General features: G+C 42.6%; 1 protein-coding gene across 1 annotated transcript; it reads right to left on the reverse strand.

Moving 5' to 3' along the window:
- Window positions 1–39906: 39906 nt before the first annotated feature.
- On the reverse strand, window positions 39907–46251 carry btbd3b (BTB (POZ) domain containing 3b). Its single transcript, XM_034226534.1, has 4 exons — window positions 45341–46251; window positions 44265–44355; window positions 42272–42390; window positions 39907–42073 (listed from the first exon to the last, which is right to left on the reverse strand). Exons 1-4 carry the CDS (start codon window positions 45652–45654, stop codon window positions 41041–41043), a joined length of 1557 nt encoding a protein of 518 aa, XP_034082425.1. The 5' UTR covers window positions 45655–46251; the 3' UTR covers window positions 39907–41040.
- Between the last annotated feature and the right edge of the window lie 25838 nt (window positions 46252–72089).

Raw genomic sequence — 72089 nt, forward strand, 5'->3', positions numbered from 1 at the left:
GTGTTGCATTGTTGGAGAAGCCTGTGACCTAAGATTTTCAACGACATAATTACTCTGTAGCTATGTTAGTTTGACAATAAAGAACCTTGAACACACACATTATTTCCCAGTGGCCAATTGCATATCGTTTTGCTGAAATCGGACAGAGGTAAAAACAGACAGGAAAAACAAGAGGACATGTTGTGGGCCAAGTAACTGTTAGGGTTACATAATGAGCTACATTCCTCGGTATACATTGTGATGTTGGATTTTAAAATGCGCTCTGTGAAACAACTTGTCAAAAAAGTTGCTTGTATACAGGGAAAATGGTGTTGGCGTCTAATTAAAACTACACAGTGTAGCTTAAATGAGCAAGCGGTCAGTGAGGAAAATAATAGAGCTAAAATACAAGCATTCACTGTAACTGTTACGCTCCTCGTAAAGAGACTCAAAACTTGAACCCGCTATGCAAGAACACTTGGGACAGAGACTTAGGTGAAGTGTCAAAAAGACTGGATTTATTTAAGTCCTCAAAAAACAGGCAGGAGACAAAGTAAACTCTCAACAGAGTGGGAAGAACGTGGAGCAGGGCTGAGACGGAGGTTGGGTTGGACGTGGCAGGCAGGACGGAATGGAATATGGAGTTTCTGGAACAGGCACAAAACAGAACAGGATTAGTTACGAAAAATCCAACTGGAAGAGTATACAAAAAGACTAGCAATTCTAGTCAGCCGGAACTGGAGTTTACCACTGTGAGTATACGAAGAACTGGCGAAGTCTGATGATCGAACCGGAGTTTTAAGCAGCAGCAGGTGAGTAGTGGTAATCAGTGATGATGAGAAACAGGAGCGGAGGTGAGTTGGCGGGAAACGGAAAGTAGGTCAACCACGCCCAGCCAGGAAGACAGACAAACAGAAAAAAGGAGAAGGAGATACTGCAATTCCTCACAGTACCCCCCCCTCAATGGGAGCCACCTGGCAACCACCAGGCTTGTTTGGATGAGCCCTGTGAAAGGCCCTCACCATGATTGGGTCCAGGACACGGGAACGAGGAACCCAGCATCGCTCCTCGAGGCCCTAACCCTCCCAGTCCACCAGATACTGGAAACCCCTGCCCCTGACGTCTGACGTCCAAAAGACGGTGCACCGTATAAGCAGGGTGATTGTCGAGGATATGGGCGGAAGGAGGGGGTAAGGCCGGAGGGCTCAATTCACTGGTGTGAACCTGCTTAATCTGAGACACGTGGAAAGTGGGGTGAATTCTCAGAGCTCTGGGAAGCTTTAACCGAACTGCGGAAGGGTTAATGATCCTTAGGATGGGAAAAGGACCAATGAAGCGTGGGGAAAGCTTCTTGGACTCAGAGATGAGAGGAATGTTGCGGGAGGACAACCAGACTGACTGGCCTGGGACGTATAGAGGAGCTGCCTTTCTGTGACGGTTGGCTGATCGCTGGTTCCGTGCCGAAGTCTGGAGAAGGGCAGATCGTGTATCTCTCCAGATTTTCTGACAACGACGCACATGCTGCTGGACTGAGGGAACTGCTAAGTCTCGCTCCTCTTCGGGGAACAGGGGCGGCTGGTACCCTAATGAAGCCTCAAAGGGGGAGAGACCAGTAGCGGAGCAGGTAAGTGCGTTGTGGGAGTACTCAACCCAGGAGAGATGCGAGCTCCAAGTAGAGGGGTTTCGGTCGGTGATGCAGCGGAGAGCTGACTCCAGGTCCTGATTAGTTCGTTCTGTTTGGCCGTTTGATTGGGGGTGATATCCAGAAGTCAGGCTGACTGAGGCTCCTAGGGATTGACAAAACTCCCTCCAAACTCGAGAGGTGAACTGGGGACCGCGGTCCGAGACAATGTCGGCAGGGATACCATGTAACCGGAAAACATGTTCTGTGAGGAGTTGGGAGGTCTCCAGGGCTGACGGGAGTTTTGGAAGAGCAACGAAGTGAGCCGACTTGGAAAACCGGTCTCCTATAGTGAGGATTGTGGTGTTGCCCTGGGAGGGGGGCAGGCCGGTAACAAAATCCAGTGCGATGTGTGACCAGGGACGACTAGGGATAGGTAGGGGTTGGAGCAACCCTGCAGGAGACTGGTGGGAGGACTTACTCCTAGCACACGTGGGACAGGCAGAAACGTACTCCAGAGTGTCCCTGTTGATCGTTGGCCACCAGAAATGTCTCTTCAGGAAAGAAAGAGTGCGGTTTGCTCCGGGATGGATTGAGAACCGGGAATTGTGGACCCACTGTAGAACCTTGGAGCGGGCAGCATCAGGAACAAACCTACGGTTCGGAGGACCATTGCCTGGGTCTGGTTGCTCTCTCAATGCCTCCAGGATGGTGTTATTAATCTCCCAAGAGAGGGCGCCTACTACACAACTCTTGGGAAGGATTGAAGCATCTGGAGGATCAGGAGAGTCAAGCCTAGACAGAGCATCGGGTTTTAAATTCCTGGAGCCAGGGCGGAAGGTGAGGCAAAAGTCGAAGCGACAGAAGAACAGAGCCCATCTGGCCTGTCGGGAATTCAGTCGCTTCGCCGACTGGATGTAGGAGAGATTCTTGTGGTCCGTCCAGACCAGGAAAGGCTGCTTGCTGCCTTCGAGCCAGTGTCTCCACTCCTCTAGTGCCAACTTAACAGCCAGAAGCTCCCTGTTACCAACATCATAATTGCGCTCCGCAGGAGAGAGGCGACGTGAAAAAAAAGCACAGGGATGGAGGATGTTATCAGGACCAGCCGTCTGAGACAAAACTGCTCCTACTCCAGTATCAGACGCGTCCACCTCCACAACAAACTGCTTCTCTGTGTCTGGCTGAATAAGGATGGGAGCTGAGGTGAACAAGGACTTGAGTTTGATGAAAGCTCTGTTAGCCTCTGGAGTCCAACAGAACGTGATGTTGACGGAGGTGAGTCTGGAGAGAGGTGCAGCTACCTTACTGAAGTTCCGGATGAAGCGACGGTAAAAGTTGGCAAATCCCAGAAACCTCTGGAGCTCCCTCCTTGTAGTTGGGACTGGCCACTCCACCACTGCCTTGATCTTTCCAGGGTCTGCCTCCACCTTGCCCTGGCTGATGATGTAGCCCAGGAAGCTGATCCAGTTCTGGTGGAACTCGCACTTCTCCGCTTTAACATAGAGCTTGTTCTCCAGCAGTCTCTGTAGGACCCTGCGGACATGGTTCTCGTGTTCCTCCTGATTCCTGGAGAAAATCAGGATGTCGTCTAAGTAGACAAAGACAAAGCGGTTAAGGAAGTCACGCAAGACATCATTGATCATAGCCTGGAAAACTGCTGGGGCGTTAGTGAGACCAAAAGGCATGACCAGATATTCAAAATGGCCCAATGGAGTGTTAAACGCTGTCTTCCATTAATCCCCCTGGCGGATGCGGATCAGATGATAGGCGTTTCGAAGGTCAAGCTTGGTGAACAGGGTTGCCTCTTGGAGAGGTTCAAAAGCTGAGGTGAGAAGGGGTAATGGGTACTTGTTCTTGACTGTGATATTGTTTAACCCCCGAAAGTCTATGCAAGGTCGTAGCGACTTATCCTTCTTGCCTACAAAGAAGAACCCGGCACCCACAGGAGAAGAGGAGGGACGAATAATACCAGCAGCCACAGAGTCCGTGATATAAAGCTCCATAGCCTCCCTCTCAGGACGGTACAGATTGTAGAGGCGGCTGGAGGGTAGAGGAGCTCCAGAGAGCAGATCAATTGGGCAGTCGTAGGGTCGGTGGGAAGGAAGAGAGAGGGCCCTCTCTTTGCTGAAGACCCAACGCAGGTCGTGGTAAGTAGTAGGAACACCAGTCAAATCTACAGATGCATCAGGGCAGACAACAGGATTTGGGGAAACAGAAGTTGAAGGTATGGCAGAACACAGGCAGTTAGCGAGACAGTGCTGATCCCATTCAATAATCCTTCCCTTAGCCCAATCAATGTGTGGGTTGTGAGTAGTAGCCACGGGTAACCCAAAACCAGAGAGGTGTAGAAGGAGAGGATATTACCTTAAACTGGATACGTTCACGGTGGTTTCCGGAGGTGATTAAAGTCACAAGGGGTGACTGTGCTGTGACTGAGGAGATGATTTGTCCATTTAGAGCATAGGCAGTTAACGGTTCCTCTAGCGGCTCCAAGCAGAGTCCCAGCTGTTCAGCTAGCTCCTGGTCCAAAAAGCTATCCTCCGCAACAGAATCAATGAGAGCCTGGAGAGGCAATGTCATAGAACTAACACAGAGCTTGGCGGGAATAAGAAAACGAGTCAAGGATGGGGTTAGAGATGATTGCTGTGGACTCGTCAGGACCCCCAATCTTACTGACGAGCCTCCCAGTTTGGACGTACTGGGCAGTTGGGAATTCTATGCCCAGTCTTTCCACAATACAGGCATTGGCCTGCACCTATCCGGCGCTGACGCTCCTCCAGAGAAAGTCTAGCACGACCCAGTTGCATGGGCTCCTCCTGAGAAGAGGTGCGCACGCTGGACGAAGGGGGAAAAGAGGGAGGTCTAGACACCGAGTGAGCAGAGTAGGAGGAAGAATTGGGCTTACTGAGTGAGACTGGTGAATCCCTCCGTGTTCGCTCAGCTCGGCGCTCCCGCAGACGACCGTCCAAACGAGACACTAAGGAGATCATCTCTGAGAGATCCGCTGGAACGTCTCGTGCTGCCAATTCGTCCCGAAGCTGGTCCCTTAATCCTCTTAAAAACACCGCCTTGAGAGCTGCCTCGTCCCATCGAGCCTCTGCAGCGAGTGTGTGAAACTCGATGGAGTAATCAGCCACTGTCCGGCTTCCTTGTTGCAGGCTAAGCAGCTTATTCTCGGCGGAGCCAGAGGAGTTGGGATGATCAAAAACAGCTGAGAACCGATCAGAGAAGCCCTCAAAACGTAGAGTGTCAAAATCCACCGAAGAGTTTAAAGCCTCTGCCCAGGTTAAAGCTCTCCCGCGGAGCAACCCCAAAACAAAATTAATCCTTGTTGCTTCAGCAGCAAATGCAACAGGACGCTGGCGAAAAACCTTGTTACATTGAAACAAAAAACCTCTGCATTTCTCCACATCTCCGTGAAATGGCTCAGGATCGGTGATAGGAAAATCCTGGCGAGGAGGGGGCAAAGGGATTGGACTGGGAGTAGCCTGAAATGCTACCGTCGAGGTAGTGAGAGCGGAGATCTGGCACGCCAACTCGGAGACATGATGAGCCATGGACCGGTTACTATCAACCAACGCTCGGATGAGCTTTTCGTGTTCACCCAGGAGGGAACCCTGACTTGACAGGGCATGAAGGATTGGGGTAGAATCCGCTCCGGATCCTGCGGGGTTATTCTTGGCCAGTTCTTCTGTTACGCTCCTCGTAAAGAGACTCAAAACTTGAATCCGCTATGCAAGAACACTTGGGACAGAGACTTAGGTGAAGTGTCAAAAAGACTGGATTTATTTAAGTCCTCAAAAAACAGGCAGGAGACAAAGTAAACTCTCAACAGAGTGGGAAGAACGTGGAGCAGGGCTGAGACGGAGGTTGGGCTGGACGTGGCAGGCAGGACGGAATGGAATATGGAGTTTCTGGAACAGGCACAAAACAGAACAGGATTAGTTACGAAAAATCCAACTGGAAGACTATACAAAAAGACTAGCAATTCTAGTCAGCCGGAACTGGAGTTTACCACTGTGAGTATACGAAGAACTGGCGAAGTCTGATGATCGAACCGGAGTTTTAAGCAGCAGCAGGTGAGTAGTGGTAATCAGTGATGATGAGAAACAGGAGCGGAGGTGAGTTGGCGGGAAACGGAAAGTAGGTCAACCACGCCCAGCAAGGAAGACAGACAAACAGAAAAAAGGAGAAGGAGATACTGCAATTCCTCACAGTAACGCCGTAAACAACATTTCAATAATATCACATATACAAAACATACATAAATCTCACCAGGTGGCTCAGATTCTAATAAATTACAATACACGAATAGGGTCAGCAAAGGAGACATCTAGTTTAGTTTTTATGGCAAAGGATAACGTATTAGAGAAGAAGAGTGTAGCTCCAAATGTGTTTTGATGTAGGAAGGGGGGATTTTCAGTATGTATCAAACAGATATTCTGTTATGCAGTGTAAATGTAATACAGAATACACATGCTCGTTAATGGCTGAGTAAAAGTACTGAGTGCGAAATATATTCCAAACATATCCAGTCACTTCATCATGTTCAAGATCATTGATATGTGTAGCGGACCACATGCAATGAAAAAGTGATTTAAAATCACAGTGCAATTCTTTGCCGAAATGCAGTTAAAGAACTTCAACCCTGCACAGTAATTGTATTACGTTTAACTATCCATGTCTTATGAGTTGCATTTACAAACTGTGGTAACACCTTTATAGGCCTAGTTACAGATCTGTTTTGCATCTCGTTATATATTTAACAGAACTTGCCTTCATTACATAACTTTTGCATCACCGTTGTTTTAATAATAATCCATGTGAGCAGCTTGGAGATTGCAGATCAACTTCTGTGATTATAAAGACACATGTAGAGAAATCATTTGATATGGTATTACAAATAGAGCTCAAAAGTAATAAGGTGATTACTCAGACCACAAACAGTGAAGATGCTCAGAGTACATTCATATTATTAAAACAAAGCTCTCTTACTCTCTCTGTCTTCATAAGCAGAGTCCTGCCATCTCCGTGGCGAAAGTATCATCTTTTGCATTCTTAAAGAGGCATGAGGAAATGTGGTGTGACAAATTCCCTTAATGATATCACATACGGTAAATAATTAACGGATGCATTTGCTGAATAGTATTCTAACTTCCATAATAAAGATGATGAAGTATTGCTGCACACGCATAGACAATGATTGTATAATTAATATGTTCTGAAATCAGTCATTAATTAATAGAAAGGTTGCCATGCACATAATTCTCTGATTTAATCTATTAAGCCTTGGATTTCAGAGTCAAATCATCCTTGCGTGAAACCACTTTGAATTTTAATGTGTCCTTTCACGAGCTGTTTTTTACGCCTACCCTTGTCCTTCATTTTGTGGATCTCACTTTGGTTAGGGGGTTTAATGAAGATTATTAGGCAGGAGCTGATGACGAGTTTATTTCCCTGGTCTTGATTCAGCTGTTTCTCCATCTGGTGTTGGAGCACCTGGGGTAAGCCTTCATCTATAAACAGCTTTCCGCGCCTTTCCAAGGCTCCCTCTGTTAGCTGACTTTCCATTTTTTGTACGCATTGTTTTCTTCCCTCTACTTCTGCTTCTATGGTATCTCCCAAACCTTTCTGTTTGGATCTCTGAACTATTTCTAAAGGTTCAGCACAAATCTTGCATCCAGGAAAAACTAAAATCTTAAATACTTACGCATCTACATAACAATTGCTGTTCTAAAACTACTCTGAAGATCTATTTAAGTAAATGTTTTGATTTTCCTAACATCAATATGTGCATTGAGCACTGATCTGGCGACTGCAATTGGAACTTGCCTCGTGAACAGCCTGAGAGGCCAGATTTGAGCACAGAGCTCCTCAGCTTTAATGAACACTACAGATGGGTCGAGCACGGGATGAGGGAGAAGCCAACGGCAATGTAAACAGCAGCCAATTACCTGCCTGGATGACGATTCTTTACTCCTGCTTAGTGCATACACGTGAAGAGGCTAGAGCATCTGCTGCGAGGCCTAGCCCCAGTGTACTACACACCAATATGAACACCATGCTGCATCTCAAGCATGTATTTCATTCATTGTCACTTCTTTCAGGTTGTAAACCTCAGTGGTTTTCACACAAACGTTTATTATGATCCTTGTTTATATTGTTTAGAATTTTGATTATTTAGTGATGGTGGTCTTTGGTGCTTTTGTATCACATTGGACATGCATTGGAATACAGATGCAGATACAAACACATACAAATAAATTACAGTGACTCTTCCCGTCCACACAGCAGCATTAAAAAATCTTCCAACGCTTCTGCCCATTCACTTTGAATGGGGTGACGTCACGTTGCCTCGCTTTTCGCCGAACTGCATTGTGGGGAAGCAAAGCGAAGATTTCCGGGGTTGCGTTCCGATAATCCAAAAATCAGCTCCTAAATTCTAACCCTATCTCCTATTTCCTGACCTCTGAGTGAAACGTCACGGGGTTAAGGGATAGTGGATAGGAGAATTCAAAAGGACTTAGGAGAAGAGACCGCGGTACTTTAGAGAATCCGAATGCACTTTCACTATCCGACGTGTTTATGATGCGCCAGCGGACGTCATGAATGTGCGTCTGCTGCTGTGGGGAAACTATGGAAACTACAGTTTTCTATACAGCGGACTACAACATGGATGTTTAATAAGAAGGAGGGACTACTGTAAACTCATCTAGAGACTCTGCACCGTGCTCTGATGCTGTTGTTTTATGCTTTATGAACGTGGACAACAGAGAAACATATTCTTCATGACCAAAGTTGGAATTTAAATAAAAAAGGAAAGTGAAACTTATGCTCGTCACCCTCTCCCTCCGGTCCACATTAATACAAATGATCCCAATACGTATGATTGTATGAACTATGAAAATATCTTAAAATCAATACAAATGTATTTGTTATAAACGTTAGTCCTTAACATCTATCACTGTGTATATCACCATTCAAACATCTTTTAAAAGTTTAACAAACCCCACACAGCTCAGTAAAGACTGTGAAATGTTGACTTTATTTGATCATTTCAGTAAAAACTAACGTTCATATTTCTCTTTTTGATTATAATACTGATGAACGTTCAGAACAAAGCACTTTGGCAACTTACCACATACGTTTTAAAATGCTTAATAAGCACCGTAACGTTCATGATATAATTTCTCGGTCATAATCTGTTGTTTCCGTTAACGGCCGACTGTTGAGTGACGGCAAATGCTGCAGCTGCAATGCATTGTGGGGCAGCATTTTCTCCTCTCCTTTCGTCAAGGGAGGTCCAGTGGTTCATAAGCTAAAGGAGGTTATAAAGGAAGTTTGAAACCTCCTTTCCTTTCATTTAGGCCCATTCCCAAACCGCCCCCTACACCCTACCCCTCCGTTTGCGCTTTCACACGGAGGGTCCGCCATATTAAGGGCTGTTCCAAAGCAACGAGTGTGGAGCATGGATGTATAGGTGTGGAGCGGTGTGGAGGGGGAGTGGGCTATCAAGCCCTTAAACAGCGAGTCTGCAGCGGTGCTGACTTGAGACCGGTCTCTCCCTGACGGGAGTCACGCTGTGTGTGTCCGTCGGGAAACAAGCTGTTAAAAAGTAGTTCCAGCAAACATCCACTGATAAACTACGATGTTAACAACCTCATGATGACCTCATATGTTTTTAACTTAGGATCATACTTGTGTTTAGTCTAGAAAAAGGTAAAATTGTGCATTTTATTTTAAAGTTGTGTATATTTACAGACCGTTGCAAAAACTAAGAAGCTTATAAACATCAGGTCTAAAACTAAAAGAGCTTTGAAACACAATGAAAGATCTTTGGAGTTTTATTTGAGTTATTAATTTAAACTTTTTTTCTAAGAGATACTGATTTGAAACCGTTGTTACATACAGCAAGCTTTGGGACGGCCTCCCCGGCCCAATCCCAAACCACTCCCTCGACCCTACCCCTCCGTGACGGAGTGAACTCCGTCTGTAAGGCAAGGCAAGTTTATTTATATACCACTTTTCAACACAAGGCAATTCAAAGTGCTTTACAAAAAATGAAAGACATTAAGAAAAAGGCATTTAAAATCAGTCATTAAAAAGAAAAGCTAATAAAATAAACATTAAAAGAAAAAATACATGGATAAAAGTTTCAGTGCAGTCTAAAATATGAATAGTTCAATTAAACATTAAAAGAAAAAGTACATGGATAAAAGTTACAGTGCAGTCTAAGATATGAATAGTTCAATTAAAAGCAGCGACAAAAAGAAAAGTCTTCAGCCTGGATTTAAAAGTAGTCAGAGTTGCAGCGGACCTGCAGGTTTCTGGGAGTTTGTTCCAGATATTTGGAGCATAATAACTGAACGCTGCTTTACCATATTTAGTTCTGACTCTTGGGACAGAAAGCTGACCAGTCCCTGAAGACCTGAGAGATCTGGATGGTTCATAATTTAGCAGGAGGTCAGAAATGTATTTTGGGCCTAAACCATTCAGTGCTTTATAAACCAGCAGCAGTATTTTGAAATCTATTCTTTGACACACAGGAAGCCAGTGTAAAGACTTCAGAACAGGAGTGATGTGATCCATTTTCTTAGTGTTAGTGAGGACTCGAGCAGCGGCGTTCTGAATCAGCTGCAGCTTCCTAATATATTTTTTAGTGAGACCTGTGAAGACACCATTGCAGTAGTCGAGTCTACTGAAGATAAAAGCATGGACAAGTTTTTCCAAATCCTGCTGTGACATTAGTCTTTTAATCCTAGATATATTCTTTAGGTGATAGTAGGCTGATTTAGTAACTGTTTTAATGTGACTGTTGAAACTCAGGTCAGAGTCCATGACTACACCTAGATTTATGGCTTTATCTGTTGTTTTGAACATTGCAGACTGAAGCTCAGCGCTAACTTTTATACGTTCTGACTTGGCTCCAAAAACCATTACCTCAGTTTTATCTTTGTTTAATTGGAGAAAGTTCTGACACATCCAGTCATTGATTTGTTCAATTGACTTACTCAGTGTTTTAATTGACCTCTCTGAAGAACCAGCACCTTACCGTGGTAGAGAGGTTTGTGTGCCCTGATGAACCTGGGGGCTGTGTTGTCTGGAACCTTGTGTTCCTGGTAGGGTCTCCCATGGCAAATTGGTCTCAGGCAAGGGGCCAGACTAAGATTGGTTCAAAAGACCTCATGAAAGAAAAACTAAGAAGTGAGGATACCCGGCCCGGAGGAAGCCCGGGGTCCCCTTCTGGAGCCAGGCCCAGAAGGAGGACTCGTCGGCGAGCGTCTGGTGGCCGGGCTTGCCACGGAGCCCGGCCGGGCCCAGCCCGAAAAGGCAACGTGGGCAACACCTCCGCTTCTCCGTCCCGCGGGCCCACCACCTACGGGAAACATCGATGGGGTCGGGTGCGCTGCCAGAAGGGTGGCAGTGAAAGCGGAGGGTCTCGACGGACCAGACCCGGGCGACAGAAGCTGGCTTTGGGGACGTGGAACGTCACCTCTCTGGGGGGGAAGGAGCCGGAGCTTGTGCGGGAGGTGGAGCGTTACCAGTTGGATCTGGTTGGGCTCACCTCTACGCACAGCGTCGGCTCTGGAACCTTACTTCTGGATAGGGGTTGGACTCTATTCTTCTCCGGAGTTGCTCAAGGTGTGAGGCGCCGGGCGGGTGTGGGGATACTCACAAGTCCCCGGTTAGGTGCTTCGTTGTTGGAGTTTACCCCAGTGGACGAGAGGGTCGCCTCCCTACGCCTGCGGGTTATGGGGGGGAAAACTCTGACTGTTGTGTGTGCTTATGCACCCAACAGCAGTTCAGAGTATACGGCCTTCTTGGAGACCCTGGAAAGAGTCCTGTATGGGGCTCCTGAAGGGGACTCTTTAATCTTGCTGGGAGACTTCAACGCACATGTGGGCAATGATGGAGACACTTGGAGGGGCGTGATTGGGAGGAACGGCCCCCCTGATCTGAACCGGAGTGGTGGTTTGTTACTGGACTTCTGTGCTAGTTATGGATTGGCCATAACAAACACCATGTTCGAACATAAGGATGCTCATAAGTGTACGTGGTACCAGAGCACCCTAGGCAGAAGGTCCATGATCGATTTCGTTATCGTATCATCGGACCTGAGGCCGTATGTTTTGGACACTCGGGTAAAGAGAGGGGCGGAGTTGTCAACTGATCACCATCTGGTGGTGAGTTGGGTCGAGTGGCGGGGGAAGCCTCTGGATAGACCTGGTAAGCCCAAACGTGTAGTTCGGGTGAACTGGGAACGTCTGGAGGAGGCCCAAGTTCAGGAGGCCTGTGGAGGTTGGGGACATTGAACCAGAGTGGTCGGTGTTCAAAGCCTCTATTGCCGAAGCCGCGGCGGGGAGCTGTGGTCTCAAGGTCCTAGGTGCCTCAAGGGGCGGTAACCCTCGAACCTCCTGGTGGACACCGGTGGTCAGGGAAGCCGTCCGACTGAAGAAGGAGGCCTTCAGGGATTTGTTATCCAGGGGGACTCCCGAGGCAGTTGCAAGGTACCGACAGGCCCGAAGGGCAGCAGCCTCATCCGTGGCCGAGGCAAAGCAGCGGGTGTGGGAGAAGTTCGGAGAAGACATGGAGAAGGACTTTCGGGCGGCACCAAAGTTGTTCTGGAAAACTGTCCGACACCTCAGGAGGGGGAAGCAGGGAACCATCCAAGCTGTGTACAGTAAGGATGGGACGTTGTTGACCTCAACTGATGGAGTGTTAGGGCGTTGGAAGGAACACTTTGAGGAACTCCTGAACCCGACAACTCCGCCCTCTATGTTAGAGGCAGAGCTGGAGTATGACGGGGGATCAACACCAATCTCCCGGGGGGAGGTCACTGAGGTCGTCAAACAACTCCACAGTGGCAAAGCTCCGGGGGTGGATGAGATCCGCCCGGAAATGCTGAAGGCTCTGGGTGTTGAGGGACTGTCATGGTTGACACGTCTCATCAACGTTGCGTGGAAGTCGGAAACGGTACCGAAGGAGTGGCAGACCGGGGTGGTGGTCCCCCTTTTTAAAAAGGGGGATCAGAGGGTGTGTGCCAATTACAGAGGCATCACACTACTCAGCCTCCCCGGGAAAGTTTACTCTAAGGTACTCGAAAGGAGGGTCAGGCCGATTGTCGAACCTCAGATTGAGGAGGAACAATGCGGATTCCGTCCTGGTCGTGGAACGACGGATCAGCTTTTTACTCTCGCAAGGATCCTGGAGGGGGCCTGGGAATACGCTTATCCGGTCTACATGTGTTTTGTAGACTTGGAGAAGGCGTATGACCGAGTTCCCAGGGAGTTACTGTGGGAGGTGCTGCGGGAGTATGGGGTGAGGGGGTCTCTACTCAGGGCCATCCAATCTCTGTACTCCCAAAGCGAGAGCTGTGTCCGGGTCCTCGGCAGTAAGTCGGACCCATTTCCGGTGAGGGTTGGCCTCCGCCAGGGCTGCGCTTTGTCACCAATCCTGTTTGTAATATACATGGATCGGATTTCGAGGCGTAGTCATGGGGGAGGGGGTCTGCAGTTCGGTGGACTAAGGATTGCACCACTGCTTTTTGCAGATGATGTGGTTCTAATGGCTTCATCGGTCTGCGACCTTCAGCACTCACTGGATCGGTTCGCAACCGAGTGTGAAGCGGCTGGGATGAGGATCAGCACCTCCAAATCTGAGGCCATGGTTCTCAGCAGGAAACCGATGGACTGTCCACTTCAAGTAGGGAATGAGTCCTTACCCCAAGTGAAGGAGTTCAAGTATCTCGGGGTCCTGTTCTCGAGTGAGGGAACAATGGAGCGTGAGATGGGCCGGAGAATCGGAGCAGCGGGAGCGGTACTGCAGTCGCTTTACCGCACCGTTGTGACGAAAAGGGAGCTGAGCCAGAAGGCAAAGCTCTCTGTCTACCGGGCCATTTTCGTTCCTACCCTCACCTATGGTCATGAAGGATGGGTCATGACCGAAAGAACGAGATCGCGGATACAAGCGGCCGAGATGGGTTTTCTCCGCAGGGTGGCTGGTGTCTCCCTTAGGGATAAGGTGAGAAGTTCGGTCATCAGGGAGGGACTCGGAGTTGAGCCGCTCCTCCTTCGCGTCGAAAGGAGCCAGTTGAGGTGGTTCGGGCACCTAGTTAGGATGCCACCTGGGTGCCTCCCTAGGGAGGTGTTCCAGGCACGTCCAGCTGGGAAGAGACCAAGGGGTAGACCTAGGACCAGGTGGAGGGATTATATCTCTTCGCTGGCCTGGGAGCGCCTTGGGATCCCCCAGTCAGAGCTGGTTGATGTCGCCAGGGAAAAGAAAGTTTGGGGCTCTCTGCTGGAACTGCTACCCCCGCGACCCGACCACGGATAAGCGGAAGAAGATGGATGGATGGATGGAGTGTTTTAATTGGAGCATAGTCTCCTGGTGAAATTGTTATGTAAATTTGTGTGTCATCTGCATAGCTATGGTAACTTATTTTGTTGTTTTTCATTATCTGAGCCAGTGGTAGCATGTATATGTTAAAGAGAAGAGGCCCCAAGATGGAGCCTTGAGGAACCCCACACATGTCATATTTGTCAACTCAGATGTGTATTTACCTATAGAAACAAAGTTGTTTCTGTCCTTTAAGTAGGATTCAAACCAATTTAGAACTGTTTCCGAAAGTCCCACCCAGTTTTCTAGTCGGTCTAGTAATATGCTGTGGTCAACAGTGTCAAACGCAGCACTGAGATCTAATAATACTAACACTGAAGTTCTGCCACTATCTGTGTTTAAGTGGATGTCATTAAAGACCTTTACACACTCGCAGCTCAACGAGGCTCCCTCCTGTCAGATGGAGGGAGTAAATACAGCAGCAAGCTTTGGTGATGGCCTCCCTCGCTTGATAGCCCACTCCCCCTCCACACTCGTTGCTTTGGAACAGCCCTCAATATGGCGGACCCTCCGCGTGAACGCGCCAACGGAGGGGTAGGGTGTAGGGGGCGGTTTGGGAATGGGCCTCCGTCACGGAGGGGTAGGGTCGAGGGAGTGGTTTGGGATTGGGCCTTAGAGAATTGGAACGGCACTTAACATGGCTGCCACTGACGTACTTCTGGGTCATTTCACTTGGTTAGGAAGGTTCCTAAGCTAAATGGACTATTGGAATGCAACCCAGGATTTTCAGGATTCAAAAGTTGAGCAATGTTACATTTTTGAAGCTGAGGTGGAAGCGTCAGCCAATCAAATCCCGTTTATGCAAATCTGACCGTACAAGCGCTAGCCAATCAAACCGCGTGTAAGCTGGGAGAGACATACCGCAGTTAATTTCCTCATATTCCAAACGAGAAATTACGGTAGCAAATCACCCGGTTCTTTACGACCAGTAACTATTTACCGGGATACAAACCGGAGGAACCAGGCATGGTGGCAGAGACAGTGGGTGAAACTGGTAGGTTTTCGCCTGTTTGGGGAGTTTATATATAATATATATATATTGCTGCTTGGTTGTTGATCGCGTTGCTCGCAAAAAATCCCCAAGCTTTCAGACACGCCCACCTCCAAGATTTTCAAGATTTTTTTAACGCTGCTGTGTGGACGGGCCGTGACTGAAAAATAAAAATAAATTTAGCGATTATTTTTTATTATAATGGATATGTTTCAGTTTTGACCCTTGTCCCACATGTTTACTACTCTGTTTCTGTTCTCATTATAATTGTTCTTAGGCATTATTAAGCAAGACCGACACAATACGATTAAACAGTCATGAGTCAAACAGGGAGAAGTAGTGAGAAAGAAAGAGAGAAAGACTTGCCATCTGGATGTCTCCTGATCTTACCCTCAGGCGAGATACCGATGTGAAGGGCTGCCCTGCTGTCATTTAGATGCTGTATAGTTTGGTTTCCATCTTTATGTAGCAGTTATATAACAGATAAACTAGGGATGCTTATTGAATACACCTTTTTCTAGGCCACATTTCAATCAATCAATCAATCAATCAATCAATCAATCAATCAATCAATCAATCAATCAATGTTTCTTTATATAGCCCAATATCACAAATGTTACATTTGTCTCAGTGGACTTCACAGTTTGTACAGAATATCAGTATGACAATACGACACCCTCTGTCCTTAGACCCTCACATCGTACAAGGAAAAACTTCCGGAGAAAACCCACAGTTTAAAGGGAAAATGGGAGAAACCTCAGGGAGAGCAACAGAGGAGGGATCCCTCTCCCAGGACGGACAGACGTGCAATAGATGCCGTGTGTAAATTGAAAAGATAATACATTTGCAACATAGGTAGTCCAAATGTTTGGAAATGCATGTGTGTATAATAGGAAGATGAATCCACAAGGATATCCATCCAGGACCTATGATCCAGGACCACAGCCACGACTCAAGATCCAGGGCTCGCGATGCAGGACACAGGACTGCAGGATCATCCATTACTCCGGATCCCGGCGTATATAGACACCAAAAAGAAAGAAATTTGGGGAAGCTGGGTTAACATTTATGTCGTCCTCTAGCAATTTTATCACTCAAGTCTTTGATGAAGTGCTTTGATAAACAAGGAAATAAGAATGATGCCCTGTAAGCAGAAACAAGCTAATATTGGAAAAGGGAATGTGGAAACCAGATGAAAACTCATTTAAAAAAGGAATTAAATCCAAATTCTACATTTGAATCCCCCTGCAGTTCAATACAACATGTTCAAAGGGAAAGACTGAAATTGTGATATAATGTTGGAAGGGGGCATCCATACACATCTTACCCTGAGGTGCCACCGTTTCCTTCTCAAAATAGCTCCCTATGCATGAACGTATGGCACAAATAAAACAGAATAAACATTAGATGTTAATCATATCAGATAAAGAAGCACAGATGAACCAATGCAAGCCTTTGCAGTGTGCCAGTTTTCCAGCCTGTCTGCATAAAGTCATCTAGCCCATGCATTTACATGTGCCTGAAAGGCAGCATAGCTTTCATTTAGTGTGGTCCGACAGTAATGCGTGGTGACAGATCTTGACTGAAAGTAGCTCATTATACTGCACTATAAAAGAAAAATAAATCAATATTAGTGATGCCTGGCTGCCCACCAAAAGGGATACTACAGAGCTGTAGCAGTCAGCTCGCTTCACCTCCACAGTGCAATATGTTTAGAAATAGAGAATGTGACTGCTTTTATTAAAAATATATTGCCAATGCACGCTCCTGAATTGAGTAAATAAGAACATCCTTATCAGAGTGGGCAGGGTTATTTGCAGGGATTCATCTCTTTGAATTCAGCGAGCCATAAAAGTGGCGCTCCATCCTGCGTGGGGAGCAAGTAAGCACATTGTTGAGGGATATACTGTGAGAAGGCTACAATATCACTGACAGAAGGAACATGCCTCTCTCGAGTCCATAATCATACTAACTGTGGACTATGCCAATATTATCTATATGATGTAAGTCTGTTTTGCGCTCCCAGGCAGAACATCGAGACCATTGTTTCATGGGTTTCTCAAGGCGGTCATACTTTATGGTGCAGAAAGCATACATCATAATACCTTTAAGTGCTGCAATGCTGACACGCAAGTTGTCGGTGGCTTTGCTGTGTGTGAAGCACAACGCACCCAGAACTTAAGTGGCCTGACTTTATTCTGCCGGGACAAAAGCCGGCGCCCTCCCAGGGGTTTAAATTAGTTACACAAGTCTCTCTGTGGCCTCTGAAGCCCCCTCACTTCTACTGCATAGGGTTACACCATGTCTCTAGTGACAGGGCTTACTTAAAGCCCAACCCACATACTGTACCAAGACATGAGCTATCTTTGAAAATAACCTTGAGAAAGTAGGGCTGGAGGGGAGGGTTTTGGTACACTTGATTTGTCCCCTCTATAATGAGAGTACATGATTCGGCCTCTCCTGAGAGCCTGTCACAGAGCAGCCTGAATGCTGCCCTCTAAAACTATTGGAAGAGCAACAATGCATTTAATGGCTTGGCTTAATGTGGTGCAGTTATGTAAGCTCTGTGTTAAAACAAAAATGAAGGTGTGTGGGTGACAGTGAAATAGTACATAACCAAGCACCTTATTAACCAGATAAATATGGCCTAGCTTTATGTTTCACAGTGTTTAAACTACTGTTACTCTGCCTTCAAGAGGAGACATGTTTTCAAGAGAGGCTCTTTAATAGGCCTACGGGGAAATGTTTGTATATGGGCTAATCACAGCTCGACATCCCAGCTGCCTTATAAAGCCAGGAAATATACTATTCTCCGAGAATGTGTCTACTATGTTAGATAGTTTACGTTATCTACTTCACATCATATGTGTGCCCATATACGATTCTTACCTCTACATCTATATGAATAATAAAGTCCTCCATGCATACTTTCTTCTGTCTATCAGAGCTGCCCTGTGGCAAAACCTACTGTCAGCTTTGACACGCCATGAAATATTCACTATACCATGAGTCATGTTCAGACTGCAGGGAGAGCTGTGCTTCACTATTCTGTTCCCAGATCAGATCAGACCTGGCTAAGAGGTGTCGCCGTTCACTTTGATCCACTGCTTGGCCTCCTCACTAAAAGCTGTCTCTCTACAAATACCAAGCTGGTTCCAAACAGGCTAAACTTATTTTGCCCTTTCTATCTTCTATCAACATTTACTAATTCTTACCTTGCAATCACATTTTTTTAAACAATTGCCGGCTACACAGCCAATACCAATTGGTTTTGTTGTTTAAAAAACTATTTAGGCAAAAACAACATATACTGACAATGTAATTTACCTTTGCTCAATAATCATTTGTAATTAATATAACTTGACGGGATCGTAATGCATCGTCCTCCATTGACGTAGCAAATAGCTCAGTTATTTCCCAAAATACTGTGCTGCCTACCAGCTATTGGCTTGTTTCGCCTGACCAACTGCATGTGCTGCTTCTGGCCAATGAGCGATGCAAGAGACGGGACTAAACTACACATGATTGTTGCTCTAAGCCAGGGGATCCCAAACTTTTCAGCCCGCGACCCCCAAAATAGCAGTGCCAGAGACTGGCGACCCCCCACCACGTGAATTGTCAACGGGAGAGGGGTGCTAGTGAATTGTCAATGGGGGGAGCCTCGTTGCGGGGACATTCTACAGACGGGCAGTCCGCCCCTGAAAAATCAACAATTTTAATTTGTAATCATCTCGCGACCCCCACTTTGGGAACCCCTGCTCTAAGCCACGTGGAAGATGGTGTTTAACCACAGGTGTGTATTTGTTACCCCCTTTTGGGTAAAATCAGAGACTAGAAAGTATACAGATCTCTTGATAGCATATTACTACTGAATATCGGCCAATTACAATCAGTATGTTGAAAAACAAAGTAGACGATAGATAATAATTGCTTCAATCGTCTTTACCTCTCACTGAGACAACATTGTATTAGCCTTGTGATCTTGTTTATGTACAACTCATCTTGTTGTTTCTGTGAATATTTGCTAAAGAGGTGCCTAAGGAGCTGTCGATGATTAGTGGCGTATAGTTTGTGAGAGGCGTAATGTTGGTTCAGGGTCTTTGTTGTAAAGAGACCATAAATTACCAGAAACAAAGAATATCACCCCCCTCAGCAGCAGTGATTAATCTTACTTCGGGCTTTTAACTCTGGAGCCGGGCAGCAGCATGTTCCTAAGTCAGGCGGCATTTGCCTGGCCATTTATTCATTAGTGAGCCCAAAAGAACATCCGCGAACACCTCAATCGCTGCTGAAGAAAATGGTCTCATGTTGTGATACTCATTAAATCCAGTACCAAATTGCCTTTGCGTTGTATTACATATTTATGTTTCACAGTGGAACCATTGTATAGACAAACACAAGCTGTTTTTGATTGGCAATGCAGATTGATTTTCTTTTTAGTAGAAGACAACATGTGCCTCCGCTTCCCATGAGTCCTCAATACTTACTGCACACCCTTAAGGCACACACCAGAGCGACAGTTCATTTGCTTTTAAAAGGCATCTTTAAAAAAAAGAAAAAGAATCATCATTGCTCTACATGCAGAGGAAACAAAGTGCACTCTCTTCTCTACTAGAACTGGATAATTGGGCTTTACACATATGCTCTTTTACTTATTATGTCTAAAGCATGTCCTACTTCTTTAAACACAAATGTTTTTCAAGGTGTAGACCCAGGAGGATCCTTAAAAAACAAAATGTCTAAAAACAAGTCAGGGTGACATTACCATTGTTCTTTTAAAACAATGTCTGGAGAAAGTCCTCCAAGGACAAACTGGACAGCCTGAAGGTGTCACATTTGTTGTCTAAGATGGTAGACAATTTAGATACATCAGGGTTAGAGTAAAGTGTCTTTCTGTGTCTGAAGAGAGAACATGATTTCTGCCTTTTCATCCTCTATAGGTGAACTAAAGCTGATTAACAGAGATACAGAGTCTGTCTGAGGATAAGCAGCAATGTGAGAAACACTTTCTGTTACTGTTGTTGTTTCTGCACTTGTCAAGCTCCATGAAACTAATGTTTATGTTGTAGAAAGAAACAGTATTTTCTAGTTTCCCCCCTAGTCTGCCAGGGAAGAGAAAGGCTCTTTTATAAATGACAAAAACTGTGCAGCTGCCTCGAAAAGGAAAACTTAAAAAAAACATTGTGTCCTTGGTTTTTCTTTACCTACTAGACCAGCTCTTTACTTGAGACTGAGTGAATAAGTGGCTAATATTGACTTTGGAAGAGAAATGTCAATGAAGACTGAAAGACGAGGCGTTGCATACTTGTGACAAGCTAAAGAACACTGGCTATGAGAGCAGAGGGTGGGTACTGAACTTGGCACTCATGTCACCAGAGAATTGAGATGTTAGTGCATGCTGTTAACAGACCTCCTGATCAATGATTGACAAACACCAAGAATTCCCAGCGGGGACTTGGCTCTGCTTCAACGAAAGGACCAAGCAAGGACATCCTGTGGTCTCTCTGAACAGAAACAAAAGATAGCGCAGACATTTTAAAGCTCATTGCTGATTAAAAAAGCAGAATGTCCCTTTGTCATTCAAGGGACAGGTTGGGAGTACAATTCAAACTCTATAGTGGCATTTTAAAATATATCTTAAATTTGTTATTTTTTAGCACATAATTATGTTAAGAGTCCTTATTTTTGAATTGCCTTAATGAGTGTAATTTGGATGCGGGGCTCCTAGCATCAAGGGGCTGCAGTGTTGTTTTTTCGACACCTGCTACCCTTATGAGCAACTGGAGACCCTTTCATGTAAAGTCTACCAAAAGAACCAATTAACCAGTCTGACAAGTTCCCGTATAATCACCACTGAAAGGAGAATGTGTAGCACTTAAGGCCAATCAAAGAAGCAGGCAATCAGAAATGAAAAGACCATTACGTTGTTGTCTTTACTTGGACTCATGGCCATTGCTGTGAATAGAAGGGATTTACCGTGTCTGCAATGGAAGTACAGTTTTTTTGTGTGATTCAGGCTGCCTGCTCAACAGCCAAATTGCTCTTTAATTTCATTTCCCTATTTTGCCACTTTTTAAATATAAGGTAGATCGTGCAATGGAAGACTGAACTGGATTTTAAGCTTTGCAGGAAGCATAAGCAGAGATGTACAGTAGCAGGATAAAGCAGAACTTATAATTCCCCGTCCAGTGAGTAGCATGAGAAAACATTTGCAGCATATTTGCTGACATACTAGTATTGATTGGTTTTTTAAACGTGCAAATAAAGCAGTACTTGTGAAAGCACAGAGACATACACTGAACAAAAATATAAACGCAACACTTTTGTTTTTGCTCCCATTTTTCATGAGATGAACTCAAAGATCTAAAACATTTTCTATAAACACAAAAATAACCATTTCTCTCAAATATTGTTCACAAATCTGAAAAAATCTGTGATAGTGAGCACTTCTCCTTTGCCGAGATAATCCATCCCACCTCACAGGTGTGGCATATCAAGATGATTATTGCACAGGTGTGCCTTAGAATTGCCCCAATAAAAGGCCACTCTCAAACGTGCATTTTTGCTTTATTGGGGGGGTCTGGGGGGGTCCGAAAACCAGTCAGTATCTGGTGTGAGGGGTAGGGTTAGGGTAATGTTGTGAATCGAGTGGCCTGTGTTCGTCGTCCATAACATACGCCTGCCCATACCATAACCCCACCACCACCATGGGCCACTCGATTCACAACATTACCCTAACCCTACCCCTACCCCTCACACCAGATACTGACTGGTTTTCGGACCCCGTCAGACCCCCCCAATAAAGCAAAACTGCACGTTTCAGAGTGGCCTTTTATTGTGGCCAGCCTAAGGCACACCTGTGCAATAATCATGCTGTCTAATCAGCATCTTGATATGCCACACCTGTGAGGTGGGATGGATTATCTCGGCAAAGGAGAAGTGCTCACTATCACAGATTCTTTCAGATTTGTGAACAATATTTGAGAGAAATGGTTATTTTGTGTTTATAGAAAATGTTTTAGATCTTTGAGTTCATCTCATGAAAAATGGGAGCAAAAACAAAAGTGTTGCGTTTATATTTTTGTTCAGTGTATATTGTGTAGAGATGTGTATTGAAGAAAGATCTATGCTGTAAAGAAGTCATGTCTACTTATTTCCTCAAATATGTTTTTTTATATGGAGCATTAAACATTTTTTTAAAAGGTAAAGAGCTAAAACACGGTGGCACATCTTTCTTATGACTAGCTTGAATTCTCAGCTTAGTATCACAGTTGCTGTGATCAAGGTCAGCTCTCATCCTCCAGACCTGATTTTCCTTGTCGGTATTCCAAGCACCTCAGAAAACGTTGGCAGCAGTTTTTGCTTGGCAGATTCCTCTCTAACCCGATGGGGCACAAGGAAGACACGCACTCTGAATAGTCGATTCTTCAAACCTGCGGTCAGCATTCCACATGCGTCCCTTGGAGCTAAACGCTCTTCCTCTGCTCTCCTTTTAAGCTCTCTGACAGGAAGGATGCGATATTGCACCTGGCCTCTTTCATGGCTCCCTCCCCCCTTGGCCTCTGCCTCGTCGTGGAACTGTTCCACCACTCCACACTAATTGTTTATTCCTTCTCTCCCTTTTATTCCGCTCTGACACCTCCTCCCTGCAGAGCTCCAGTGTTCACGCCTTGAGAAAAGAGGACAACTCATTATTCAAACTGTTAAACAGATGAGTTCATAAGAACAGCTCTGCACCCCGGGATACAGAAATAGTCAGACCTGCTATAAATCCCTTTTGATCTGGGCAGAGTTTCAGCACAGCAGACCTTTCTGATGCCAGAATAACAAACATGCTCCAGCGCAGCCTCGATAAGTCTGTGTTGTTTAATGAAGCCCAATCAGGGGGAACAACCTGGCAGCAGATCTCAATCAAACATCTTCCTATGTAATGACTCCCTGGGATATCCGGCTCCTGGCCTTATACATCTTGCAGTCCAGCCCCATGTCCGGTTTCATTACCAGGCATACACTAAATCCAGGGAACACACAAGTAAGAAGTATTTTTAGTTCTATATTTCTTTTACGTTTCATACTTTTAAGGACAATTTCAGATGTTATCCTCAGGCTGCAGGCTTTGATAACCTGAGTTTCTCTTCAAAAGTAAAGGTTAATGATGCTTTTGCAGTGCACTTTTACATTTACAATATTTACATTTACAACATTTACAAATGTGTATACATTTTTCCGTAGATATAGAATATGAACTAGATTAATTAGTCTTTTCACGGACTGCAGGATCCAAGGATATTATAGTAAAGGCTTGTTATTACCTCCAGATGTTCTTGGATTGGACAGTGAATCTGAATCACAGGGCAGATATGTATGCATTTTGTTTTTATTAATTCATGGAGCGGGCCTTGGTCGATGTTTGTACTATTAGTGCCCTCTTACTCAAGAAGTGAGGGTCTCCAGCTTCTTAGTGCTAACTTTGTGATGACAGGTGGAAGCTCTTAGATGTCATTTTCAACTGATTATCAACATGTGGGTCTAGTGCTTTTCTACAGCAGATGTCTAATTAAATAAGGGTTTAGTTCACAATATGTATTATACCTGTTGCACAAACCAGAACCAGATGTGAGCATAGAATTTGCAGAACAATATTTGGAAAGGCGAATACTAACAATGCAGTTTGCGGTCTATTTTTTGAAGTATTTGTCTTCATTGTCCGTGATCATGTCACATATGACAGTGGTTAGGGATTCATTATAACATGGCCTGTCAGCGCTCAGCCTGTGTTACATGTGTGCAACGGATCAATGGTGATTCTCCAGCATGAGGCCTGGCCTTGTCGTGTGGCGAGGGGTTGTGCATGGAAGGAGCAGGCAGATTAAAGCAGCTTTGTCTGTGTTTAAGTGGATTATCAGCAGGTAGAGTGCTCCCTGTGTTCCTGTAGCGATTGTGTTAGTGCACTTCCTGCCTGGCCACAGAGAGGACCATCTGCCATTTAGCTCTGATGGATGGTTCCAAGCAGACGTCAGTCTCTTCTACGCAGAACACCTGCTGAATGCTGATCAGACTGTTGGCTCATGTTAAGAAAGACCATAACTTTGACACAACAGCATCCGTGTCTTGCAGCTGAGGTTCAAACAGTTATAACATGCACATACACAGATGCACATTTACACACGCTTACACACAGAACTGTTAAACAAAGTGAACAGATTTTGGGCGCTTATCCATTGTGGCATTGATCCAATACATACCATACCAGGTAGACATATAAACAACCCTCATTATGGGCTGCATCGTGTGGATTGCTCATTATATCAGTGAACAGATTGTTATATTTTGACTGGCATCAAATGGACGTAGCTGTGCCAAATCCTAACAGGATTGTGTGTCTTGAAGCATAAGCTCACCCAGGGACAAAGTACAGTATGTCTACTTTCAGCACACAAGAGATACAAGAGAAACAGAGGGACAGACCAACAAAAGAAAACCAGAAGAAGGAAGACGGAAATAATATAAGAGAGAAACATCACTATAAAGAAGAAATATCCGATTGATCAAAGTCACACTTCAACCCATACAGTATGGACCAAACCAGTGGATCATTCAGACAGACACAATAGAAACTTTATAGTGAAAGACACAACGGCCTTTCATGTGACAAGTAGTTCATGTGACATAAATCAAAAGACAGAATTCATCCATACATAATAAGAGAGAAGAAAACAATCTTTGTGTGAAGAAAGCTGAGGTCTTCAATAACAAACAAATCTTTAGCTTCTTTAGCAAATCACTGTCAACACATGCACAATGTTCAAAGAGAGAGAGATCATTTACAAATGGAAATTGTATGTATTAAACTTCTTGTAGACATTTGAATATTAAAAGGCAGTATGTGAAAGTTGCTACCACACAACGACTTTTTAAATAATATACATTTAAACAAAACAGAAAACACATTTTGCTTTTGTAAGCTTACATGTAATTGTATGAATCTATACATTTAACCAGTCGCAGTGCAGATATGATATGAAAAGGAATAAACACAAAGCTTTTCTATCTTTATGCATTGAGTTGAAGAGCCTGTCATACTGTACAGCTTCATGTGTGTAGATAACAAGGATCACTGTAATCTCTTTGGCTGCATCTGAGTCAATGTCACCACGGCTCACATCTTTTATTATGACCTATTCCACCATTCCTTTGATAACAATCTCCTAGTTTACCTGATATATATAATGCTTTTCTGATTCAGATTGCTCTTTTTGTATTTCATTTTTCTATTATCGCCAGAAGTCAAAAGCTTTATCCCCATTAAGACATAACACCTAATAGCACCTATATGTGTGGTGAATCAGTGTCAGTCACAGAACAATAAGGTTTTGTTGCATTGTGAGGGCTATTGACCCTCGCCGTGTGGCAGACATAATCTCGCTAGATCAGAAGCCCTGATAGCGGCCAAAAGGCAGCCAGAAGAAATACCCTGTCTCCTCCTGACGGCCATCTCCTCCCTCTCGTCACTTTATCTCATCAAGCCTGTCAAGAAATAAATTAGAATACAGCAAACACAGCGAAAACAGAAGACGCGTCCTCTGTGACACATGTGACATGGTCTGACAATCTTGTTTTGCCACAAATGCCGCCATAATTTCATGCATGTGCCTTTTTCAGATTGATTATAGTTCATGCTCAGCTCCGTTTTTTTATTTCAATGTTGTTGGCTTTTGAATTATGAAAAATTGAATTCTATCATGTCGGTGTGATACACATTACATATATAATTGCCACTTAAATCGTAATTTGCACAGCAGTAGTTCTTGAATGAAATGGAAAAACAGATTTTGGATGATGGTAAATGGACTTGAATAAAAAAATGTTTAGTCTTCCGACCCCTCAAACCGCTTTACACTACATGTCAACATTCACAGACATTCATACACTGATGGCAGAGCTGCCATTCAAGGTGCCAAACTGCTCATCATATAATCAAATGCTCATTCACACACTCGCACACCAATCCCACATAGGTGTTCAGTATCTTGCCCAAGCACACTTCCACATAGGGTCTGTCGGAGACACGGATCAAAATGCTGATTGCCGCCCAATGATGATGGAGATTTTTATTTTTAAATAATGTTTAAAATGTTCATGATTGTAGTGAGTGAAGTTGCTGACTAACTATTTTAAAAGAGACCATATTAAAACTATTTTTAAACGTGAATGTTATGATATTCTGGATTTAAGATGTAAACAAACATTCCCACAATTATGGGGTGGGACCTTTACTTGGGTCCCAGATGCCAGTTTGCTGAACATTTTGTTCATTAGTAACAAACATCTGCTCAACTAAATATGTTTATAAACGACAGGACAATGTCTCTAATATGAACAAACAGTTTTTTTTCCAAGATGTATCACGGCTGAGGCTTCCAGCTGTTTCTGCAGCTCTGTAAACCTGGGGCACCAAACTGTAGAACTCATAAGCTAACAATGATAAAGTCTTTATCTTTCTCCCTCTCTGCATTTCCAAATCCTGTTTATTAAGTTGTGAGAGGGATACTTTCATCCAAAGAAACGCAAGTGAGTGTGAGCAGTAAACTGGACATCAAAGTAACCAATTAAGAAAACCCACCTGCATGTGTGGCTAGATCTACTCTATTACATACATGTTTGTAATATTGCAATATATTTTCAATCATTACTATCTCATCATACTTATATGGTTCAGAAAGGAAGAGTAAACATATTTTTTTATATTCTATTGCAAATTCTATGTGTTGCTGCTTTAATTTAGGGTAGGTCATATTTCTTACCGTGATTTTATGCTGTCTGTTTAATGCTACTCGATATAAAGTAATCAGTCCTAGAGGCAGGGGGCTGCTATCTCACCAGTCTGAAACAGATATCAAGCCCATGCTTGTGTGTATCTTGGAGTGCTACACCATGCCTGCCTCTCAATAATAACGCTAAATCTTTCACCGCCTCAGGCCACTTATATCTTATCAAAACACCCAGCATGGACATCTCGGTCACCACCTGTAGTGCGTTTTACTGCCCTTCCCATGAGCACCGGGGCGCTAATGTTACTAAAACACACCTACCTACTGTAACTGCCAACAGGTGAAATAGTTTTGCCTTAAGCGCTGTAGAGTGGCAAACAGAAATACATGGTTTCACTTTGGTGCCTCAGGATTTTCTAAATCATCACAGAGAATCAATGCAATGTCTTGAGTCAGTATTTCATCTTTAAATGCTTACTTAACCCCAAGAGTTCTCACTGAATGGCAGCAGTCACACCCAGCTGGCATCCGAAACCAAAGTGATCCGGTTGTCTGTCAAATAAAGCCCCCCCCCACCCATCCCTTTTTGACCCAGTGGTGCTTTCATCTTCATCCTTCGCGTACAAAGTGAATGCTGTGCTGCTGCTGGGACTCGGCCAGCCAAGGAAAGACTCTACCACTCTGACTGCAAACTATAAAATCATCCCGACTCCCCCCCACTGTCTCTTCTTTCTTTCTCTGCCTCTCTCTCTCTTTCCTAACTCATAAACTCAGGCTTCCATTCTGCAGAACAGACATTTTGCCGTAACTGCTGCGCTTTTCGTTTCCTGGGCTGCAGGATTACAGGTTATTTTCAGACCTCCAGATATACTCTGGCAGACCAATGTCCCACTGACCCTCCAAAGCCTGCAATTTAGCAGGGTTATTTATGAGGCGAGGAGCACATCCTCCCCGCCCGCTCCCCTGCTTTCATGAAGCTGGATAGCCGCATAGGCGCTCCACACTCATGCCTTAGCCCTCCCCTGCTTGGTGAGCATGGCACTTTCTCTGTGAGTCACAATCCTATTACCCCCTCTACGGCCTCGTGTTGGGGCGATAAGAGCAGCCTGGCATCCTGCAAGAGGGGTAGCGCTGAGCCTCTTTTATCTGCGGTAGGTGGCTTAACCATGGGAAGAATGCTCCACAGAGTTTCTACTCTCTACTTTCACTGGGAATTAGCTTTTGCAAAGAGGTGTGTTTGTTTGCTAAAGATGAAATTGCCTCGAGAAAAATAAAGCAGAATATGTCCGTCAAAACATTTGTATAATAATAGACTTTGAAACAGACATGATGAAAAAAATAGGGCAGGAAATAGACTTCTGTTACCTGTAGAGAAAAAATAGAACTTTTGAAAGAACAAAAAACAATGCATAACATGAGAGAAAGACATTGGATTGAAGCTTATATCTCTCTGTCAGAGGTCATCTATAATACAATATACATTTTCGGGAACCCTGCATACCTAATAGGAATATGGTCTTTAAAGGCCAAAATAAATGCTTCCCTTGGTTTCCCATCTGAATGATGTAACAAGGAAACGCAAAGTATACAAATCATAATATAATAACACCAGTAATGTATGAATATGCGCCAAATGATATGCAGATATGGGTCATTTATGCCCACAATTCAATTTGGCAACTCTATTTTTAATCACGATCCATAGTAAAATTGCTTCTTCTCAAACTCGCTGAAATGTAGAAACACTCATCATATGCATGTTGTCTCATTAGGCAAAATAAATGTAAACCCTGAATTAAACATTAACTCAAAAATGCACTTTTTACTCACTGAGACAAGCACACAAACAGCATAACACACTTATAGAGACACAATCACCTCACTGGCAATGTGATATTTATCCACATCATACTGTATCTTTATGCAAATAGCACCATTTCTGTGAAGTAATTAGAAAATGCAGCTGACTGCACTATACCTCCTTATGTACCCGCCTCTGCTGTGTGCTACCAGGGACTCTGACAATGTGAGGTATATTAAAAAGCACACATCTCATCCTCCTCTCCCAACCTGAAAGGAAATGAATGTCTCATCATTGAGATTGCCCCACTTTCATTGCAAGTAATATTATTTCAGATGTCGTTATGCTATTTAGGGCTGTCTCCTTTCCCAGTTTAAAAAGAACTGACCTTTGAATATCTAGAGGACTCTTTATGAAAATGTATTAGATATTTTAGTCCATATTCTGCACGTCCTGCACATTTGCGTACACATTTCTTGCTACTGTGTCCAAGTTTGAAGTAAGGCAGCTTGCGTGTCATCTGACAGGGTGTTTCATTGTTACATGTGTAGAAGTGAGTCTGCTGACAGTGCTCTTTACCCCCTCATCAAAGCCCAAGCTTTTCCTCTGAACCCCCTCCTCGCTCAGGCCTTTATGTGAGCTTCAATCCCTGTTCAGCCCTGTACACTGCATCTAATTATGCCGAGGCCAGCATGAGATGTAGACGCAGTCTCCAATGTACGACTCTCACCCCGTCAAGAAACATAAATAGGGCGGAAAAAGTGGGTAATTAGGAATCTTGTCCGTTTTCCTTTTCCACTTTTGGCTCCTCTCCTGCTTCATCTGCATGTTTCAGAAGGTTTCTCCAATTACTGAGCCAGCACCCCCAACCGTTTCTCCATCCGCCACCAGGGGGAAAGCAGGAGGGCGAGTGAAGAGAAGATAACATGGAAGGATCCTGAGAACAGTGTGAGTTTGAATGTATGTTTTAAATGAGCAGTTCTACAGGGTAGAGTTACATTGGAGGAGAGGGATTTCAGCTGTATGCACATATACACGTGTCTGTTAGAGAGCTTGACTTTATGTATCTTTGTGCTTGCTGCTGGCTTGATGCACATAGACGAACAGCTACAGTATTTACCCAAAGGAACCCCCCCACATGCACTGTGCCCCTTCAACAATGGCTGTGTGACATCAACTAAGGCAGGATTTGGTGTGAATCAGTATCTTTCAGGGAGCAGATTTATATACAATCTTCTTCGTGTGAGTCATTGCATCTTGTCCTCATAGATGATCAGTCATCAGGTTGGACAGTGGCCTTTAAATATCAAAGCAGCAACATCAATCTCATTGAAATATCGACTGATTAGAGACATCTGAGTTTGTAGCATCTACCGCAAAATACACACATTGTTGATTACTACCACATGCATAGGTGGAGACACACACACACACACACACACACACACACACACACACACACACACACACACACACACACACACACACACACACACACACGCAGTAAAGCCACCCTCACACTCCATCTCATTTATCAGTTTTGCAGAATCAGCTGCAGCAGAGGTGACAATATGTTGGTGCTGAGGGGAGGATGGTGAAGGTGAAAAGGACTGAAAACTGGCAGGGAGAGGGGACTAGTGATTTGGATTTACTGGCACCTCTTCACACTGATTTGAGTGGAGGTTAATGTTGTTTTTGGAGGTGGGTGATCACATAATGAATAGTAGCTCTGATAGTAAGCAGTACTGTCCATTCTGTACAAAGTAAGCCACTCAAACTTGTGAATTCAAAACAGAGGCTTTTAAGTATCTGATACCTTTTATAATAGATTTTCTATCATGTGTAATTTCTTCATTATTTTCCATCTTGTATGGCCAGCTAAGAAGCCTAAGATGACACTGCAAAGCTTTCACGTGAAACACTTTCACTGTGCAGGAAAGAGAAAAGCGATTTAAAACACTTTCACTCTAAAAGTCCCCACTGCTTAAAATATCAGCTTTGATGGAAAAGGGCTCTGTGATGGAAAAGTTACGTGTGCTTGGCTTAATGGCGATAATGCATCTGGAGCAAGAATTATAGAGAAGAGCATTTGTAACTACAAGCATTATCTTCCATTTTCACCTGGAGAGGCATTGACTGAAGGTTTTTCTTCCTCATCTCCGCTCCAGCTACTTTAACTGGGACTGGAGTCATTGTTTCCCTGTTCAGTTGCCATTAGTTTCTCCTTCAATAGCAGACGGCAGCAAAAAACCTCTATAGCTAATCTCCTCCTTCCTAGTTGGTCAGTATCAGCCTCGCTCTGCCGCTTACTTTCAGCACAGATTAGGATGTATGAATGAATTGGGCTGGCTGTGCTGTAGTGGTAGGAACATGGACACATTGAGCCTTAACATGCCACGTGTCCTACCCATCCACGGATACACTATCACTTTATATTTCTGTTGACCCCTTAATTCTCCGTTGCCCTTGATTCACAAATTGCTACAGAATCCCCTCCACCACCCAAGGAACCAATGAGAGGCATGTCATCGCTTCTTATGAATAAAAATGGATAACATTATGGGGGGGGGGTTTCATTTCAGCCATGTAATGTTGCTGTCATTTCTACTTGTGGGAATCCAATGTATACCACACCAGAGAAATATCCCCCAGATCCCATGAGAGAAATGTCATTCTCACACGCTCATAAATCCTGCAACATCCTCAGGTTGTGCAATCAGCCTGCGGGGATGGATGGAAACAAAATTGCTACTGGGTATAATAGGCACACCCACAGTATTAAAAACATACTGCGGTCATGGGAGAAGGCAGTGTGGTTACAAGGTCACAGCAGGGACTAACCTGATTTACTCGAGCCAGTAATGTTGCCTTGAAATGATATAGAGTACTTACTGAGCAGGGGTTGTGATAGAAAGCCTCTCCTAATGCATTAATATCAAGGCAATACTAATTACTAAACGACCTGTAGGAAACCAGTATGGAAAGCCCCCTGCTTGTGATTTGACCCTTTTAGCAAAACAGCGTACGCGGTGGGGGGAAAAACTAACGGGTAAAGACAGACAACACACAACAGATTAACAAAGCACCATATTAACCTTCAGGTGCATCTAATTGTTGGGAAATTGAATGCAGCTCTCAGTGAGGGGGCGATCAATATATCGAGCCGGCCTGGTTTACAATCTCTAATCCTGCAAATCTTCTTGAGGTCCTGAAGTGCTGTATTGAATATCTGAATGACTCGGAGAGCACTGCTTAAGCATAATTAATGTAATGCGTCTGCCGGTGTCCACATTCATTCCCACTGCCGCCCGGTGATTTCCCCAGATCAGTCAACCTTTCTCCCATCAAGGTATACTTGGCTGCAATGTCCATTGAGTATAAGGTTAGATTTCCACTATGTATCAAACATTACAAAATAAATTGGAAACGCTGAAAGGAAGTGTAAACTATGGTTTTAAAACTGTGTAATTTTGATTTGAATCTTTCAGCTTTGCCTTCTGGGATTTCTCACAGTGTTTCAATAGAGGAAATGATTCGAAACTGACAAATAAAACAGTGCAAACAGACTAGACCAGTCTGAGCGAGAGTTTATGGTTTCTTAATCAATCATGTGGCTTCTAATAAAAGACTGTCTGAAATCCAGGCATGCAAAGCTGAGAAAAGCAGACTTGATTGTCTGAAAAGAGACTTTTGTAATACCCAGAAGACACAGATTTGTACAATTGAAAAAACCCTACCAATAAAGTAAGATGAAAGCAACTACGTCCAAACTTTCAAATTTGTTTAAGTTGAAATTTGGTCTGTGACATAAATCTAATTTCATAATGTAGGCCTCTGCTGCTTCCAAAGACTTTTGTATGCAGGGTATCTCTAATCTAGTCAGCCATCGGCTTGATCTCAATAGTAATGATACACAGCTTAATAGACAAACATCTGAAGCTATTGATCACAGTTGGATCAGCTGTAGACAAATCCATTATGTCACAGAGAAAATAAAATATCTATGTTATCAGGAGCTGAGTGAAGCCTAGCCATATCCTCTAGCTCTTATCTCTAATGTTTACCATGAAAACAAACAGCCTCTTCTTTGTTTAGAAGCTGTGACACTGCATGAGCTGATATCAGAGGGGAATAACAAATGTCCAATGTCTTACTCACTACATTTCCCAAGTGCAGATATGTTACTGTTAATCAAATCATATCTATACTTGTAAATATCCATCCATATCTTAGGTCTCCTTAATTTAGTCTTGTCTTTGTGCGGGGTGGGCAGCTTCAGCTTCCTGTCCCCTCAATCACAGCTCACTGTTCCACTTGTCATCTGCAGTCAGGCTGTTATTGAGAGGCTTCCCTCAGGCCGCCTCTTTGTCTTTAGTGGCTCGATTCAATTAAACTGACACCTGGCATGGCTCCTCGGCTGTATTGGCACTTCTTTTCATCCCATCTCTTTTATCAGCATAATCGACCTCTGATGAAATATTACAAATATACAGCTCCTTCGTTGTGCTTCACTGAACTGTGTAGGGTCCAAAGAAAAGGGCCATTGTTTCATGAGGCTTTAATGATTTTGCAAATTAAAAGAATGATTCAAATCAGTGAATACCACACTCTCTGCAATCCTCACATTGTCCTCATTGGGTTAATTAGATTTGAATTTACATGAGCACATTAAACGTATGGTTAGTGACTCGTGCACTCTTGTCATGTTAGGAGGGTGGTGGGTGGGGATATATTTAACTCCTCAAATGCAAGGGCGGATATTGTTCACAACCGTTTGCTTCTATTTCTGGAAATGGAGGACTGCGTTGCAAAGACAGCCTTCTTGTGGCGGTTCACAGTTACCATATATAATGCATTTGATGCACCTTTGTTATGCAAAAGAGGCACGATGAAAAGAATTCCATCATTGAGAAATGGAATTCCAGCTGCCCCGCCTCTTCCCCATGGTCATGAGAGCTGCTGGAGGTGCAGCTCTGCACACGGGAGGAATATCCCCTCCACTCCAGTCTTGTTCAGCTGACACACATGGCCTTTTGATATTTCATGCGTCTCTTCTATGCCACAGAGGGATGGACAAGGAGAGGCTGAGGGGGCATGTCCAGAGCACTTAGACCTTTCTCAAAACTCATTCAGTGTCCTTGTATTCCGTGACTTTTTAGAGTAAAATCCACAGATTTAGCCTTTTCAGTGAACCCAGTTGTATTTGATCAAAGATATTAATTATTCACATAGTATCTCGCTTCCAGTATCAATGCACACTTCCTGACCTTGCCCATTTGGAGCATATTTAACTACTTTCTGTTGTTCATCCAGGAATGCTATGTTCTACAAGAATTTTAAGCAGTTATATGTCAATCCAATATGTCAATCCAATATTTTATGTTTTAGTTCAAACATGATTATACATTCTGTTGTTATCCTACCTTTTATCTCACTACTACCATCCACTAGATAAACATGACAGCATCACAGGTTCCGTGGAAATGTCACTGAATTGACATCTGCCCACACGTTCTTTATCATAAATAGTACTAATCCTTTTTTACAACCATGTGAAAAAAACACATGAAGCGTATATTCCAACTCCCCTGAATGAATATATAATGTTCATCCCACGCCTGTGTACATGTATGATTGCCTGCCAGTACAAACACACATTACTCACAGCCATGCTGACAGTGGGTCCTGTTTGAGATGAGCGCTTCAAGTAAAGGTCTGATGCCCTTTTTATGTGTCGCTCATACATCATTTTATTATGTTCGTAGGACCTACAGACTCAGAATAAGCAGCTTTATTTATCGGAGTTGTCACCAGGCTTTCTTCTTCACGTAAAATACGTCAAGTTAAAGCTTGACCGCCTGCACAAGAATACAAAACAAACCAAGGCCAACTAGGAAAACTTCCTCAAAACACAACCCGTTTATTAATCTCATGCCCTGTGATTATTTCCAGCAGCTCAACACGAAGAAAAATAAGCTTGGTATCTCAAAGGGAAGCGAAAATAGGGGGAAGGTAAGGCACGGTGAAGAATACATTGAGGCCATTATTGAGGGCAGTGAGGGAATAGTTTGGGGCTGGACTAAGAAAAGCATGGGCAGAAAGACTTTTAGTTAGGTCAGATGAACACAGATGGCAGCTCCTATAAACCTCATATGATAAAAATGTAGAGAACATTGACCTGTCACTTAAATTAGATATATTTGACTGGTAATCATTTGATGTTATCGTGCATTTAAACCTCAACATATATTGTTCTGTATCCAATTCAACATAGGGCCTACAGATAACTTCTGACACTTGAGAGCAACTTTGAAACCAGCTTTCTCTGAACGTTCCGGCAGCTGCAGCTCATTATCTCACACAATGGTAAAATGAGAAAAGATTCTTTGCTTCACCAACATCAGATTCATCATCAGCATGGAAATTAGGCTGCCATCGTGCAGCTGTGGTAATGTGTATGTTGACAGATTATGGACATATGGGGGCTTCTATAGATGCAGGTGCTTTATTCTCAATCCCTCTTTGATTGAACATAGAATCTGTGCTCTAAAATTATAATGAATTTTCAACAATAGCTTTACGGTATGCTTTAGGACAGAATCGCAGAATTCATGTGTTTTGAAGACGATGCTGCGGGCATGGACTATTAGATTCTGTAACTGTTCTCCCTGGTAAGCAGGACATTAAAAGGGCAGAGGTACAGGTGATAATGCTCCACTTGCTAAATTAGGACACAAAAGATGTCTGGAATAGGGTGCAATAACACAACATTTGAGATGTTATTATTTTCATTGCCATAATTGAGACAGATTGCCAGTGATGCAGAATGTTCGGTCATTTCCAGGTTGAAAAGATGGAAAATAGTCTTTCAGCAAATACAAATTCACCCTTGTAAAGTAAATGTGTATTCAAGGACAGCAAATGCATTTCTTTCTTTGGCACAGTAACATTCTGCTGACTCCAAGGCGATATTTCTGATTTGTTTGACAAAAGAAATACCTAGTTGCCAGTATAATGTCTCTGTTGATTTCCAGTCTCCCCGCTTCCAAGTGGTAAGATCCTGAAGCAGATAAAGACCCAATATGAGAAATGGCACAGTTGAAGCATTATTCTGGCAATAACTATACAGTACATTTCTATTCACACTTACAAATGCAAATCACGAATACAATCATTTACAAATCTGTCACTTCACATTTTCTTTGTGCTTCCAGGAAATAATTAAACTGGAAAGCCAGATTTCCTTCTCTCCAGTTCTGAATGGATGCTCACAAAGCTACACTCCCTTGCCTCTCTGTGCTCTTCCTCCACCTCTGTATCACTCTCTATGACACATGAAAACACATTAGCCCTCCCTAATACAGCTCGCAGAGAGAGGGAGAGAGGCAGTGCATGTGTACAAATGAATCAGTGCTGTTTGTTGTACTGTTTCGGGCTGGAGCCGTTTCAAGTATCTTCTCTGAGAGAACCGCAGATCATGTTTAGTAAGCTTGCCCTCATTATATCAGACCCTGAGGAGAGAAGGGCCCTCTCACTCCATACTATCAAAGCCATGGAGCTGCCTTCGAGGACATGCTTCAGTATGAATAGAAGCTACAGAGTACATACAAAAAGTTGCATGCTCAGGCCTCATCACCTCTCTCAGTGGGAAGCTGCCAACATTCAAGGTTTTGATCAAGCCTTGCCGTAATGGCTGTGGGTGACAGGTATACGAGACCATGGTTGTGGGAATAAATAGCTAGATTAGCATAATGCATCACCAACAAATTCAGCCTTCAGTGCGTATGAAAGAACTACTTTTTGCCTGAGTGCTGCATTCATACACCGTCTGGGATCGTATTTCATAGGACAAACTCACAATTATGTAAACAGGATATTTACCTGTGCACCCTTGGAAGGTAATGTAATTTACTTCCAGCGTGTGCTCGATACTCCGTCATGTAGTCTGTATTTCTGGCAGCTTTGAAAAGGCTTTGCAGCTCCTATTGTCCACGGAAAGCGTATATTCTTTTCAGCAATCATAATTCACCTGATACATGGAGAGCTTACCTCCAGAAATCCCAGCCATATTGATCCATCTGGAACTGAGCGACATTGCTATAAACAAGCTAATCTAACATAAAAGCTGGCCTTTCAATGCGCCAGCCTGTTGAAACGATTTGGCTGTGCTGGATAGCAATGAATAAATAAATAGATAAATGAGACACACAATCGGAGGCTCGGCCTGCATTGCATCCATATAACTGGAGGCAACAGCTCTGGAATGGGTGATTATTTGGAATAATATCCCTTACATTTGGCAGGTGTTTAGCACCGCTGGGTTGGGAATGGGGATGACAAAGACGTGAAGGTGGCTCTCATCAGTCAAACTCCTGTCTTCTGTGTTCTTCCACCTATATCTTGCATCTGAACTTTGTGACCTTCTGCCATTCTCACGTGTGATTAATTGCCACTTAAGACTGTCCAACTTTAATTTATGGGATCATTACCAAGGGAATGTGCGCTTTACCTGAATAGTTGCCAGACCAGACTTATCTCTGTCTCTCCCTTCCATTCTCCTCTAACCCCCTGCCTTGTTGCTGCCTGACTTGCTGCCAGTAGGCTGAGGTTAGCGCAATAATGGTAGAGGGGGGGGGGGGGGGGTTCAGAAACCCTTACATCTGCCAGGATTACAGCAATTCATTGTAACCTTCAGCAGCCCTTGCCAAATGCTCTCATAACACTTACTGGGCAGTTTTGCACTCCGGAAGGCACCAGTAGGCAATGTTGTACAGGGGGTTGTATACCTTTGGAGAAAACACATGGTTTAAAGGGAGGTAGGGGAAAAGGGCTTTGAGATTTCCGTGGAGATTTGTTGAATTAAAAATACAGATTTTTTAATAATTTTCTTTGATGAATTATTTAAACCCACAGCTGTGTTTCGCTCCTCTCTTTGGACATTATTCATTCATTGACATTTTGCTAGGATGGAAATGATCAGGATGTTGAAGAGGGGATTTGTGCCTACAGTGAACAGAATGATGCTCGATTTAGTAAAATGTAGTTTGTTCCTCTCCCAATTTCTCTTCCTTTGTGAGGATTTATCTAAATCAGGTGGATTTAGGAGACATTTTTATCCTGCTTAACCCCGCTCCACATTAATATGCACAATAGGCAGTGATAAGATTGTGATAGCATGTTAACCACGGAGAAAGGAAACAACACCATCCCTGCTCAGATACCGAGGGACCTTTTGGTTCTGTTCTGACTTATCTCTACTTGGAACAATCAATCTTAATGAGCATTAAGAATGTTCCTTAGTGGTAATCCACAGGCCTCCCTAAAGTCACGCTGAATCTTTTCAGCCTTAATACGTATTGAACAGTAATCAAACCCCAAATTAAACTTTCCTGTGGAGTATGTGCACTGTCAGTTCTCTCATCAGTATCCAACAACCCTTTTTTCCCATGACCCTTCACAAGCTAAACCATATTTGTATTCCAAAGGTTTGCCTACGTCACATTTATATTTAATAAGGAATACTACATGTCATCTTCCTCTATAATCTAACAAGTTCATGTAAGACTATAAACTCCTTTAATTATATACAGTATCAAATATTCAGTTGTAAAATAAAATGTATTTGAAGGAGCAATCCTGAAAAATGGTGGAGATGTTTATCATTTACTTTTATTTGTAGAAATATATTGTATCACCACATTGACTTCATCGTCAGTAATACATTGTCTCGCCTATGTCTTATTTCACCGAAAAACTATTTAATTAGATGAATAAACATGCATTTTATTCCTAGCCTCTTAGAATTTAATTGCATTTCATTCATAGAATAAAAATGGTTTCCCGCAATAGCTGTCATCCCATAAAAATGCTTTGTTTTGACTAAATATTGCCTAGCACATAATGAGTTTATTAAATGTATATCTGTTGAAAGAATCATATCTGCTATGCTGTAGCAAGAGATTAGAGCTGCCAACATAACAGGTGATGATTTGTCTATTGATCCACCAGTTGTTTTTGTGCTCCGTGAAGAACAGAGCTGTTTCTAGCAGTTCTGGCAGCTACTCTGCCTTCTGAGCTGAATGTGACCAACAGCAAAACATGTCAAGTATGTAGGCTGGAGTAGCAGTTGTTCCGTGAAACAAAATGAGTAAAGGTTTTTTGTTCTGCTTCAGAAGTGACACAAATGTGTATTACACAGTTACCCCTGTATGTGGTATTTCAGTGTATCTAGATTAATAGTAATTTGGCTTCAATACATCAGTAAGATTTGCAAAATGACACTGTGTCTCTGTGTGTTGAAAGCAGACCCGATTCTGACTCCTGGCTCCTTCGAGTGTCCCGCAGCCTCCAGTGCAATTAATGATCTTGCTTACAACATTAGCGCCACAATCATGAAAAATCGCACGAAAGCACAGAGTCCCCCAACATATTGAGCTCAATTCATCACAGGCTTCATGCTCATTGGCGGTGTCAAACTTGGTCTCAGTGTTATTGAGTGCTATGGTAATCAAGTACCTGCCATAAGCTCCCAGGAGTGATTATGTTTTTGTTCATACAGTTCACGTAGAGTTATGATTTGTCTGGACATTCAGCTAATGAATCATCTTATTTCTGAGTTTTACAGCATACTGTCTGGGGCACTCAGAGAAAGTAAAACTCACAAATCCATAAAGTGTCTTTGTTAATCCATTGTTTTGACGGTGCTTGAGCATTCGGAGCATTATAATTTATCTAGAAAACAAGTGCACCACTCCTCAATACTATTTCAAAGTGAAAAATACAAACATGATTAGAATTTTTCCTTTCAGACTTTCTGTCCTTTGTTTTTATAAGCAGAGAGACACATGAAGGCAGACCATGGGTCCAACATCCAGTGTGGTATGCTGGGAATTCCATTTTTTTCGAGGTTTTAGGCCTTCAGGATTGTCTATCTCTTGATACTTAAAAGATGTAATCCATGTCAAGGAGCCATTCTTTTCACTGCAATCTGTAACAAAATCAAGATTGTAGAGATTGCTTGTTATGCCGTCAATGTCTTCGCACCTTTGCAGAAGTGATGGCACATCACAAAGCCGTACTTTAGAGTTGCAGGCTATCAGAATGTATATTAAGGAGGGGGAGGGGAATCATATTGTGTAGTTCAGGGGATGCAGAATAGAGTTGGAGTTTGACAGACAAAACGCAGGGTGTATCAGTGGCATGAAGACAGGGACCATCAATCAACAGACAGCTTTCTTTAGCATTATAAATCACTTCATTGCCTAAAGGGCATCATCTGTCCCCATCTCCTAACTTCAGACGGAAAGTGTGTAGTGTAGTTCCTCTTACAGATGGGATGAACAACCAATATGAACCGCTTGTTCTGTTTATTTGCATCGTCAACAATCATACACATCCGTATGTCTCCCAGCACTGTAGCACGTACACACATCAACACCAGTTTGCCCATCCATTGTCACAGCAGACAAGCGCATGGATGTTTATCCTACACCAGAAAGAAATACTCAGTAGCACAGTCAATCAAAAATAGTCTGCCTAATTTAAAACAAAATATGTTACAAACCAAAATCAGTGCATTATGTAGCATATACAGTAAGCAAATACTGTGTGTATGGTCACATTGGGAGGGAGTGCTCAGCAGATCAGAGTTCTTAACAAAGAGAAGTAGAAGTTCATACAGTAAGATAAACAGTTTGTAACACTGAATCAGTCATTGATCTTTTCGCTGTAAACAAAACCAAGGCGCCAGAACAATTAGTAGTACGGGTTAGCGGAAATGAAACAGTTCAGCCCATGCTGTAAGCTCTGCAATGCTGACAGATTGAACCAAATGTTTTTTTCATTGTATCAGGTGTAAGTGAATTTGATCACATTGATGCATCTATAGGTGCCATGTTACTAGATTCAAAGTATCAAAAGCTGCAGATTAAATTCAAACCACTACATACAAACGCCTAATGACATTTTATGTTGGTATTGAGTATCATACAGCCTTTTTTAGATTCTTTATAATGCTGATGGTCCAGACTGAGTCATGATATGAAATGCTCATTGGAGAATATAGAATGTGAAGTATTGCTGCTATATATGTGCATTCTATGCAAGCATAGCAATAACAAACAAACTGTAGCATATTCATCATATACAATATCTTTGTGCCCCGCATTGGCCACCATTGTGGCATTATACACTTCACATGTATGCATTTATACATGCACGTCTAGTGCAAGATATTTCATTTTTTAGAACTTTTGTTCATCCAATTATTTGGACAATTCATCATCTGGAGACATCTACTGTATCTGGTCCTACTCAAGTGGACCGATTACTGAAATGAAAACCACACAAGACCCTATCACAGGTCTGAAATGAGCTCAACAGTGACAAAAATAAATACCAGAAAGTGACACTATGCACAAAGTGATACTTTTCTTTTGTCCATAAGTGCACTGAACATCAGTCATTTATATGCATGGGGTTATCAAGCGTAGAAGATGAGCTCAGGAATCTGCCCCCCCTGCACCCCAGTGCCATTAGTGCTGTCCGAGGAGCATTGGTACTGAAAGGTCACTTTCCCACACTGCACCTCTGTCATCCCTTCCTGTCCAAAGTAGCTGAGCTCATTCCCATCCAGAACCACACTAGCAGTGTAGAAGGTGTCGGGCTCGATCTGCACTGGATACTCAAACCACACTGGGAAGGTGTTGCTGGAACCATCAGAGAAGTATTTGCTGAGGTTTTGTCCCAGCATTACTCCTTGACGTTTCAACTCAATCTTGGCACTGTACTCTGCTGATCCACAGCTAGATCCATACAGTCCAAACCCAGCGATAAAAACTCTTTTATCCACTGCAAACTGTATGCTGTCGCAGCGGCCCCGATAGCGCCACTGATTGCTTCGGTAGGCACATGACTGGAATCTGTGGCAGCGCTGGGGTGTCAGACCTTTTCTAGGCATACTGACAAACTCCAGCTCAGGCTTCTTGGCCGCTGTGTACCACAGGAAGATGTCATTGGTCTCATTAAGTGTCAACACTCCCGACTGGGCTGCTCCATTGGCAAAGTCATCCAGAGCCATTGTAGGGATACGTATCAGGTACATGGCCTTGCCCAACACCTTACGCCTGTTATCAGTCGACAAGGTGAGGTCCCGTCTCTGGCACTCAGCCTCAGCCCAGCTGAGTGCCGCTTCAAACACCACTATCTCTTTAGCATTGAGTGTCTCGCGCTGTAGGATACTCTCGAGGGTCTGGGAGTCGATGTCGCAGAAGCCCTCCGAGCATAACGCCAGCTCGGCCTGGGCATCAATCACTTCCCAGCAGCGCTGCGTCAGCTCCGGCTCCTCGAACAGGCAGCTCTGGGAGAGTAACACGCAGGCATTCTTGGCGCTCAGGCTGGTCTCCAAGAAGTTGACGCAGGCACGTGCCAGGTGAGGGACAATGTACTTCTTGGCAGCGTAAAGAGTGGCCAACACTGTGTCAGCACTCAGGTCAATTTCATCACAGTAAATGTACCTGTTGAAATAAAAATGAGTCTTTCTCAGCTTTATAGACAACATGGTGTAAGCATGTTTATTAAGCAGATCATGTTATTATAAAAACAGACCTGAAGGGGTTATAAATAGTAATGTTGTATATACTATATGTATATATACAGTACTTTATGCTTAAAACAAGTACTGTTGAAGAGTTAAGACAAAGGAGAAGCCTTACTTCAGCATTGCCAGAAATGCTGCTGGTTCCACATCTGGAATATGGATTTCATCATCGTTCTCAGCAAGTTCACCATAAAACATGGCATGGAACACTGAGCTGCCCACAGCCAAAACATACTGTTGGAAGAAAAGGAAACAAAGTAAAAGAGTGAAAACAGGAATACAAACATGCTGTATAGTCTGTGATTTCACTGGAAATAACATAACGTGTAGTAACATTCAGTAATGGAGAAAGCTATCTGTCCTTTATAATTGTCCTAAATCCAATTAGTTCCCATGTAGCTCCTACTCTTTACATACAAAAATAAATCAATTTGTGGGTGTTGAACAATGCCTCAATTATAATCATTGGAGAGACTGAACCTGTTGAGCTTCTCACATAATGAGCCGAGCTCAGCCAGTTACCATTTTCCCTGAGGACGAGGAGGCACATTTCTAATGAACAAGATTGCCTCTGATTTAAACAAAAAACTAAATAGGAAATCCTAATAACACAACTATAGAGAGTGCAGCAAAAGTTCAATTAGCTGAAATTAATGACTTGTCTGAACCTATGATGAAATCAGATGCAACACAATGCTACTAATTCCAGTGATAAGCACTGTGTTCAAGGCATGCATTTTGTTATTGTACTCAAGTACATCCGTGTGTGTGTGTGTGTGTGTGTGTGTGTGTGTGTGTGTGTGTGTGTGTGTGTGTGTGTGTGTGCGTGCGTGTGTGTGTGCAGCATAAGTATGCGTTGGCGGGTATGTGGGTGGTGTACATGTTCACATAAATAAAAAGGCACATACCCAATTTGCCTTGCAAAAAGCTTTTTAGAAAACAATGCATATTTTTGTACATACTGAAATTCATTAAAGCATGAGTATATAAATGCTGCATATTAGAATATGATTAGTTCCACCTTCTGACCCATTGTATTTTACAAATGTTCACTCTGCTTTTAGCTGCATAAGGCATCCCGTATTTTGTAAGAAATATAACTTTAGAAATTAAATCATAATGCACATCTGAGTTCCTGCCAAATGGACACAATAAAGATTGCGGTATTGAGCGTCATTATATTCCACTGGCATAATGTCTTGACATAAAGTGCAGTCAAGTCATCTTCGATGTCCTTCTTTCCATAACGGCTTTCTTTAAATGCATGGAAGAAGTGCACTGCAGCTACCAATCATAGATAATACTTTCGGGTCCCAGAACCAAAAAGATGACCCATGCAGGGCTCATCTGTCTGGGTAGATGTGGAATGGCCAGCCGAGAGAAATTCATGGCTGCAAAATCACTTACCAGATTTAATGTGAATGTTATAATCATATTCCAAATGAGTACACGTAATGATGTTCTTTTAGATGAGCCACATGGTGTAGGCAGCTATACACTTTAATCATTGATGTGAACATCTTGGAAAAGGCAATGAGGTCAGAGGGAGAACTAAACAAAGAACCATGTCGACCTGCATGTTGCAACCGGCGTAAACGGGATGAATTCGGGTCTAATTATAATACTAATGGCTATAAAGTAGATTCACTATAACCATACATCCAGAATTCAAAAGCTAATCAAGTGAAGGGGTAGACAAAGTATTTATAGGATGTGAGACGCAGAGTTGAATGCATCTTTCTCTATTACTTATCATTGTGGCTGTGTGCGGTTAGACGTGTTTGATTAAAAGTTGGGTAATTGCAGAGCTGTCTCTGAAAAGCTGAGCTAAAGCAGAGACAAAGGCGATCCATTCTGCGAGATGACTGCTGAAGAGGATATCCCTTCCTCCTTCCCTCAGCCTCATTTACATAAATAATTGAGGACTGTCTAGAAAAGACACATGGTGCGGAAGTGAGACCTGAGCACAAAGGATTGCAATTCTATTACTGCTGGCGCGGGGGAGATTATTTTTATGCTGATATGATATGAATAACTGTGCTGGCTGATTACTTGTTTGCTAATTTCCTCGCTGCAACCGTGACTTTAATCGTTGATGAAATTCTTACTCTGTGTCCCGGCAGCCGCTGGGTCCTTCCAGGCTGACCCACCACAAAGTGAACATCTGCCATCAGCTCATTGTTGAACATTACTGAATTTCTAAGAAGGGAAAGAAACAAATTAAAACAGGAGAAATCAATCATACACATTACATACACATACACATGTGTTTTAGAAGAGAGGAAGGGGAGAAAATCCACAACTAAAAGTTATAAGAGTGACATTAAAGGAGACCCATAAATATATATATTATGCGATTAATAAGATTAATACAAATTAGTCTTTGGCAAAAATCCAAGCAAAAATAGTAAACTACATATATTTTCTCCTTCTCTTCAAACAAGAGTTGTGGTTATAAAGTGTCCCAATTGCTTCAGGCAAGACAGTGCGTGGATTGAAAGAAAGTCTTACATACCACACTTACACAAACACAAAGTGCCTACATAGAGAAAAACTGGCAAACAATCCAATTAACTAAATGGAAAATCCCCACTGTGAAAGAATGGGACAAACAATGAAGCTGCGTTCATATATTATTGAGCACTGGAACATGTGACAAGGGTGGGTAAACAGCCCCATGGATTTCTGGAGAGACAACAAAGCCAGGTCGGAGAGCACACATTTAGCTCTCTTACTGATAGGCCAAGGTAAATATTTAGCTTTTAGTACAGAGCAGCATCTGCCTGTAGTGCATATCAAACGCACCCGATGCCTAACCACCCTCTGTTATGTCAAAGCGGTAAAGTCTGCCGGAGCATGGGAGGGTATAAACAGAGATACCCCCAGCAGATTAAGGGCAGGGCAAAGGGAACACCCACCCATATACACACACACACACACACACACACACACACACACACACACACACACACACACCTCAGTATAAAAGACTAACTACCTTACATAAGTGTTTTGGGATACGTTATCATCTGAAAACTGGTAATACAATGCAGTGGAACATGCAGCTCTTCTCTATAAAACGTCATGTGATTTTGTTAATGATGAAGATTCATCTACCATGATGAACTGTTGGAAAAGCTGTCATGGTCCCTGATTCAGAAAGACAGTTACTGCTGGCACCTACCTTTCTCTTATAGTGGAGTAAAGTCCTTGCCAGTTACAGTTCTGTATGGTGGTGTTGTTGTTGTTGAGGTTCTGCTGCTGGTACTGTTGCACTGTGGTGGTGGAAGCCGGCTTGTTGGTGGGAAAAATATCCGCTGCCATCTTCTTCTTCTTCTTGCTCCTTAGAGTGATTATCTCATAACAGACAGGGGGCAGCTTGGAGCTGCTACTGGCATTCCCTTTCTTGGAGCTTTTACTTGATTTGCTTTTCACTGACTCGGGGAGCATTAAGAAGAAAGTCAGACATTTCATGTTCCTTCCCTTGGCATCGACCATGAGTGTGTTCAACTGCCGAGCAGTGGGATAGCATGCAGAGAAGACATTCACCAGGACCAGGCAGGTGTAGGGGGAAACAGAGAGGGACCTGAGCTGTACTCAGCAGCGTAGTTATCAGAGTTCCTGTGCAAGCTTTCACCTTTCAGGAACTATAAGACAACTCTCTTGTTTGCCTCTTCTCTTCACTCCTCTGAAGAGGCTGGTGATCCGAGGGCGCTTCTCCTGTGTGAAGTTTGATCTGCTGACGGAAAAGCTCTTGGGGTTCCCATCCCTGCTTGTCCAGAATGATGAGATCTGCTCTTTAAATCACTTCTTTTTCTCCTCTGCTCCCATGCCTCTCTCACTCACTGAGGGTTGGCCTGACAGCCCCAGATTTAGTACAGCTGCAGTGGTCCTCAGGCAGGCAGCGGTGTTTACTCAATTCCTTTCATTTCCCACTCTTACTCCTTGTGTGCTTCTCTTTTTCTTTCAGTCTGTCTTCAGCTGTGGATCCACCTTTTTCTATCAGACTCTCTTTCTCCTCTCTGTCCTCCACGGAGCCTTCTGCAGGATGCTGTAGCGGTGGATGCTGTGCAGCTCTGCTCAGCCACTCGTTCTGCTGACTACAGAGGTTGAATGGGAGAGCGCAGAGGAGATGGAGAGCCACCTCCCCGCCCCTCACAGCACAGCGCACAGCTCTCTCCATAGCTCAGCCAATGGGAGCACATAGCATTCATGATTGGCTAATGCAGCCTAGTGCAGCACAGACTTGAATATGCAATAGTCAAAGTCTCAATTAAAGTGACAGCCATGCACCATAAGAATGATATATTTATCTCCAGGTTTGCTTCCTGTGTTTGTTTGACCTGGAGCCACAGCAGTCACTTTGCACTACAGCACTCCATGTTTTGTTTCAAAAGGGCAATGCAAATGGAGGCGCTCTTTTTAAGGGCAGCATTTGCTTAATTCATGCATCCTTTGACAATGGATCTTCTTTAATGAGCTTTTTTGTTTACAGAAATAGTTTTGCATTACATTGGTCTTTGATGCTTTGATTAGATTTATGACTTCTACAACATATTCATTTCTTAAACAAGCTTTTATTGTACTACCAGAATATGATAATGTAGCATATTGCAGTGAGCTCGTTATCCTGTAACTCTAAATATTTATTTGAATAAATGTCACGTATTTACATTTTAAATATGTGCAATAGCTGTGAAATACTGTAGCGTAGACTTTCTCTTGGAAAGCTAACTGCTTCTCTTTCCCAACTAGGAATATGTGCTTGTGCTTTAGTTTTCTTGTTAAGTCATCTCTTCAAGAGAGTACATGGGGATATAAATGTAATGCACTCTTTGCACAATGTATAATGCATACAGTTCCTTTGCTCGTCTTGTCGAGTTGGGCCTGTGCACACTGGGTATTTTATTTAAAGCGCACGGATGATTTAGCTTTTTAGTGATGGTGGTTTAAAAGGTTATGCAACCTGTCATACTTGATATAATAAGACCCAATATATATATTTTTTTTTTCTTAGAGCACTTTGTTAATTCCACTGCAATGGTTTCCTTGTTAATACTATTGTGTAAAGTAGCACTAATACTACTTGTAATACTAGTTAGTTTGCACATTATATCTCATAATATATTAAGGGTGAAATTAGACCGACAAAAAGAGCCGAATGAGGTGAATATATTGAATAGGGAATGTCTTCCTTGAACCACTGTCACAGTATAGATTTGTCCATAAACCTTAATTAACTGTATAAGTGTGTGCTGGCTGAGGCGCATAGCCCACTAAGCTTCTTTATACAGTACAGTGTGTGCTGGAGAACAGAGACATGTGCTATGGTAACATGCAGCCAACATTACAGGGCACCATACTCTCAAATTGCAGGCCACTAGAGATGTTACCTAGGTAACCACATCCACATGCAACAGCAGGACAGAAATGTAGTATACAAATAATCATGACAGTAAAGCAAAAGTATAATACAATATTGTACTATGAATCTATTGGCTTTATAAGAAACATTATAAATAAATGTGTGCTGTGATTTTATTCTACATATATCCATTGCCATTAATAGCAACTACATTATAATGTTTAACAAGCAAACGTCCTAACTGTTGCCAGAATACACAGTTTTGTGATTGATCTGATATGTGTCTAGCAGCATATTTGATAAACAGGATGTCATTCTATATCACCCTGAATGGCTTCTTGCTTTCTTTAATTGCATTTTCTCTCCATTCATCAGCAGAAAATGTAATCAGGTTATTCACACATTCAGAGTGAGAGGGGGGGGGGAAGTAATGACGGTGTTGTCACAGTGTCAACACCACCTTTGTCTCACACTTTGTCATCACATAATCACACGTTTTTACATAAAAAGTCAAACATAAGCATGACTGTAGTAGCACTGTGATCAGCATTATGGTCGATAAAGGCTGTTATTCTTAGTTAAGCCTTCATCTATATTTTCTGTTAAAAAACAACATAAATGTGCACACAAGTTAAACACATATATTTTAACCATTTGGATATAATGCTAACCTCTCATTATTGTATGCTTATTAGAAGAAAACTAATGTGTACATGCAAAATTAAGATACATTTATTTTCTGATGCAAGGTTAAATATTTCCTTCGAATTTCAGTGCCTGGCAGAACTCCAGCCTCTGTGTATTACCTGCAAAAGGTGGAGCTAAAAAGCAGCAGGAGTCCAGCTGTGCCTCTGTCGATTAGTCCTTGATGACAGTACTCTGTGCAAATCTTCATCTTCAAAGTAGTTCCACCAATACACCTTCATCTTTGAGGAAGCAACTGCAGCCGGTGTGAAACGTACATGCAAGTAAAGGTAGAAAAAGTCAGGGGCATCAATTGTAAGGAGAATACTTGAGTAACTCAAATGAGTCTCAGTTTCTGCTTTACACCGGCACATGCTTGTTTTTATCATTCTTTACAAGCTAGTATATCCCAGAACGTCTTGTGTCCAAACGTATTACTATTTCAAGGTTAAAGCATAATGGCTAATGCATAAATAATTAGCTGTATTACATAATAATTATGTTAAGTATGTCTCATCAGAATACAACATATGCATTAGTAGCTTCCAGGCAGTGGATTACTGTATAATGATGTCCGTGCTCACAGTACTGTAACTCATCAATTTGTAATTCAAATAAAAAATGGAAGCACTGAGTAGCAAAGCCCAGACGGTGATCACAAGAGGTGCAATCTCGTTGGAATTTACTATGCAAAATCTCAGGAAATGTTCTCTAAAGCAGTCTGAATACTGAGACTTGCTGACTGCTTGCTATTCCGAGTTTGAGCGCAGAGATGCGGCAGTGTGTTTTAGTGACAGAACTCTTCTGCAGAGAGATACCTGCTGCGAGGCTTGGCTGAGCACAGCGGAGGAGAGGGGAGGCTGGGAAATGAACTGTGATTCAGGCCTGGCACACATAGGCAGGGACAGGATCCAGCAGCTCGTCCAGTGCCCCCCCCCTCCCCTCTCTCTGCTGCCACCATAAAAGCAGGCGAGGGCACCTGACAGGTGGAAGGGGCGGAAGAGGTGGCGTCTGCCCAGAGAGGCGCTCAGAACTCCTGAAAAAGAGAACGGTTGGTCAGCAGGGTCTGGGAGAGAGCTGATAGTCATGCACAAGAACAGTGTGACGCTTGTCTGTATGTGCATGAGATTGTGTGTGTGTGAGCTTTAATATGAAAGTTGACGTGTGGATAAAATGGAAACTTTTCCAAACTCTCCTTCTGACATTGGCCTCTTTCTATTTAGATGTTCTGCTTGTTAACAGACCCTCAAACTTCAGCCAATCGCTTCAGAATTTGAGTAACAAGGAAAAACGACAACAGGATGAAAATGTAATTAGAAAACCAACAGGAATTTTTAACCATGTCTTGTCAAACAAATGATACAACACACTTCACTGACCAGCAGAACACCATAGATGAGATGATAGCCTCTCTTTCGCCTCACTATCAATATGTCACAGTCACAAGATGTATGGGGTAATTTTATATTCGCCTAGAGAGCGCAGAGAGACTTTAGGAGGGCTGCAGGAGCCACCAGCATCTCTGGATCACATGCACAACAGCAACCAGTTTAACATCTCCATACATGCAGTATTAACCTATATCTGATATATCTAATCTTGCCATTGTGCATGTGTGTGTGCTGCAGAGTGTGTGGACACAGTAATGTCAGTTTAGAGCAGACCTTATAACCCCGACCCACAACGTGCTCACAGGCTCACTCCCACACACGTTCTGCTATTGCTCTCTCACTCTCCACGCTCTGTTTCTGCTGTCATGTAAAACTTGATGGACATAACTTTCAGTGTGATTTCATGTTTTGGGTGGAGAATAATTATTTGGAAATGTATATCATATTCTGTTCTGGGGTACATTTTTTAGTTTGAGCGTTGTTCAGCGTCCCCCTAAAGGTTTCCCAGTCATGTTATATGTGCACAACACTTATTTGGTGCTTTACCAATGAAGTGCACAGTTACTGAAACGTAACATCCTGGAAAGGGTCTGACTGAGGACTGTTTTGACTGTTTTGTAGATATGACATGATAAATGCCATGGTAACTTAGCCGCTTCAAAGTGAAAAACACAATAGCGAAAGTGTGTTCCCCAAGACAGCATGAGTGTTATATCCAAATCCAATAATCAGGTTTTTATCTTACTACACTATTTTTGTAGGGTTAAAAGTTGTTCTTATTTATTAGTTCATTATTTGTCTGGGTGAATCTGATTTGCAACCCAATTCCCTGGTTTATGATGTTTCATCTTGATTAAAACATTAAATCAAATGAAGTGGTAAAACAAAACAGGTTGTGTTGTACATGATTGTGAGGAGTGATAGTGTGTGTATTATTAGGTATGAATACAGCATATAAGCATCAATTTGAAGAGTGTATCCAATGATCTGATCAATAGTTGTTCGGTGTTCACGTCTTTGTAGCAGATTGTGATTTTGGATCAGTAGTTAACAGTGTTCCATGATTGTGAGACTTTTATACTGCGAAAGCCTTCTCTAAATGGCATTTACTGCTACTAAAAATCAGTGTTTTTTCAGTGAGTTCAGGTCCTGTGAAGATCAAGATTATTTGTGATTATTAGATAATGGTGTCCAGCACGGAACATACGGTTAGTTGGGTTTCTCTTATCCTGTTAATTCCACTACCGTCCAGATCAATATCTGATTCATACATTTCCAAACACTTTTGGCAGCAGACTTACTCTAGAGTCCGACTGGAAGGATATACTTCTTCACTAATTTATGAGAGTGATAAAGTACTACTTTATGAGTCCATAACGTTCATTCAAATCACTGACTTGGAATGCACTAAATAACATAAGAAACATTGATCGTCCTGAAACACAAATCCAATGTGGACCCAGTTTATAACCGTTGCATAGATCGCTGAGGCAGTACCAAAGCCCTGCAGTGAAAATGCTAGATGTTCTGAGATCTCCATGAGGAGATGAATATATTGAATATATTCCACTTTAAGTAAAGCTTATTCAAATGTCCTGCCAGTTCCAGGAAATCATTTTCACAGACAGAATTCAAAGTGCTGCCAAGGTTTGTGGAGTGTCCATTTTAGCCATGTTTGACTTTCACTGCTAATGTACATAACAGCGTTTTCCACTCGAGAGGCAAGGGATCAGCCACATCAAGTGGAAGTTGACAGGTTGAGGATTTCAGGTAATTTATGGTTCTTATAAGCTGCCACTTATCTGTTGTTTTCTCTTGAGATGCGCTTAAAAGAATGTTAAACTAGACAAGTGCACTTAGTAGATTGCAGATCTCTGTCTGGCTTGTCTCTCTCTCCTCAAAAACAAAGAACAGTGTAATCTCACTCAAATGTCCCCCCCCTTAACAGGTAAGATTATAGCCTTAGAAACCAAAAAATACGTATTCATTATTTTTTTATTCTCCAAAGCCACAGATTAAATCAGTTTATTCCACTTTATTTTGCAATTTATATCAAACATATTGTAAAGTCCCCCCTTTCTCTCTTTGATTATTCCCAAAGTATGGCTTTTAAATCAGAGCAATCCCACTGTCCTCTGTGGTTACTATAAAATCATTACAAAATCTGTTTGCCTTTCTCTTTCTAATGCAAACGTTAAAATCCCATCATAACCTGCTTCTCTGCTCTTAGTATACTGTACGTTTGAATCACACACCCTCACCAATATACAGTAAAGGACCTAAACTGGTTCAGCGTCAGGTTTCACAAAATTGTCCTCCATCATGTGATGCACTTTAACTTACTTGATGCACCACTCAATTGTTGCTTTAAAAATGGTAGATATTTCGTACAGATCTTTCTTTCCAACCAAACTCCAAAAGCAGATGCTATTACATCCAAACATCACCTATACAGAAGGAGCTTTCAATATGAAATCAGCTACTTAGCGATCTTGATGAGCTAAAACCTGCATGTTCTCGAAACTACTGTACATAGCATGCACAGCAAAAAGCTCTGCTATAACTAAAATATGGGAAGCAAGGTGTTGACGAAGCTGTTTCAGTGCTGGCAAGAGGCCCACCGATGCTGGACAAGCTGACCATATGGTTCGTCCTCCGATGTGATTTACAATAACATGTCTGCAGCCCATGCAGATGCAGGAGCTGGTGCACTTACACTAGAATCCCTGTTATAATGTATTCTGAGGCATCTTCACTTTATGCATTTTTGAACTGCGAATTACCATAGGACTGTCCGGCTTGTGATAAATATGCATATGAGCATCTAAACAGACTCCTTATGTGTTCAAGCTGCGCCGAAGGAGCCCCAAAGGAATAAAGTGCTGATCAGGCACATACAAGCAGAGAGAGAGAGAAGGAGACAGATGGAAAAAAAGATATAGAGATAGTTTATAATGAGGGGACGGCTCCTTAGTGTCTTAATAAAGCAGGAGGAGAATGGCAGTGGGATAACAGTAATGATGTGCTCAGCTGTCTGGATCACTGATGGCACTTTTAGAAATATAAGGTAGAGAGAGAGTGACAGAACAGGAACACATACATATATAATAAACAAGAGAGGGCATATGTATACATGTCATTTCACTAGATTAACATATGGGATATGAAATGCATGTTGGTCCTGGATTGACATCGCCATGAGAAGCTGTTTTTAAGATGCTGGAGCATTGTGGTCAGATGCTGTATGTTGCTGCAGTGTGGACCCCAATGTTTCATACTGTAACACGCAATTGTTTGTGTGTGTGTGTGTGTGTGTGTGTGTGTGTGTGTGTGTGTGTGTGTGTGTGTGTGTGTGTTAATCAACAGAAACCCGAGAAGGTCAGAGAGGAGATTGGGTTTGGTGAACTGTGTGAAAACAGTCCCTATAGAAAGCTGTGGTAAAGCAAAAAGTGTGATATGGTCGTGAGGAGCACATGGGAAAAGCCCTTCAAAGCTGATTCTTAATCCTTTTCCAGCCCAGACCCTCCTCCCTTCGCCTTCCCTCAGTTTAATCTCTGACACCGCATTAACATTGAAATGTTCACAGCAATTTGATTCTAATGTATGCCATGACCACCTAGATTTATTCATTTACACTAATTACATACTGCAGGGATTGGAGTGGATGGTTTAACCTTCTCACAGCTAATTTCTGGTGATTTCTCTAGGCTACACCCAGCCCCACGCGGGCGAAATATGACCTTTTCCTATTTTATTATCAGCAACACAAAGAAAATGACTCTAATCAGGGTAATGCGGTGGCACCTTTACAAAGCATTTCCATGCCTTTCAATGTGTAGCTATAAATGACAATAATAGAAGCTGACCATATGCAAAGTGGTTTATTTTATTTAGCTTTTCTAATCATGTTTCTATTTATTTTGTGGGGATCAAACATATTCCCTGGCAGCTGGCCAGTGTGTTATATTCACTGGGTTTTGAACAGCTGAAGCGCTAAACCTGATGGAGAGATTGCTGTGGAGTATTGTAAAGTGTTGCTGATTTGTCTGTCCATCCAACCTACCACAGTATATCATCTTTAATACAGACTTTGGTTGTTGCTCCTGGCCAAGACAAAATAATGGCTCTTGGGAGCCCTTGACAACCACACAATATGTGACCATTTCAGGGCAAGCGACAGGAAGAGAAGCGAATGAATTCTGTTATCGACCAAAATAAATACTATGTAAACTGTCTGTCATAATGGCAGTTTATGGACAAATAAAAAGGGGATTTAATATAAGCAAAACAGTTGGTAGAGGACTGCGAGAAGGATTTAAAAACGGAGGTTATTAAAGCCACTTAAACAGTCCTGTGGGCCAGTTTCCCAGATGGATAGCGTCTTCCAACAAGTCCTCCAGAATTTTTGCTCAAATAGGTCATTTTTCATAGCCTCCAAAATGACCCATGCGAGTGTCTTGTCCCTATTGGCAAGATGACATGTTTTGTCAGGGTCTTACAAAACCCTTGTCGTTGCTAAAATAAAAGGATTGATGTGACAGACAAGATTATGAGTTTTTTCTACTGCTGACTATGGTCACGCTTGGGTTAGGTTTAGGAAAACGTAACATCATTCTAGTTAACGCTAGTTTTATCTTTGCTTCTGAGGGATACCACTCATATTTTACTCAGCTCCCAGAGGCTCTTCAGCTAAATGTAAACATAAGATGTTCTAGGCATTGGACAAAGCCAATGTATTTGATTTTCTGTTGAGGTAAGCCTCGTATTTCTTTAAACCTTCCGCAAATCTGCTTATTGTTTTCTGATTTTAAAATCCCTCAATAACATAGGTAATGATGTTGCTTTAGACAATCATTGACTAAACCTGACTTGCATGCAAAGCAAACATATGCACAATACCAATTAGCTTGCCAACTGAAGAAGTGTATTCCTTTTACTTTTGCTCGCTGTCTGAAGCCCCTTACCACCCGGTAATTTCTCAGCACAATTAATTTGATTAAACTTTGTTAAAAGGTCAGCAGTGACTGACGGATTATTGCTGGTGCTAATTAGGATATTATTTTTCTGTCATGTGATTGAGGGATAGTAAATCTATAGAAATGTGAAGCATTTTTCACCATGTCCTTCACATGGCACAAATTGTTCGATTGTTTGAATCTATTTGCTCATGCTGCATCGCATTGAGCTGTGTGTGGCTGCATTAATGCACATTAAAACATCCTTTATTACTCCTGACTGCGAAAAGATTTAGCTACACCGAATAACAAATTATTTTACCCCAAAGCAATGTCATATTTGTGCTTAAAAAAAACGTCATATTCTCAAAAGGGCAATGTCAATCAAATCTGGAGCCACTATGGCTCCAAAACAATCTATTCAGAACTTTCGCATCTTAATTTCTGTGGTTTAAGGAGACAAAGCCTTCTAATTATAATGAGACTGCCTTTTGAGCTGCGCGCTACAGTTTGGCTTTCTAATTTCAGATTTGTCTGACAGTGGTGCAGCCCATGTGGGTGGTGTAAATGCCTGGGAGCTCACATTCAACAAGCCCAGAGAAAAGACTGCACTTCTAAAATTCAATACTACCAGAATATGCGCTTGTCTTCAGGAAAAGCCACATATATTTTTATAATTTAAAAGGATGAACGTTAACTAGAAAATAACATATTTGTGATTTATTCCATAACATACACATACAAATTACAGGAGGGATTTAACTTAAGATTTATATTAACCTTTTTTACAGAGATCTTTTTAACAATGACAATTTCAAAAGTATGAAAAAAACGTATCAGAAAAGCATTTTCAAATTACTTTAATGTATTTCAACTGTCGAACTAGGACACTTCGAAGACTACCTGGAAGCAGTATCTCCCATCCATCTGCCATGAGTTAAATATACATTTGCTCATACGGTTTGCTGCAGGGCTTCTTGCTCTGTACAGTACTGTAGGTGTGGAGCAGCCTGCCGCTGCTGTATTCCACCCCCTGAGTGCTGTGAAGCTGATTTATAAGAGCGAGGGGCCGTTGAGCTGCAATCAGCCCATTTCCATCAGCGTTATGGCTGCCTGACAACATCCAGCTGTCCCTGATGTTCCACCAAGGGCCAACGCTGCGCTTGTCTGCTCTGCTGTTTTACTGCAGCACTCACTGAGACCAAATCATATACACACATGCATCCTCGCCCACAAACTCACACATGGGGACACACATGAACCGACACACTAAATCCCTCAATGAATTGCATCATTGTCTTTCCCAGTTTATTAAATCTATTGCAAATATGATAAATACTCATTTATGTCAAGGACCGGAGTACTTTATAAGATACAACCTGCAACATGTGGTAATACTGGATAACTTATTTTACCAAAGCAGTGTCTGATTCAGATCAATATTCTAGGGCAAGACGACTATAGATATTCATTATTATTATCTTAGTATTATAGGAAACAGTTATAGCTTTACAGTACTTATTATTTTAATTTTTTAATGATTTAAAGGTCAGTATTTAATGGAAAGAACTGTGTAAAATGTCAAGGAGTGAACTCTGAGGCATGAACTCAAATGCACGACTCAAACTCAGACTCAGATAGTGTTCAAAATAAAGACTTTACTGGAATTGACACAGTAACAAAACAGGGAAAACAAAAGCACTCTTTCGAGGAAAAACAAGAACTAAGATCAGGAGCTTAAAGGTATGTGAGATGTCCGTGGAGTAGGCTGGTACGTTAGTCCTGAATGAGGAAACGAACTGGCAATGGACAGGAGGGAGCTAGCACAATATATACACAGGGTAAGGGGAACAGGTGGAAACAATCAGGGCGGGGAAAACAATCACGGACGCAGGAGACAGATAGGGGCGGGAGCGTGGAGGCCTGAAATGAGAGAGAGAATTACTTAACAAAATAAACATAAAGCACAGGACAAAGGGACATGACAAAACTAACATAAAGAATAAACTTTCACAATAAGTTTCTTAGACATGACATAAAATAAAAACGTTAAACTCTAAAGTGCCCTTCATAGAAATTATCACACCCACTACTGACATTTTGTATAGTGCATACATTTAGAAGTCTGCATGGACTTCAATGTTACACCTTATAAACATTTAAAGGTGGGGTAGGTACGTTTGAGAAACCGGCTCGAGATACACTTTTTGTTATATTCCATGGAATGCTCTTAACATCCCGATAGCAATGAATACCTGAAGTGCTTTGACAAAAAATGTCATCTGTGGAAGCCGCAGTACTGTAAAAAGTACAACCAATCCGTTTAGCCTTCCATCTTGTGCACGCACAAATGTATCTCGTGCCCTCATTAGGCGTGCCGTCATTGGGCGTGCATTGCAGCAGTACTTCAATGACTCGCCAGCAACAGGTGGCCACTTTCAACATGGCAGAGTTAGGTTCAACATCGTCTACTGGTCGCAAAAGAAAACATTTAACGGAGCAAATTAAGAACAAAAAGAAAGTGGAAACTAGGAGAAGTCAAACCAGAGTCAATATCGGAGTTGCTTTTCAACAATGGCGACTACTGTTGGAATACACTGAGTTGAAATCTGATGCCGTGGTCGCTCTTTTTCTCTTGGACAGGTTTGGACAGGTTCTGTTTTGTATGGTTTACAATTCCCCTGAACTATATAGTCATGTGCGCGTTCATGTGTGTTGGAGGAGGTGCTCTGTAAGGAAGTCTGAAGGAAGGGGCGGATTCTTTTCGGCTGTGTACTTTCAAATTTTAGTGCACTCGAGCCGGTTTCTGAAACTTACCTACCCCACCTTTAACATTTTTTTATTAGATAGGACAATTTCTTCTTACTGTTAATATTTTTCCAGTTCCACAAGGAACTTGAAGTGAATGAGTTTTACGGGAGATGACACTGTGTTCTGCTTTCGGACTGAGAGGACCCCTAATCAGAGCCCTGACTCAACAACGCCTCATCCATGCACTGTGTCTCTCTTTACTCTTTTCCTGATGTAGCTTCCGCAGCTGCTTCCACTAACTTATGATAATGACATTCTACCATAACCCGATGAATTGTGAACCCAGCTGGCATAACCTGATTTTGCTTTTACAACAGCTGGGCTGCTCCGTGCACTGGGCACCCACAATGCTGCTGAGGCAATGCATGCAAACAAAACAACTACCGAACTATATCATTCTACTTTAATGAGTTAGACGCTCTAACAGACACTGCTATTTCTGACTGGTTCTTTGATACATGCTGCACTTTGTCAGTGCTGCGCAATAAATAGCTACTATCTTGTTGCTATATTCGAATTAGTATATACTTATTGGAGGACATTTTTGTTTAGAGAGCATGATACAGAATCCACGGTTGTTTGGCTGCCAGCCGATTTATCTACGTTGAAACACAGATCCTTTCACTGAGATTGCTCAAATACATATATATATATATATATATACATATGTTAAAGGTCCCATGACATGGCCATTTCTACAGATCATAATTCCATTGTTGAGGTCTACTAGAATAGATTTACATTGTTCAATGTTCGAAAATCACATTGATTTCCCATACAGCATCTCTGTATAGGATGTGTATTCACTCTCATCTAAACACCTTGTTGGATCTCCTGCCCCCCCCCCCCTCCCTATGAGCCCATTGTGCTCTGATTGGTTAGCTCGCCCACTCTGTTCTGATGAGTCCACCACCGTTACAGCGGAACATCAGTGTTTATGTGTTACAATGGCGTTTGTTAGCAACCAGAAAATGACACCAGTAATGACAAACAGATGAGCATGCTGCGTGGGGTCTGGGTGCCGTGTTGGCGGAACGTTGCGGGGCCCTTTGAGGCTCGAGGAGCGGACAGTCTGAGCTGGATTACTGGTGTCGTTTCCTGGTTGCTGCGTGGGGTCTGCGAGACAGCGAGACATCGCGGAACTCAGCCTGAGCACACACACACACTCACAGTGTGTGTGTGGGCGGAGATCTGCGGAGCCGCTGTTGTGTTCTGATATACTCCTGCCAATAGGGGGCGCAGTGTAACCAGAGTAACATACAATGTTCAGAGAATAACGGCCCCTACACACGGCGGCGTGCGTTGCCGCTTCAACGCTTCTGCCCATTCACTTTGAATGGGGTGACGTCACGATTCGCCGAACTGCATTGTGGGAGCAAAGCGTAGCTTTTCTCGCGGAGCTCGCTGCAAAAGTAGAGCAATGTTCTACTTTTGACGCCTCGACGGAGACGTCAGCCAATCAAATCCCGTTTATGCAAATCTGCCAGTACAAGCGCTAGCCAATCAAACCGCGTGTATGCTGGGAGAGCCAGACCGCAGTTCATTTCCTCATATGCCAAAAAATGGAGGAGAAAATAATCGTAGCGGTAGGGAATCACCCGGTGCTTTATGATCAGTCTCTGTTCACCTACCGGGATACAAACCGGAGGAGCCAGGCATGGAGGGAGGTGGCAGAGACAGTGGGTGAAACTGGTAGGTTTTCACCTGTTTGGGGATTTTATATCCAGTGTACTTCGTTTGAATGGACAGCTAGCAGGCATAGACAGTATTTAGCCAGCATGGAATGGTGCGTAAAATAGCACCATAGGCATTAATGTCATAAATGTTCATTATATAAAGTGTGACATGTAAAACCTTTTATGCAATTGACTGGAGAGATTCATGTGATTGGTTGTTGGTCGCGTTGCTCGCGTAAACTCCCCAAGCACAAGACACGCCCACCGCCAAGCGGCAACGCACGCCGCCGTGTGTAGGGGCTGTAAGTGTATGCCCGGGAGTTGATGCTGTGGCGGGAAAAAAAAGCATGAACAACAGTAAAGAGCTTAGTACCCGTATCCTCTGTCCCTTGCTTCATTAATGTCTTTTTACTAATACACAACAGCCGCGGCTGAGAAAAGATAAGGCTGAGTGAGTGTGTGTGTGTGAGGAGCTCCGCGGATTGTTCCATTTGGACCTAGGTATCGTTACGTCACTATACTCGGCGTTCTGGGGCAGCATATACAGGTCTTTCCTGTGTTTTACTCGCTCCAGGGTGTACTTTGAGGGTTTGTGAGTTTGCAGACCGTTTACATGCATAAAAAGCAACATAACACACAAGGGGACGGGTAATAACCGGAAAAGCATGACATGAGACCTTTAAATATTTGGAAGTCCAGAGCAATGGTAGGAACAATGTGACATTGTAATAATACAATATAGAAAAGTGTTGGGTGGAGGAAAAATGGACAGTGCCTTTCTATTTTTAATTTTTTTTCCAAATCCAGGGAAAATAAAATAAAAGTTGTCCATACTTATGTGTATTGTAGACCTAAGCTGGGCGCTGTGAACCGAGGATTGGGGGGAAGGGAGCGTTGCCATGCAGAGAAATCTGCCATTTATAATGTCTTTACCTAACAGGGCTAAATTATGTTCTTTCTGCAATTTCATTTTTAGACAGAGCGTGAAATAAAAATGGGGTTTTTCCGGTCTGGCAGGCTGACAGTGCTGGCATTTATTGATTTTGCCCATTTAATGCATTCAAGATATAACACTATGGCTGCACTCAGCTGAGGAAGCTGTCCATCCTTCTCTAATCAAGCATAACCAACAGCTTACATTTCATTTTGAGCATTTTTACCGTGGTACGATGATGGTGCTCTAAACAAGTGGCTATGCATTCTCTAAGTAAATATGCTGGAGAACCTGTTGAACTGTTAATATGCATATTCTGAATATATGTCAAATTTCACATTAAAGCTTGCATGCATTTCATAATCTTCATCCTTTTATTTCCAGTTAGATGTACCAGCCGCGGCGTTATGGGTGGGCCTACTGGGCCTAGGCCCACCCACTCTGGCACTGGGCCCACCCATTCATTGATCAAAAATGACTGGGCGAAAATATAGTTTCCAAAATGTTTGATCAAAATGAACAATTAAATAATAAAATAAGAGGAAACATGTGTTTCCCTTTCAAAAAATTATAAAATTAAAAGCAACATTAATTAACGTAATCAGGCCAAACTCATAGTCGAAGCGCGGGAGCAAACACATCGTAGAATGTCTCGCAGTCGCGCGCAGACAAAGGAGGACAGTGGACTGGACAGACACAAAAAATATACTGCGCTCACTAACGATGTCACAACAATCGATGTTCAGGTTTTTTTTTAAAAAGAGTAAGAACCAACACATCCTCACTCCCAGGTCGGCCTATGTTGACGTTATGTCAAGTTCCCTGTCGGCTTTTTCCAACGCAAGGGGGGGGGGCCTTAGCGTCCATTTTCAACGCAAGGGGGGGGGCCCTTAGCGTCCATTTTCAGCTTTCCGGGATGTCCATATGCTTCTATGGACGCTCATGGAAGCACGGCATTCGTTTGTGTCGGCTGCCCTTAAAGGCAATGTGAGCGTCCATTCTCATTGGATAACGGAGAATTGTACACCCGGAAGTAAGTATTCCCCTTACTGTCGATTGATTTTACAGTGATATCTGCACTACTCATCGACTAAAAAACACCAGATTATCCTTGTTAATTACACAGCACTGATTGGTTTAAATTGTGTGCAATGCTTTTGTATTTTTCCCCTTCGATTCGGAGAAACAAATGTTTTTTCTGAGTAAAGGATGGCAGAAGACACTACACTACCCAGAATCCCCAGCTATCGTTTGGACTACACCATGTGCTCTGTTTGACAAACCCCGTGATAGTCCTCAAGCTCTGTGATTGGAGAGTGTGCTCCGAGGGTTACGCCGAGCCTCGAACAGCACTTGAAATGGGATGGAACCACGCAGACTGTCCAAAACTGGATTTGAACGGGTCCACCGCGTCCCCCCCTCCCCCACCCTGTCCCCAGAACTACAAATGCTGGCTATTCTGTTTCGCAACATGTTCTGTATCTATGGCATGTCTCTACTGGGAGTTGTAGTTTTAAAAGACGTTTTCGTATTTCCCATAATAAGAAGTTGCCAGTATTAAACTGTGTACATCCCTGGAGGTTTAGGGGATAGGAAACACTCACATTTAAAACATATAATTAATAAATGGGTGAAAATTGCTTGTGCCCATAATGGGCAGCATTAATATATATACACACATGCCAGCTAAGGTCAGAAGAGCTTTATTTAACAGCTGGTCTTATGTTTGTGACCCCTGTTGTTAATTGATAACATTACATTACATTACATTAATTGATAAGCCTGAAACATGCACTTGTTAAGGTTCAGAGGCACATTTTGCAAATATGGCAGTAGCCATCGATCAGCTTAAGATAAGATATACTTTATTGATCCCAAGTTGGAACATTTGCGTTACATCAGCATGTGTAACAGTTAAATATGCACTGGTGTTCATTTGTAAATCATTTAGTATAATCACACAAATTCTGTGTTTTATATTCAACAATTCTGTGTTCTTTATTTATTGATTGTTCAATACCTGACAAGGCCGGAGATGAAATATCTACATACATCTTATAAGAGTATAATACATTATGTATAATATCAGTTAAAATAAGTGCTTCAACATAGTTAACATTGCTGGAGGTACGCACAAATATTGATAGATGTCTTGTAATGCACTATTGAGGAACCTGCGACCCAAGTTTTTCATTCAATGCAGAACTACACCATAGTTGTGTAGGCCTATGATATGTCAATAAACCTTAGAAAATCTTGAAATCTTGAAAGGGATGTGCAAAATAGTCATTATATACAGTCTTTAATGGACTATTAGTAGAGAATAACGAGTAATTAATATACTTTATAGGGATCCTATTAATATCTAATAATAAAAATAATGAAATTCAATAACATGCTTTAACCACTAGGTGTCCCTTTATATCAGCTGTGCACCTTTATGGTGTAAATACAGCCTATCTACCAATTGGATCAAATATAAAAGTCAGCCGAATTAGTGTTGATACTGCAAGGAGACGTATTGTGTGAAAAGAAATGTAAGATGTTGTTTAATGGCTGATATATTTATGATCCACGTCACGTTTTCAGTTCCTCATGTTTGTCTAGAAGTCTTCTCATCAGGGCTCTATAAATACAGAACTACGGCAGATATGTAATATTTAATGCAGCCGAACCGTGTATTACAATGCCGTTATGTGATGACTTCCAAAGAGAAAAGCAAGCACACTCGGAATAAAGTATTACTGTATTTTTTTTAAATGTTTTCGGTCTGTTTCCGGTATTTGTTAATGACGATGTGCTGTGAGATGTGAGACTGGAATTGCACAGGGGAAAATAACGTAGGCTATCTTTAGATGCGGATTTTGTTAAACTAATATGTTTGCGCTGTGGACCAACACTATACCTTGACGGGGAAGGGGGTAGCAATAAAGATAACACCATTAAACAGTTAAACAACATAACAGAAATAATATCGATAGCAGCGTCCCTAGCAACCACCTTGGTAACAATGAAAACGTTATGGACGCAATTTCCTGAAGTAATCTTCGTAATAACTAGCAAACTAAAGATCATGTACATCCACTGCACACATAATCTGAAATAACAACTCATATTTCTCGCATCAAATGACATCAAAACGCATTTGAATGGCCAAACTAACTTTAAAATAGGCATTTTCCATCGAGAATAAAACGAAGTTCGGCCATGTTTTTTTTTTCTTCAGGGAGAAATTTGAAGATCACGTGACGTCAAACAGAGCACATGGTGTAGTCCAAACGATAGCTGGGGATTCTGGGTAGTGTAGTGTCTTCTGCCATCCTTTACTCCGAAAACACATTTGTTTCTCCGAATCGAAGGGGAAAAATACAAAAGCATTGCACACAATTTAAACCAATCAATGTTGTGTAATTAACAAGGATAATCTGGTGTTTTTTAGTCGATGAGTAGTGCAGATATCACTGTAAAATCAATCGACAGTAAGGGGAATACTTACTTCCGGGTGTACAATTCTCCGTTATCCAATGAGAATGGACGCTCACATTGCCTTTAAGGGCAGCCGACACAAACGAATGCCGTGCTTCCATGAGCGTCTATAGAAGCATATGGACATCCCGGAAAGCTGAAAATGGACGCTAAGGGGCCCCCCCTTGCGTTGAAAATGGACGCTAAGGCCCCCCCCCCCCTTGCGTTGGAAAAAGCCGACAGGGGACTTGACATAACGTCAACATAGGCCGACCTGGGAGTGAGGATGTGTTGTAAGAACAGAGTTGCCGCCCGCTGGAACCACCACACTCATCATCCTTACAGCAGGACAGGTGCCGCCTCAGAGAGACGAGAGTGTGTTTAATGTTGTGCCCCCGCTGAGCTCAGTCCCTCTGCGGGACGTAGCACCCGTTGCAGGATAACAGAAAATAGCATCCCAGTGCCGGACCTATCAGACATAGATGACCCGGCGGCGGCTACACAGCCAAAGCTCATAAAGTACCCTCAGACACTTTTCGGACAAAAGAAAAGGAGCTTCGCTGTCCACTGGTATGACAAGTACACATTCTTGGAGTATAGCATTAGCAAGGACAGTGTGTTTTGTCAAATGTGCCGGCATTTTAGAGAGAGAGGCGGGGCCGGCGGAGAAGATACATTCAGTCGCCATGGTTACAGGGACTGGAAACACATCGACTCAGTAAACACAAATGTCATTCTAGGCATAGACTATTTTTATTAGATTATTAACAAAAATCACGAGAAAACATTTGAACAGGCCCAGACGAAATTACATTGGCCCACCCACAATTGAAATCCTGGCGCCACGGCTGAGATGTACTCAATAAGGATTTCAGTAGACAATGAAATAAACAGCTTTTAAGCAGATAAAAAGCGACAAACAGAAATCTGTGTAATTTGGCAGACATGTAAAGCAATGGGTTTTTACCAGTGGAGGGAAATAAGGGTAATTGAAATGCAGTGTCATTTTGCAAACCGCTGAGCTGAAAAAGTGTACAAATGAAGAATCAAATAGTTCCTATGATCTTCCCCACGCTTCTGTTTTTCTAATTTCCTGTTATATCATCCCAGAGACAGTTATTGCTTAGCTGCCTCTTAGAAGAACCCTTGTTTAAAAGTGAAAACAATATTCCCTCATTCTAAAACAGAGTAGTTCACAGTCAGATTTAAATGGATGTAAAAAGATCAATCATATTCCTTTAGCTGAAATTATGCCTGAACTAATAGATATAATTGGATGTGCATGTTGCTTCTTGCCAATAGAAAATATTAGCAGAACCCCCTTTCTGATAAAGTGTCCATGACTTTCAAGATTTCAATAACCACTTGTATTTCACATTTAATTCAGATTCAAAGGATTCATATTCTTTTTGTGATATATCTTTAGATTGTCAGTTTCAGGGTTCTTATTTGACAGAGCCTCCGTGGCTGACTCATATAATCACAGTTGAGAGGAATGGCACTGAATACGCAGACAAAGTGCTCCATCTCCATTTCTCCTCAATGATAGATAGGAGAGCTGAAATTATAGAGCATGCTGTGGGAGGGAAAAGGCCAGTTACAGCCCCTGGGCTCCCTTATGTCTCCTAGGAAGATAGCCAGTCTAATCAACACAACCACACATTTAATAATCTATGATCGTTTCCCAAAATCATTCGATAAGTGCCAATGTGTGGTCCTGGTGCTCACTAGGTAATTGCCAGGTTTGTCGGATGTACAAAGATATTTTACATTTCTGATAAAGCTTTTCCCTGATGGTGTCATCCACAGTGACTCACACTAGGATTGTGGCGCAATAATCCTTTTTTTTTTTTTTAAATCAGCCACAGTTAAAAGCGGAGGTCCTGTCCTCTCATCACCTTGAATATCACACTTTGTGTCGCGGATGTTTTTAATCATACCACAGACGTACAGTTGCAAGAAAAAGTATGTGAACCCTTTGGAATGACCTGGATTTCTGCACAAGTTGGTCATAAAATGTGTTCTGATCTTCATCTAAGTCACAACAATAGACAAACACAGTCTGCTTAAACTAATACCACACAAACAATTATATGTTTTCATGTTTTTATTGAACACACCATGTAAACATTCACAGTGCAGGGTGGAACAAGTATGTGAACTCCTAGGCTAAAGACTTCTTCAAGAGCTAATTGGAGTCAGGAGTCAGCCAACCTGGAGTCCAATCAATGAGACGAGATTGGAGGTGTTGGTTAAAGCTGCCCTGCCCTATAAAAAATACACACCAGTTTTGAATTTGCTATTCTTAAGAAGCATTGCCAGATGTGAACCATGCCTCGTACAAAAGAGCTCTCAGAAGACCTACGATTAAGAATTGTTGACTTGCATAAAGCTGGAAAGGGTTACAAAAGTATCTCTAAAAGCCTTGATGTTCATCAGTCAGTCAGTAAGACACATTGTCTATAAATGGAGAAAGTTCAGCACTGTTGCTACTCTCCCTAGGAGTGGCCGTCCTGTAAAGATGATTGATTGATTGATTGAAAAGTGTATTAACAGCTTGTATATTGGGTACAGTACAGTACAGCTCAAAACATAGAATTGTTAAGGGGATGCAGACCAGAGAAAGACTTTCGAACTTGTTTACATCAGGGTCCCCCATTTCCAATTCATCATGTCATTTAAGACATATAAGACATATTTGACATACAGATGGCTTATTTACAATTTACATACAGGTGGTTTTTTACATACAGATTGCTTATTTACAATTTTCATTTTAGATTTCGTTCTAATACATCCTAACCGGACATTTAAGACATACCAAGTCTACAGATATACAGTTAGTAACAGAGTCTAAAATGCGAGTATATACATAGATGGGGGGGGGGGGAAGCTGTCCATTGAACGACAGGTTGAGATTTGTACCATTACCGGGGCCAGTTTTGCAATGCTCTCCCCCGAAAGTGCTCTTTAAGAGAGGTTTTGAAGGTAAGTATAGTTTTACTTTCCTTTACAGTTGTGGGAAGAGCGTTCCACCTTGATGTGGCATAATTGCGAAACGTGTATTCCCCCTTTTTTGTGCCACATCTGGGTTTCACATGATTTGTGGAGCTCCCTCTGGTGTTATGATCATGGTATTCCTTGACCTTTGGGAAGAATTTTGACATGTACATGGGTACCATAGAGGTGTAGTGGATCTTGTAGACCAGGCCCATTGCAAGTAGCTGTACTCTGTCGTCTACTCTAAGCCATCCTAGGTTGTCAAAGTGGGCAGAGGTGAGGTGGGTTCTAGATGAAAGGTCAAGCAGTATTCTGACCAGTTTATTTTGCGATGTTTGAAGTTTTATTTTTAGCGCCTTGGAGGTGCTATGGTACCATGACGTGCAAGCATAGTCATAGTACCCTTGAATGAGTGCTCCTGCCAGAGTTTTCAGGGTGTTTTTGTTTACCAGAGAGGAGATCCGGTATAGGAATCTAGTTCTTTGATTGACTTTTTTTATTACATTGGATGCCATTTTGTCACAGGAGAGGTTTGCCTCAAGAATAGATCCTAGGTATGTAATTTCCTTCTTACTTGTGACAATAATGTCGCCCACTGCAACTGAGAAGTCGTCGGATTTGCTGAGATTATGTTTCGAACCGAAGAGAATGGACTCTGTTTTACCCAGGTGTAATGATAATTTATTATCGGCGAGCCAGGTGCAGATTCTGCCGAGCTCGGAGTTGAGGGTTTTTTCAACCTGCAACCTGCTCCTGTCAGAGACCAGCAGGGCTGAGTCGTCCGCGAACAGGAACAAGTTGCAGTCACATGCTGATGACATGTCATTTACATAAATTAGGAACAGTAACGGACCTAATATGCTTCCCTGTGGAACACCACAGCTCACTGGGAGGGGGGGGGGGACAGAGTACCGTTTACCTCCACCATCTGTTCTCTCCCCTCCAGGTAGGATTGCATCCAGCTCACCGATAGTTTATCAAAACCAATTGCTTTTAGCTTGTCAATCAGAATGGGGTGATTGACAGTGTCGAAAGCCTTTTGTAGGTCCAGCATCACCATGCCGCAGTACTTGCCCTCGTTCACCTCTTGTTTGATGTGGTCGCTCAAATAAAGAAGGCATGTGTCAGTGGAGTGGGATGTTCTAAAGCCAGATTGAAATTCATAGATTAGTTTCTTTTCCGCGAGGTACTTTTCGACCTGTTCATATACTATTTTTTCCATGACTTTCGAGATGGAGGTAAGTATAGAAACAGGGCGGTAGTTGCCTGGGTCCAATTTGCTGCCCTTTTTGTGCAGGGGGGTTACTCTTGCCATTTTGAAGTCTTTGGGTACTTTCCCCTGCAAGAGCACAGCGCAGAATGCTCAATGAGGTGAAGAAGAATCCTAGAGTGTCAGCTAGAGACTTAAAGAAATCTCTGGCACATGCTAACATCTCTGTTGACGAATCTACGATACGTAAAACACTGAACACGAATGGAGTTCATGGGAGGACACCACGGAGGAAGCCACTGCTGTCCAGAAAAAACATTGCTGCACGTTTGAAGTTTGCAAAAGAGCACCTGGATGTTCCACAGCACTACTGGCAAAATATTCTGTAGACAGATGAAACCAAAGTTGAGTTGTTTGGAAGGAACACACAACGCTATGTGTGGAGAATCCAAAGGGTTCACCTTTTTTCTTGCAACTGTATTAGCAGGGGGTTTTCTAAATACCTCAGGCTTTTTGAAAAGCCACCCTGCACTCTTGCGTTTTGTTGTGTTTATGCTTAATTCATACTCTGCGTTTGCGGCAGATTGGCTCACAGGGGGCGGCTTGCAGACATTTGAATTAAAGCTGCGCAACTATTCAAAATGTATGGTCTATGAATGCATGACCTATATTTTCCATGCAAATAAATAAATAAACAGGGGTTTAGGGAGGATGATGCAAATCTTCAGAAGTGGGATGCAGGGTGCGCTAATGACATTATAACAGTAAAGTGTGGATTTCACACTCAGAGTGTAATGGAGACCAATCGGGTCATTCTTTTACCCTGCTTTCCTGTTTGCCTATAATCAGTCTATCCCACTATCTGTCCCAGCATGGCTCTGTTTGAAGTGGCCTCTAGCAGTTCAAGTGTATATTGTGACTCACCTGTCTACACACTTCAGGATTCCAGGGCCTTTGCTTTAATGTCGTGCTGTGTTATTCTGGAGCCGGGACATTGACACAAGGTGCTTTTGGAATCTTTGTTTTCCTGACGGTGATTTGGCCTTTCTCTTTTATTCTGTCTCTAGACCACGTCTGTCTATATTCCTTTTTTTCTCTCTAGGCTCTTCTACCCATCCTGTCTAAATCCCTCTGTTTTCTCAGTAGGGTATCCTTCACTCTGCCATTCAGTCGATGTCAGGGACCATTGCAGCGAGAATAAAAGGCCACTGGTTTCTCTCAATCCATGATGAACTGTCGATGTCTCTCTGAAGCAGCCTCTGAAATTCACATAGAGAGACAGTGGCAAACAAACCCATCAACTATCAACAGCAGCTGATATTTTCTCAACTTTCACAGGCTGAGTTGTTGAGCCACGGCTGCAGGAGATCTTCTTGTTCGGAGGACGTGATAACCCTTGCTGTTGATAGGAAGAGTACTGTTGTTTTGAGTCAAGCCATTAACATCAATTTGTCATTTAGATCCTGTGCATGAAAAGGTTGCCTCGTTATCTCCCCACGTTGTCTCTCACGTGGCATTTTCAGCCTGAAATCTGTTGATAGACCACTGAACCAGGGTCGAACACTGACCCTCACTCTTAACAGGAGAGTAGCCTTTAACTTTTGTTTTCTGTAAAGGCCATCTTGTCTCTAAAGCATTCAGAAACCAGCGTTTCATTCTCTCTGTGTGCATGTGCATGTGTGTATCCACTTATGCGTGCATCTCCGTTGGTGTGTTTGACTAAGTTCAGGCGAGGCTGTTGGCTGTTTATATGAAGCAGAAGAGTGTATCCATGCTGAAATGACTAATTGGGAAATATAGTGTACAAGCTCATTTGATGCACTAAGCAAAGTATTCCCTTTGCATGAATAACTGCAGGTTTGTACCTAAATATAGTTCTTGTATGTACCTTTTATTTTTCCTTTGTTGACTTTAAACGCGGTGATGTATATGTAATAAGAATCTCTAAGCAGCATTATTCCCTAATTATGTGCATTCTGTTTTCTACCCTGAAAGACTTCTTCCCCCTCCTGCTGCACCTCAGCTCTGGCGACTGCCACAAGCTTGGCATCAAAGGCCCATTAAAAAGGCTGCTTCTAAATGAACTTGACAGCAAAGCCAAGGCGTGGCGATATGGGTGGCCATGCAAATTAATATTTCACATCATCAGACAGTGGTTGGTGGAGAAAGGGGACAGGGTGGCAAGGTGCGGCCTATACTGCCATTGATTTAGACCGCAGAATAAGTCAAGCAGGTCCAGACAGGGCTTAGCGGTTGCATGTTGTAGTGAATATATTGTCGAGGTTATTAAAAGACTGAATCCACATTTTATCATTCTGTTCTGCGGCAGATCAGCTCGCAATTTACAGCAAGGTGAGTCGAAGCCTGTTTATCACACTAAAAAAGACATCTGCTCTTTGTTTATCCACGTAAACATGCCATAACTGTCTGCAGACTCAATGTTGAAATAAAGGATCAGAGTAAGCACAGCAGATGGAAGGCATATGGAAGCAAAGACAATTCCTCCCCTCATTGAATTGTACTATTTAGTTCTACAGACCGGCTAAGCAATGTGTCACTGCAGCTGCACTGTTGATGCAGCTTGGCAGCGCCGTGAACAGCAAACATGTCATTCAGTTGTAAATGATGTTACATGCAAGGTCACCTTGTGTTAAGGTTGGGAAGGAGGAGGAAATGAGCTGAGGGTGTAATTCATCTCTTCATGTCAGAGATATAACGCTGTTGAAATCGAAACACATGCAGTTAAACTCAAATAAACACAAACACAGAGCAGATGTCTATATTTATGAGCCTGTCAAATCTTGCATCTAAAGACTGTCAATTCTATGTTTATTGCTATAAATCATATTGCAGTCATTTCACTTGTATCTGTAAAATATAATTTAGTATTGATTTGTAAAGGTGAAGCACAATCAACCGATATAAACATTCTAGCTAATGTGCAGATGTGGCGCCGTATGTCCCGGACTTTTAGCTGGTGGGTTCTGCAAAATCTGTGTCCTTGTTTGACTTTCAACTCCAAGCCATGCTCCCTGAAGGATACATGTCTTAGCATAATACAGACAGCTTAAGAGCCATTGAGATGGGGTCCCTCTACTCCGATAGGCAGGCACTGCCAGGCAAGGAAACCCCCCCCCCCCAGAACCAGCCCGTTGCCTCTCCAGTTTTGGCACCCTTGACCGTTGACTGTATATCCTTCACACCTCCCCCTCGCACACTTTTAATTTAACAATGCTGTCTAATAGCATTTCCTTTAATGTCAACACAAGCTCTATGCGGAGGGACAGCTTACATTCTTGAGATGCTCAAATAATTCTCCCCAATAAATACTTTTTACCATCTAATATCCCCCTTCTGGTAACATGCCAGCTATGGGGAGACTGGCAAGGTCAAGTCCATCCCCACAGTCCCCAGCTGGCACTACCCCCAGTGACAAGGGTGTCTGGGAGAGGGAGCTGTTTTCATGCTGGGTGCACAATTTGTCTCGTGTTTACTCTCCTGTCCATTTGCATCACTGACTGCAGACCTGAGTGACATCAACATGAAGGCGCGCTCACAGAATGCTGTTGCTTTTTTTTCTTTTCTTGGTTAGCCTGGAAATCTTCTGCCAGATTCCCCACATGATGCATGCTTGATTTCCCAGCATACAGTGCCTCATGAAACCACACCGTATTTTATTATGCAGACTTTCTTTTTGATGGCATTGACTCTTTAACTTCAAATATCACCACTCGTACAACTTGGCCAACATAACTGAACTGAACCCAGTTTTAATCCTAAATGAATTGTTCAACAAAGGGAAATAGGCTTCATTTGTAAGAATTTCATAAAGACTAGCTAACAAAGCTGTTTAAAACCATAATGCAAATTGTTGTCGTTTTAAATCCACATAACTTGAACTATTTACACATTTCACGAATTACTAATGCTACACAACTTCTTATAATTAACCTTAAAGGGTGCAGGAAAATAGATGTTTAAATACTTCCAGGATTTAAACTAAGATAAGCTGACCATCTTCGGGCTTCTGATTTAACAGATCAGCATCAGAGTAATATCAATTTTATTATCTTAATTTGCAAGACAAATCTAATAAATATATTTCCCAAAATGTTGGTTTGTTATTTTAACTCTAAAACCAAATCCCAACACTCAAAACACCCAAAATGCACAAACTTTTCAAACCTAATTTGCCCCTGAAAGTACGAGACACAAATTAGAAATTGGCGGTATGAATACATGTTGTATCTTTTCACTTGCCAAACACTTCAATATATCACAGCATATTAATACAGTGTTGCATGTCACTCCCCATTATTCTGTTCCACATAGTCATCTTTGACATAAACCCAGTGAAATCAGCGAAGACTTTACTACAGTATGTCACCCATCTCAGCAGATTATCTAGATACAAAACTGTGAAATAAGCTCCACGAAGATGC

The sequence above is a fragment of the Gymnodraco acuticeps genome, unplaced genomic scaffold (genome assembly GCF_902827175.1).
Source record: "Gymnodraco acuticeps unplaced genomic scaffold, fGymAcu1.1, whole genome shotgun sequence".
NCBI classification, from domain to species: Eukaryota; Metazoa; Chordata; class Actinopteri; order Perciformes; family Bathydraconidae; genus Gymnodraco; species Gymnodraco acuticeps.

Coding starts and splice junctions, on each gene's coding strand:
- btbd3b (XM_034226534.1), bottom strand. CDS start 45,654: ATGGTCGATGCCAAGGGAAGGAACATGAAATGTCTGACTTTCTTCTTA. Junction 44,356..45,340: donor TACTCCACTATAAGAGAAAG/GTAGGTGCCAGC, acceptor TTCCCTTCTTAG/AAATTCAGTAATGTTCAACA. Junction 42,391..44,264: donor AGCGGCTGCCGGGACACAGA/GTAAGAATTTCA, acceptor TTCTTCCAACAG/TATGTTTTGGCTGTGGGCAG.